We start from the raw sequence: 72089 nt of genomic DNA, 5'->3' as shown, positions 1-72089 counted from the left end.
CCCCGGAAGTGATGATTGATGCTATGTGATTCGTTCTCCACATTTCACTGGTTTCAATCCCACTTCTTCACCCCTGTGAGCATCACCCGATGCAATGAGTGCTAAGTGAACTATTCAAAAATCATGAGAAATTAGTCAGTTACGACTACCTCTCATGGAAATGGTCATACGTTTGAATGACTTACTTAACGCAGTTGAATCCCAAAAATGATATCTAATATAATGCACTGCGTAAATCCCCCATACTTAAAATTCAAAAAAGAGTCAAGGGATCTCTACTTGAATGGTTCATGAGGCACAATACTTGCTAAGGTTTTGCAAATGGGGTAGCAAGCTAAGTGGGCTTGATTGTGGGGAAAACTCCACAGTTAAGCGCGCTTGAGCCAGAGGAGTTCTGGGATGGGTGACCTCCTGGGAAGTCCTGGTTACCGGGTGCAAGCCCCGGAAGTGATGATTGATGCTATGTGATTCGTTCTCCACATTTCACTGGTTTCAATCCCACTTCTTCACCCCTGTGAGCATCACCCGATGCAATGAGTGCTAAGTGAACTATTCAAAAATCATGAGAAATTAGTCAGTTACGACTACCTCTCATGGAAATGGTCATACGTTTGAATGACTTACTTAACGCAGTTGAATCCCAAAAATGATATCTAGATACTAGCTACCAGTGACTAGTTACTAATTCCTAGATATTTAAAACTTGGATTAGAAACTAGTTATTTAATTTATATTGATTAAATATACTTAGATTTGATTAGCTTAGATATATTTTGGTTCCATTGTCTTGATATTTTATGGTTTGAATATCATAGATATCATAGTTGCATTTGATAAACTACATACGCTACATGGTTATTCCATTGCATCATTGAATTTGTATTGATGCCAATAGCCATAAATTTCAGTGTCATTTCTGATTTTTTATTATCATATGTCAGTTGTTGTTTGAAAAATCATCCTAATTGGTCAAAGTAACCAAGGCACCAAGAGTGTCATTCACCAATTTGCTAGGAGAGAAAGGACCCAACCTTTGGAGGACTTTTCCTTTTTTCCTTGAATCTTTCAAACACCATAGTTCCTTTCTTTCATTTATCGCTTTCCGATAATAGAATGATGATTTAAGAACATGATAGCTAAATGGATGAGTAGAATACTAAAAGTGACCACTCATCTTCATTTTCATAGATAGGGAAGGTCGTAATGCATTCTCATCCTTGTAACTAGTATTGGATCTACATTAACTGAGTTGATTAAAAGACTACTGGAGTGTCCACTTACTTCCATTAGAAAGGAAGGACCTAGTGCATTAATTAGCCTAATTGATTGAAACCCCCTTTGATCATCTTTATTTTCCTAAAAATTGAGTAAAATCTTGGCATTTCGAATATGATTGTGTAGATAACTTGGATTTGTGTGAGAAATCCCAATATATTCCTAGTCCGAAGTATTCTTAAGTAAAGTTAGATTGATTTAATTTAAATCTTATTTGAATAGATTAATAGTTATGTTTCATGCTTCCTAAATTTAGTTGCTAATTTTGACTTAAAAGTGACAACCAATATAACAAACTCATATTACATACTATAGTGTGCTTCAAAGTTTGCAAACACTAGATTGATATAAAATTCATGTCCTAATTTAGATCCCTAAATTAGACTAACGAAAAGTAAGGAAATGTGGGATAAACTTGTAAACAATTATGAGGGGGACACCAAAGTAAAAAATGCAAAACTACAGACCTACAAGATACAATATGAAAACCTAAAAATTAAATGAGGAAAGCACAGTAGTTTATTTCTCAGAATGGATGAGGTTGTAAACATTATCAACGGATTAGGTGATAAAACTCATGATGCTATAGTAGTCCAAAAGGTGTTGAGATCACTTACTCCTAGATTTGATGCCAAAGTCTAAACAATAGAAAAAATGCATGAATAAGATCAGCTAACCATGGAGAAGCTTCATGGAATACTTATAGCCTATGAGATGAGAATGAAAAAGGAGCAACCAAAACTTAGAGAAGTTGCTTTTAATGTATCAAGCAAGTCAACAATATCAAGACCAAGAATTTTCTAGCCACATTTCAGATGAAGAGGAAGCAAATTTTGTTAGAAGACTACAAAAGGGCATTGGAAAATATAAAGGTATGTTACCATTCAAATGTTTTCAATGTGGTAGAATAGGGAATTTTGCTTCCAAATGTCCTTATAGAGAAAATAATAATGCTAAAAAAGAAGAAAAAGGAAAGAAAACATCTAAGAAAAATATCAAGAAGAAGTTTTCTAAAAGGAAAAGTTTCTATTCACAAGAAGACAGTTACAATTCATTAGAACATGAAGTAGATTATGAATTTGACACAAACCTTGATGAGAAGCTCCTTATGGCACTTAAAAATCAAACACCCGTTTAGAGAAAACTGATTTAAAAGAATGTGAAGCAATTGTTGACATGGAAAGTGAACTTCTAAGTGCATTGGAGGAAATAGATAGGCTCAGAAGAATAAACAAAAAACAGAAAAGAAGAGATCCAAGCTTACAAAGAAGAAGAGAATAATGCAAGTGAAGAAATGGTTCTATTAAGAACCCAATTTAAAGAAGCCAAATGAGTGGAGGAAGTTTTAATGAAGCAATTACAAGAAAAGGAGAGATATTGTGATAAATCAGAATCATAAATTGTATCTTTTGAGAACATACCTCAAGAATACTAGGACATTGTTGGATTTGAATTTAAAATTTGTAAATAGATCATAAACTTTAGATAATATTATCAACACTCAATGACCTCCATTAATTAAAATAGGACTCAGGTACAAGAAAACACCAGAACAAGTCAAAGGAGATTCAAGCCCCAAAGCATCAAAATCTGAGGATTCAAAAAGCTATGAAATGTACTTAAGGGAATAAATAGCCAACCTAACAATATTAGCAAAGGAAGCCATGATCAATAGAAACAGATTAAGCCAAGTCACACAAGTAATTGAGGATTAAGAAATCAACAAAGATCGTAGTTTTATCCAATCAACAACCAAGGACCAATCCTCTTGAGAAGATTTTCACTCCTAAGTACCCATACATTTTCTATGGTCATTGTTTTATATGTCATAATTTTTGTCATAAAGCAGTACATTGCATAGCATACAAAGCTACGAGGACTAGAAATTCAAAGGTTAAGCCAAATTTGTATGAAATGAAAAGAACTATAAAATCATTTAACAATGCATCTTCTCCACTTATGGATGAAATTGAATGTTCCATTTGTAACAACTTTAGGCATAAAGCTGCTGAATGCGGAAGAAAGTTGTTGTCTTCCTATCAACCATACAGAAAGGAAGATTTTTCAAAATTTGGGAAAAGAAGACTATACATCTAGAAAAGTGTGGATTTGTTTTATATGCCAACAATCAGGGAAACATGACACATTGATAGTGGATGTTCAAAACACATGACAAGTGACAAAAGTAGATTTATATCTTTCAATGAAGACATAGGTGGAAATGTCACCTTTGGTAATAATGCACCAACAAGAATAATGGGTAAAGGGACAATTGTCTTGGAAAAGGGAAAGACCAAGGCTCAAAATGTGTTGTATGTAGACACTCTTAAACATAACCTTTTAAGTGTTAGTTAGATGTGTGACCAAGGACATGAGGTAAATTTCAAATCAAATGTGCGTGTGGTCAAAGAGTTGGACACAAGAGACGTTGGAAATACTGAGAGGGGATGCGAATCAATATTCTGTTACTTTCAATAATTTTTCAATTTGTTAGTCTCAAAACTGAAATCTGATCACATAATCAATTATCAACACTAAGCATGATCATAGAGGTTAAATTGGAAATCTAAATTTGAAGAAGAGACACTTAAATTATTTTTAAGCAATATTCAGTTTATTATAATCACTTGCGTGGACACCAATCTCTGTAAACACCAACTTACAAAAATTGCAGGCTATAACCTGTCAAGAAGATGAGGACACCAATCCTTAGTAAACACCAATTTACAATTTTTTTTTTAATTTTCTGTTCAAGAGATAGTATTTAGGCTTAGAACTTGTTCAAAATAAGGTTCACCCTTCTAGTAACATGTCCCCAAATCAAACTAGAATTTTACCTCCACAAGGACTGCAACTTGGTCCCCAACAAAGCTTGGCCTTTGACCGAAACATGTCCATAATTTGTCCTTTGATCAGGACTTCAACTTGGCATCTAACTAGGACTACAAATTGGCCTCAAACCAATATAGAAATAGAACAAAAAACCTTCTGAAGACTTGTGCCAAAAAAATATCCAACTCAACTCCACTTCAACTTAATGGTTCATGGGGTTTGAACCTCATATCTACTCCTCTTCCTCACTAAAAAAAATTGAACTTGCTTAAGCGATGAGTATAAATTATCCTTTTCATGCCTATTTATAGTGTGTTTGACCCCTATAGTAGGGCCAACTTGTCCACTAGCTGGGAAAACTTGTGCAACTAGCAGAATGCATAATGATTATTCAGAAAATATTTTCTCCTCAACCATGAATAGTTACAGGGAGTTCCATATATTATTGAAAGGTATCAGAATAAGCTTTCCAATCGTAAATATTATGCTCCATTTTGGGCTTAGTAATTGAAGTAAAATTTCATTCAAAGATAGGGTATCCAAATAGGGCATCAAAAATCCAAAACCAATATTTCCAGAAGGTGTGCCATATATCGTTGGAAAGGTCTCGAATTGTGTTATTTGACTATGTAACTTTCTCTTTCATTTGGACAACATCTAACATTAATAACAATAATTTTCAACAATCTCCCCCTTTGTTATTGATGGAAATACTTTGATATCTACTTCTTTCGATAGTTGTTCCCCCTGTTTATATTCTCTCCATACTTCTTGTCAACTACTCATGTTTGCATTCTCTCCCCCTTTGACATTAATAGCAAAAGGATGCTCCCCTTGAGTTAGTGTTTTCTTTACTGATATAAAGGAGAAATCACTCCCAAATTCTTTCAAAGATATTATGTTACGAACAAAGTTCATATATTGCAATAATCTTCAAAATACTTCAAAGACAAAGGCATCCATTGTAGGAAAAGTGTGTGTGTGTATATATATATATATATATATATATATATATATATATATATATATATATATACTAGTGAGATGTTGATTGCAAATGAGGGTGAGGGCCTGCTTATATAACATAGGCATACACCTCTTCACAAATGGTCATGTCCTTAGAACATGCCTCTTCAATACTAACTATTAGTTAATTAATTATTATTTATGTCTATTATTATTTATATTATTTGTTTATATATATTTTATTCATAACGTTGCCTTCCTCTTAAAAATGTTTTGTCCTTAAAGCTTATTGCTGGCAAAGCGTGTCATCTATTCCTTTGTTTTGAGATGTATTTGCATCTTTCACATATCTTTGAGTTGTCATCTTTGTTGATACATGATGAAAGGATCCTTGGAGTGATCTGAGAATGGATCTGACCATCCTAGATCAATCCTCTGTGGAATATTGCGATTACTGGAAACTTGTGATAAATTGTTATCACTAGATTGAATTGTGCAAACTTCAGATTTCTTCGGAACATAATTTTGTTGTTCATGTTCTGAATGCAATAGATTCGTTGAATGATTGAGACGTATATTCTTGTGATTCGGATGTAGATAAGGAGTTGTTCTTGTTTGACCTTCCTTTAACATGTGTGTGGTAATTTCCCAACTTTAGGTACTGATGTAGTTGAGTTGGTTATAGAATCTTCACTTGGAATTTTCATCATCTGAACTACAACATTTGAATATGTTTTTACTTCAATTAATTGGTTAACTTCTTGAGTTGTGATGTTGACTAGATCGGTATTCGTTCCTCTTTCTTCAACTTGGACTGAAGACTTCGACACTTCTTTCATGATAAGTTCTTCTAATTTGGATTTCAATGATTTCTTATCATCCTTAAGTTTCTTAATTTGAGTGAGTAGACTTTGATTAAGGTTTATGAGACGTAAGAATTCCTCATTTTCTTAGTCAACTTTATTTTGGTATTCAAGCTTCTCATCTTTTAAACATTTAATTTTTTCTAATAAGCTTTGGTTAAGGTTCTTTAAGCATAAATGATCCTCTTATTTTTCTGATAAACTTTCATCGAGTTTCTTTTTAGAAATTTATTTTTCTTGTTCTAACATGTGTTTCTTAGCTTTACATTTTCTTATTTGTGCAAGTAGTTTTTGAATATGTTCCTTCAAACATGAATTTTCCTTGTTTTTGTTAGATATGATTTCTTCAAGCTCTTTTTTATTCTTTGATATTGTTTTTGGATTCTCTTGAAACATTAGTTTCAAAATATCCTTAAGGTATTTTGATGAAAGACATTATCAATTTTGATTTCGTTGTCATGTCTTGAAATGTGACTATCTTCTTCTTGTAAGGGAACATCAAGACTTTTTCTTTTGTGTTTAACATGAACGTACCTAATTCCTTAAACCAAGGTCGATTGAGAATTATCTCAATCTCTCTGTCAATCATAGTTACGACATGGATTTGAGATAAGTACTCATAATGATCAACTGTCACTTGTAAATCGCTAATTTCATGCTCGTTTTCGCTAAAAAATACATTTTAATTCGCCTATATTTGGCTCTAGAACTAAAGTTGATTTGTCAAATTAATATTGATGTAATTATTTTTTGTGCTTGTACTAATAGCAATACTAATATCTTTCCCTTAGATACACCCCTTTAATGTAAATAATCTATAATCTACGATTAGAATACTTTTACAGGGGAATCTTCCTTCATTTCCAAATTATAGTCCATTTTTTTTTCATTAATAAATTCTATTTTACTTTCCGATAAAATTCTATAATATTTTAGTTTAAACTTGGTATTATAAATTTTAAATAATATTTTTTATATATATTCCATATAAATTTTTCTGTAACTCACCTTTAATATATATATATATATATATATTTACCTTTAATATATATATATATATATATATTTTCTGATTTTTATGAAAATATAACTTAATCACCATTTTACTTTATAAATGCCCTCCAACTTTCAAAATAACTTTAGTAAATATGCTTTGATTTTGTAAGCGTCTTCACCGTATTCCTTTTTATATTTTGTATAACGTAATTGCTTTATACCATTAATATAATATCTCAAACATATTAAATCTTGGCCTTTAACCTTTAATTAATTGAATTAATTTTGTTGAATAGGGTTGGAGAGTCTTTACTTTCGTGGATTGTTTTGATATCTTGTTAATCTTCTTCGTACGATGATAGAATTGCCAACGTAAATAAGTGTTGCGATGACCTGAAAGAGGGATGGTCGAACGAAGCCGAAAGTTAGGTTAGTTATGTATATATATATTTTTGGTTTAATTATATATATATATTCCTAACATATATATTTTGTGTTTTGTTTTGGATAATTATTTTTTTAATCATATATATATAAATTAATATATATGTTTTTTTCTATATAGGTAGATGTTTGGTAAAGATGTCGATAATTTATTCTTTGGTGTTAATATATTTCATCTTGACATTTTTTTTGACCACTTGTTTTTTAGGAAAATGATATTTGATTGGAATGTGTTTTTTTAAGTGCATATGATATTTGATTGGAATGTGTTTTTTTAAGTGCATGACAAGATTTCTATATATATATATATAAACAAATTCGGTATGTTATATTCATTCCAAAATAAAAAGGAGCTGGGCTCCCTAGTATCTGAAGGTTGAAGCGATCAAGGGAGATGGAGAGACAAAGATCCTTGATCTTTCCTTTCGAGCTATTACATCAACTTCAAAAGTTCTTAATTTCCCTGATTTATTTAACTTAAAAGATCTACCAAACTGTTGAAGAAGAAAAATACATTTACATAACATAGCTAAATATGATTGGGAGTAAAATGCCGAGAGCAAGGAGTAATTTCTATTGATTTGAAAGGAGAATCATAGCAAGCCATGCACTAGTATTCCTCTTAGTCCTTGTTCACTGACTTTTCCTTGAGCTTTTGACTCTTACTACCACAGTCCAAATTATTTGAGCATTCTCTTGTTTTTTTGGCAATTGTCTCTTGCAACACACTGATTGCATTTTCAAAATGAGCACATTTGTTGCTGAGTTGCTCGAATTGTTTTATGTACTCATTGCACTGATAATAGAGATATGCAATATATGTTTTGCATTTATCATGCCATTGAATGTGCATGGATCGTATATGGTCTAGGGAAACCTTGTTCAAACCCCCAGTGAAAGCCAGAAATGAAAAAATATAATTTTTCAAATTTGTACGCGACTGTGTGACTCCATAACCGTGTATATACACGACTGTGTCTGAAGAAACTAGTGTATATGCGAGTTTCTTTGGAAGAAAACACATATATATGCTATTGTCTACAATAAAAAAACATGTATAAATGGAAAACTAGGAAAAAATAAAATTATAGCCCTGATCTAAGAGATCAGGCTGAATGACCAGATTGCTTAAGAGTCAAGAAGGTTGGAAAAGTCCAGAAATAGTAGACCCAAACCCATATCAAAGAATAAAAACCCTTCTAGGAAATACTTGATGGTATACCTCGGTGGAGTCGCCAATTTTGTTTGCGACAAAAGTTCCCTAAGGTAAGGGTTGACAACCTCAATAGAGCAAAACAAGATAATCAACAAAGAGCAGTCAAGCAAGCATGCCAAACATATGAATTACTAAATGTGGACTTGGAAACATACCTAGAGGTCCTATGTTTGATGATGTTCTTGTAGGGTCCAAACCCTTTGCTTCCTCCAAAACGAGCAGGCCTGCAAGTCAATTCACAGAAGCATATACATGATAGATAATTCAATGTGCATACATAAAAGATATGTTAGATCATCATATATAAGCATACAAATTACTATTCATGAGACAATAACATATCAGGAACAAGACATGAGCTTCTTTATTGATTAACAACAATAGGTACAGGAAAGGTACAACTTGATCCAAGCCAAAGCACTGACGAAGCCTTCCTCTGGATCCGTCCAACTCGAGCCATGAAGACAACCTCTCTAACAAATGCAAGGAGATTCTATAAAGATGATGAACATCTCTGCAAAGGAAACCAGGGTTTCCATAGAGACTGGGAGTGCAGGAGGCACGGGAAAATCAAACTTGATTTGGGAGAAAAATGGGTATAATGTCAATAAAACTTCTCTTGTGTCTTTAAGGTCTACCCAAGGGGTGTATATATACCACCTAAAATTAGTAAATTCAGTCGTGCTACGGGCTCCTATAGGTGGGCTCTTGGTAAAACCTGTGAACCCCGTCGAAAAATAACATATTATTTTATGTTTTCATATTTTAAAAAGTATACGCGGGTATAGAGTTATAAAACACACATATGTACGCATTTTAGTGTAGGCAGAGTCGCGTATGGAATTTAAAATATTTTTTTTTAATATAAGATCAAGTCTGCATGGGAAAAGGTTGTCCAAGTCCATATAAGAGCATCAAGTCTACAGGAGTGCTAAATGATGCTATAGCAAGCTTATTTTTGGTGTCAATCCTATGAGGATCTTGCATGTTGCATTCATCTAAGAAACCATTGGTATCACATGGGGGGGGGGGGGCGGGGGGGGGGCTCTTGGTTTTGATATGGAGAAAGGGTGGGGCGCAACCAATCACATGTTGCCACTTAGTCGGTTGATAAACCATGATGATTTCCATTATGGGGGTACCTCCCCATTAAATTTAGAATGGACTTAGCCCCCCTCTTGTCATCCATCTACCTACTTAGCCTGATCCAACAACATAACTTTTTCTTTTGTCACCCATTTTGGCATATCCACTTTGAACCCAATTTTCTCCAAAGTTTGTGGGAGTTAGACAAAGTGCATTATACCATTAGAAAGGTCTCAAAAAGGGCTATCTAACTGTTTCATGTTATTTTGAACAATGCAATAGGAGGAAAAATTCCTTCAAAGATAAACTACCCAAATAGACTTCATCCATGATAGCAAGTAATGAGAATGGATACTCAAAGTAATAATTACATCATTAACATCATGAACACTCAACATTCTACCCATAAACTTGACATCAATGACAACACATTCTTAATAGGCAAAGCCACAAGGTGGGTACCCCATTAATTGGTATGATTTAAGGAAGGTATAAGATAAATGAGAAAGAAACATTGATCAAGCAAGAATGTTGGGATGAGGGAATAAGTCAGTTTAGTTACTATTTAATAAAGATCACATCTAAACTATCAAATCTAAATGATGAAAATATGAGAAATAAGTCTAACTACCATGCAAGAGATATTATAAATAAACTATAAGATTATTTGTTAGCATTTTTTATCACCATGTAAGTGATTTAATGACTTTAATATTTAAGTAAAGAATGGGTGAGTCTAACAATAATGATAGAAACTTCATTATAATATAATTAACAAGAATGATAGTAACATAAACTACATATACTTCCTTGAAGGTGGGGCATGATAGTGTATGCACATTTTTGGATGAGTTAGGTACCTATGTTAAAAAGCTTAATGGTTTGTCTTGAGTTGTCATAGGGAGAGAAACAAGAACTCTTAAGGAAGGGATGAATCTAATACAAAAAGTTAAAGATTAGAAGCGATGATGCTAGGGTAGTTCTAATGAAGAAAATATAAATATGTCCTTCTAAATATGGCAAAGATCATCTCAGACAACCACAATAAATTTTAGGAAACAAAGATGGAACAATGAATGCAAGGAATAAAATGGGTTTTCTTGAGTAGATTGAGGTAAGTTTGAGAGGGGGATAAAGGGAAGAATCAATATAGAAAAACATAGAGGAGGCACACATTTTCAGTGAAGGTTGGTAGGAAGAGTTCTAAGGAGGAAATGGGGTAGTCTTAAAAGTAAACTATACATCATTTTGATCTCTAAGTCATGAGAAGGCATGTCGAGAGATCCTATATGATAAGTAAGAAGTATCAAAGGGACTTAGGAGGTACCTAACTCAATTCTTGTGATGGAGGGAGTGCCGCAAAGTATTCCACTATAGCCTTAGGTTGGGGGGAAGATGCAATTTCAACAAGCTGAGGAGGAGAAATTTATCTTAAGGAATTCTTAGGCTAAGAATTAGCTTATGGGTAGTGTGTCATTATGAGGTAAGAATTTAGATCATGGGAGATTGTGAGCCTTGCACATACGAAGACAAGTGACTTCATTGAAGGATATGAAACATGTTCATTTTGAATATTGTGTTTATGGTACTTGCACCACTTGTTTGAGCTAGGAAAAATTCCATAATTAGAGTCTTTGTGATCAATTGCATGAGTATTTTTCTTCATATAGAGCACTTCATGCTTCTCACATCACATAGGTAGAGATACGCGTGACCATTAAGGACGGGGGCTTTCAAGTAAGGAAGAAGGTTCAACTTGGTAAACCCATGAAGTATTGAAAGGTTTTCTTAGAGTGTCTTTAAGGTTTGTATATTTTACAAGGATTTTTCCTTCATGAAGGGCATGAGCTTGTCACGAGTTTTACATGAGGTGAGAAGTTGTATGTTTCTCTTAAATAGGAGAGGGAAAAGATGCATGATAAACTTGTTAGGAACATGGAAGGGTGTTATACTAAGAGGAAGTGTTGAGTACCATTTATGGTTAAGTGGGTTTACATAGTATGGATTTATATGGTATGTCCTATGTTAAAAGGCTAGGCTAGAAATATTGTATGAGTACGTTGATGACTACTAAGAGGTATGCTAAGAATAAAACATGTAATTGGGGTGAGGAAAATTGGACATGCTTTTTTATCATAGAATTTGTTGACCTCGAGATGCACAGAGCTAGAGAAAAAGGATATGGAAAGAGTACAAGAATAAGACTCCTAGTCCCAAGGGAAAATAATAGGAGAGAAATGAGGAAGGGAGTATTTTCTCGAGAGAGGGAAGTTGCATACAATTTGAGGTAAAGGATGGAAGGACACACACACACACACAATCTATTAAAAACAGAGTATATGAGAATGGAGTCACCACTTAAATTTAGGGCCCAATCAAGAAATTTTAGGGTAAGATAAGAGGATGAAAAAATAAGGATAAACCACTGTATAAATTATGACATTAATATATTTTTAGTGATAACCTACAACTATAGGTGATTAGGTAATTTGATTAGGATTTAGATTATCTTTTACTAACAAATTGGTAAGGTTTAACTAACAAATAATTTCATTATTGGGTTAGAGAGTCTAACTCTAGAAATAGAAATAGAAGAATAAAACTCACCCATAATTCATTATTGTAAATGATGAAGCTCCTTTGGGTGGAAGTGAAGAGTTTTGATAATCCTCCAAGTGTGACCCACATCTCAAAATGACTTTCAAACTTAGTGTCCAATTCCCACAAGAGAAGGCTTGCCCCAATTTCTAATACAAATATTTATGAGTAATATAACCAATAAACATTATATCTACTACTTAAAAGATAAATCAATGAAACATGTAGAATAGATAGACATGGCTCCCATGAAGGGGGTGATACCTTCCTTTCTCTAACTATAATGGAATCTCCCTTTAGGTTTTAGTGTTGAAACTTCCCAGGTATGAGTGGAACTATGCTATTGAATATGCTGTGTGATGAATCAAGTATATATAGATTAACAAAATCATGTTGGCTAAAGGAGTTCCCAAAGAGGCTCTAGAGATGATGTTTGCAATAATCCTTAGGGGTTGGAGAAAGGTGAATATAGTTTGGGAACTGCCTCTATTGTGTACTTTAGAATAAGGTTTTTAAAAGATAAAAAAATTTTAATATTTCCAAAAATATTTATAAATATTAATAAGAGAATATAAATAGACATAGGAGTGACCTTAATGTGTAGAATAATGTAAAATTGGTCTATAGGGTATCTAAGTCAAACAAAACCATAAAACCATGCCTTTTGATCTTATGTGATATGTTTAATGAGGGTGGTGCCATGCGTTTTTAAAGCCAAAATGGTCCTCCTTTGTGCACCTTGTAAATTGATATCCCTAGTACCATAAGAAAATTTATAATATAGGGCTCCCACTTTGGATATACTAGAACTAGCCGAGATCCATCTTAACCCTAGATTTACCAAGCACTGAGAGGGATCAAATCTATTTCCACTCTAAAAGAGGTTTTCATCTCAAGAGATTTGATCCCTATTAGTGCTTGGTAGATTCGTAGTTAAGATAGATCTAGGATGGTTTAATTACTAATTATAATTATTAATTTTATGATTTTTAGTTTTATGTAATATGACCAAGTTAAAATGTTTTATTGATAATTATAATTATAATTTTATTTTATTTTTATTTTTATTTTATTTTGACCAAGAAAAAATGTTAAACATTACAACACCTCTACCATAGAGGGTTGGAGTCTCAGTGCAAAAAGAAACCTTCATTAGATGTGGCTAGTCTAGTTTATGCTATAAAGAAAAAGAAAAACGAATGTACATATAGTCATGACCTTCCATCATCATGATGTGACCTTATACAAAGGAATATTGTAAGGATGTGGAAAGAATGGCAGGCTATCAAAGTATCTAGGTAGGAGATAAGATTGAAGTGGATTTAGAATTTGGTTTGCTAATAAGGATATAATAAAGATTGGATCTCTTCCCTTAAAACATTGTTTGGGGATTTTGGTTAGTTAGGAATTTAAAGTTGAACAAGGACAAAAATATACTACCTTTAAAATGTAATCTTTAGACACTAAACACTCTAAATGTATACCCCAATATTTCAGGATAGACAAACAACACATCATTCAAAGGTAGAGTAATTAATAAGGACAATTCATGGGCATACTTAGATGGTGCCTCTTCCCATGGGTGGAGTAGGAGGCATATGCTTTATATCATCAAACCACAACATTTCCTTCGGAACTAAAATCTACAAGGAAACAAGTAATTACAGTGAATTTATGCCTCTTAAACTAGTTTTGAAATTGGTCTAAAGTTTCATATCTAATGGATACACAAGGAAACAATATTAAACAATTTTACATTACAACTTTGATTAATAATACATTTTCACGTCTTCCTACCTTCTCACAACATATGATTTTCACACATTTATAAGGAGAGAAAAACTATAAGAGACAAATTGTTCATCTAAATACAACAAAATATATTATTTTCTACATATACACATGAACCTTAATTATAAATATATTTTATTTCTATTTTAGTTTATGTATAAATGTAATGACATTTCTTGGGAGAGAAAAAAAATGCAATAATAGCAAAATAAAACTTTGATAAATGTTTAGCTAACATTACATAACAATGATTTAAAAAGACACATAAAATGAATAAAGACACTGTAATTTTATTCATATTAATTTAATTTTCTTCATGTAAAACTAGCAAATTCTCCTAAAGGTGCAAAGATACATCGAAGGAAATGAATATTTGGGAAGATCATCTAGAGAAAATAATCACTAAATATAAAAACTCTTATTTCTAATAGAGTAAATATTATACAAAGATTTACCTCCATTGAGGTCCTAGAAAGTTGGCAGCTTTCTCAAAGTCAAGGACTTAGAGAAGTTATTATGTTGTAGGTTTGCTATGTTTCAAAATGATCCCAGCAGTGATATCATGTTGTTTGAAGCCTAAATAGTCTCAAAGTGCAAAGACGAAATATTTTTTTTAGCAATATTAAGATTTAAACCTGCCATGTCAAAGGAAATACCAATCATGTCCCTCAATAGTGGATATGCCTCCAATACAGTCTTAAATAGTAAAGGGAATTCAAAATTTAACTATCTTGGGAGACTCCCAAATTTTCCTCTAGAGTTTAAGGAAGAAATCACTCCTAAGAGATATTCATCTCAAATATAACTAAAAACATAAAAGGGCTCCTATCAAGATTGAAAAGTACTAATTATATCATATTCTTAGGCAATACAATCAACTAACAAATTCCCTATCCAATAAAAGAATTGAATTGCCCCTTTAAATATTAAGAAAACAACATTCTTTCAAAATAGGCACAATCCCATAAATTATAAAATTTAAAAATATATATATATTTATCAAAAATATGAAATAGTTTCTCTCCACAATATGTAAGGGAAATTTGAAATGTGTTTGAAATAAGGATTCAGAGCTTGTCCCTTCTCTCTTATTTATTCAGACATGCAAAAGATATGTTTTTTTTGCTAACATGGCCAAAAGGTAAGCCCATGACATCGACATCGATGAAATTATCCTCTTTGAATCAATATCCCTTCCTTTGTGGTTTACCATCAATAATTCTCATATTCAGTTTATTAATCAAAATGCTTCGTGTTATATTTTGTATGGATAGTTTCTGTATAAGTCAAAGTTGATGTCATATTATAATAAAAAAAATATGTAATATTCTAATCATGAGTTTGTCTATCTCCTTTAACAATGTGTCATGATTATATTTATATTGAATTTTTAAAATCAATAAAAATTCTCCCACGAACAAAATTGGAATCACGCCACCAAAAAAAATGTCTCACCTATCCAGCTACATGTTGATGTGAATCATGAGAGAGATAAATCTTAATTGCCAAAGTAATAATTAGTTCGCATTTCACAACATGGGTGGACAAGCTTGGTTAGCAACGAGTTCTTTTCTTAAAGGAGAGTAGGCCTGCATTCTGGGTGAGTGGCCAACAAGTGTTGCAGACGTGAATTCTAGACTAGATGCTTTTAAATATGTCAAAGATGCCCCTACCCCTGATGTATTGAAACATGCATTGTTGAGCATCATATCTCCTTTTGACCTCCAGTTCCAATCCTTCCATTGATCCACGTCCTTGTTTATCTGCTTTGTTACCTCTTTCGCTGAAGGATTTGCAGGTGCCAAGAATCTATTGCCTTGACTGTTGATCGTGGGATTTGCACTCCCCCAATTGCATACATTTCCCAGTGAGTGTTTTCATTGTTCCCTCGGTATAGCACAAATCCCCTATGCTCGGGTACACATGTGGAATAATGATTTTGAGGCAACATAATATGCGAAAAAACAAGAAAAATATTTTTCCTCAATGAACTGGGCACCCTCTTTTTATGATTAAGTATATATAATACTTGATGAATTCCAGTGAATTGCAATTAAGAAATGGGGGTGCCCGGGCAATTCCCAAATTGCAGCCATAATTAAGAGGCTAAACCTCCATTCTTTTTTCAAAATTAATTTCGTAAATCCCATGTATCAGCATTTGCCACTATAATTCAAACACAGTGAGAATTAAAATTACCAGTATTAAAGAAATTTTGTAATACCTCAATTTGAATATTGGTTGTACTCATCTCACACAGATGTACAAACTGCATGAAGCTAACTATAATGCCTTTCCTTCAATGTGGACATCACAAAATATCTCGTACATGAACCGCTCACCTTCTATGTATGCGATGTCATTAACACATGGTTTTGTTAGGCAAATAAATCCTCGTTGCTGACAAGAGTGATCTCCCTAGATCCTAAAGGAAACTGGAGACAAAAAGACAATTGAATAGCCCTTTTACTAAGCTTACTTCGTTTGAATTGTAAATAAAAGAGTAGGAGAATAAGCCTCTTACCTATTTGTGAAATGCTTGATGGAGATCCATGCTCCGTCCTGATGCAACTTCTCAATGCTCAAAAAGACCTGCAATCACAAACATAAGAAATATCAAAGACATATACAACATAACAATTCAAACAATCTTAATCTAATGATCAAGGAGATTATAAATTTAAATTATCTTAATGAATATCAAAAGAGACATAAATCAATCATCATTTCGGTAAGACAATACAATAGAAAAATTGATTCATTTGTATTAATTCAAGGATAAATGCAAGCCTTACAACCTTGGCCTTGATGTCATAAGGTTCCTCCTAAATGCCTATAACTCTCTCCTTAGATGATAAGCCTTCCAATCTAAATCCAATAGCATAAGTGTATATTTTCTAAACCTCTCAATCCCTCTAGCCTGTAGTCAATTTATAGGCCTTGAGGAAGAAGTTTCATATCCAAAAGAGAAGGATGAGATCCTCTAATTGGGGGATCAAGGTTCCTTGATGAGAGGGAATTAGCTCCATGATCTGAGGGGTATGACTCAAATATATATGACCTAGAATCTTTCAGTTGGGCTATATTCGTCCAAAAATGCTTCTGGAATTTACTTTTTATTTTTACTTTTCTTTGAGTTATGTGTGTGGTCTATAGTGGAAGACATAGTGCAGTTTTGCACAGGTTTTAGGGATAGAAACTACAAATGCACAGAAACTGACTAGGAAAAGCGCGCAGGTCATATAAAAGAAGTTATAAAGCAATTTTACCCGAAATTCACATCTTCTTCAAGGGTTTTTGATTATTTGACTTCTAAGGGAGTGTAATGAAACAATTTTATGGATGGTGAGAGATCCATTTTAACAGTCAAATTTCATGGTGAAAAAATGACGTCTAATAGATTTCCCCCTAAAGTGTGAAGTCTGAAAAGTAGTTTTCTAAGGATTGAAGCACTTTATCATGCCAAATATTAGATCAAAGACAATGGTTGGAAACCTGCAATAAACATTCAAAGATTACAATGCAATATATAATCATCACTGAGGTAGGCATTCCCATACTTAGAGTAAAACTAACTCAATGGACAAGTATGGAAAAAATCAAGAATCATATCAATAGTAGACACAGTATGGGCACAGACATCAGCTATCAATTTGTCTACATAATCAAGAATATATAACTCCTCGCAGCATGTACTGACGAAACTAGATCCAGGGTCTTGATCTCCATCTCTCGATCTGTAGTACGAATCTATCCATGCGAGTGAATGTATCGAAGTTGAACATGGTAGAAACCACTTGATTACCAGTCAATGATGTGAATCGTTAACAAGTGTGAGAGAAACCACCAATAATGACAATGGCTCTCAAGTTACTCTCAGTACAATCTATAGGTGAATCATTAACAAGTGCGAGAGAAACCACCAATAACGACAATGGCTCTCAAGTTACTCTCAGTACAATCTATAGAGTGTGAAAAGTCTGAATTCGAACACTCATAGAATCATTCAATCGAAGGTCAATGATGAGAAATTTTCATTTAAAGCGAGAAACCTGCCATTAAGGCATGCAAGCCTTAAGGTACTGAAGGTTTCTAGATCAACTTCATAGATAATGAGCTGATGTCAATAGGGAGTGACCTGTTGTAGGAGAGCCTACGACATGAAGCACAATGTCAAATTTTGAAGAATAATTTGCAAGGACACATTTAGGGATGGTTGACATGATTGAAGGCTAAAATTTGCAAAGGAACATGAATTTAGGTTGAACTTATATTGAACACATAGTGACACGACAATTAACTTGGCAGCATTTGACTCAACGATAATACTCAAAACCAACTGAATACTTTCAGTAGGGTTCGATTAACTGTAAGAAAAATAGATTTCCTGACCCGGACATAGGTGTGATCGAGTGTCATGTTCAAGAGTGACATACTGCCTTTATAATGAATGAAAAATGAATACCTTTTCCCAATTCCCCCCCCACCATTACTGGTAAGTACCTCTTTATTTTTTTCACAATCTTGAGGAGGATAACATATGCTTGTCATATAAGCTCATCCTTCAGACCAGTCCTCTGAAGTATTTTTAACGAACCTTAGGAAGGAGTGGTTCGGTCTCGTTATGCTTAACGAATCTTATACTATTTAGATTTGATGAGTCTAGTAAAAGGGTAACTAGATGTCATTTTCATGTTTAAAGACTTTGAAAAGACACAAAAAGGAAACTCGTCTAGCTCTTTTACCGTAAAATTTTAACGAGCCTGGAGAAAGTAAAGCTCGATGTTTTTCAGTTTTAGGGAGTCAGGAGAAAAACATAAGTAAACTCCATAGTGTTCTTTTTCGTAAATTTAGTCCCTCAAGCCCAAAAAAGGATAAAATAATGTAGGAGATAACTCTATTGACCATGATTAGCCAACATATACCTTTTTCGTCAATAGTCTAGGTTCAATCCGTAAAAGGGGTAAACTTATATTGAATTGGTAGTTGTTCATTTACTTTTATGAGTTCGAACAATCAAGTACTTGGCAATCTTTTCATGTTTCGAGAGTCTGAAAAGGGCCTAAAAGAGGACTCCAGGGTTTGGCTTTTTTTGTGATTTTCAAGAGCCTGAAAAAGTGATAAAAGAGTACTCATATTAATGACTTTCACTTTAATTAACAAGTAGGAAAAGACAGAAAGAACTCGACATTTTCATATGTGTTTTACTAGCTTGAAAATATAGCAAAAGAAGCTTTGGATTTTCATGAGTTTAACGAGTCTTGAAAATAATAACTGAAATGGACTCGAAGTAGGTTTCATTTTTATACAAGCTTGAAACATAGAAAAACTATGCTTGAGGGTAGTTTCATTTTTACACAAGCTTGAAACAGAGAAAATTGTGTTTGAGATAAGTTTTCATGCCCCCAACATAATGACTGCAAGGGCACATACCCCCCAAAATTCATTTCATTCACCTAAGTATACTACAAGTTACTAATAGGTGGATGTAATGAAGGTTTTTTTATGAGATCAGATGAAAGACTTGACTTAACATTTATGAGATCTAGTTAAATACTCAACTCAAATAGGGGAGGATTTGTTTCATTTTTTAACGAGCTTGACACATGAAAAGAACTATGTTCATAATAACCTGTTTCATTTTTTAACGAGGTTGACATAGTAAAAGAGTTATCCTCATTAGGATCTGTTTAATTTTTTAACGAGGTTGACACAGTAAAAGAATTATCCTTAAGAGACCTATTTCATTTTTTAACGAGTTTGACACAGTAAAATAACTATCCTCATATAACCTGTTTCATTTTTTAATGAGGTCTACACAGGAAAATAACCATCCTCATAGAATGTATTTCATGGCTTCCAATTGGAAGAAACACATGTCAATAGACACCCCTTGATCATGGCTTCCAAAAGGTCTTCATCAGATGGAAGAACAGTTCTCTAAAAGGAACACATGTCAAGGGGATCAATAGGGATAAGAGAATTGTATTCAAATGCCCCCATTGAATTTTTTACCACGTCAGTTACCAGATCTAAGTCAAAAGAAGTCGAGCAGACAATGAGAGGCTCGCTTGCATCGGTAACTAAAAACATGGGACAAGTTGCCACATAATTAACCCATGGCGGGGTAGGTACCACTTCCATATAAGGAACATTCAGGGGTGTTGGATGACTGGTAGTCGAATCAATATCAATGTATGAAATTTGATCAACCGTCACAATGTTTCCATTGTGAGGGAAGGACATCACGCAAAAGAGTGTCGATACGACAAATTTCATGGCATAGTTATAGTGTCGCCTAAGGAAAAATTGAAATCCAAGGGACCTTGGACTACCATAAGATCAATACAAATAGTCTTAGCTTCCAAGGTAGTTGGTAACTTAGGAAGGATACCTAAAGTTTCATTAACGGTTCTATTAAAAGCTAACAGATTCTATGTAACATACACAAGCTGAGGGGAACCCAAAGCTTACCAAGCAGTTGAGGATAAAATAATGACAGAAGCACCTTCATCTAAATTTGTGTGACGTACATTCTTACCATAAGCCTTCACAGTGATTTGGAAAGAGGTGGAAGAAGGAAGACGAGCTTATGTCAGTCTACTCCAATCAAAATAAATAGCCTCATTACTTGGATGAAGTTTAAAAGCAACAGATGAAATGCCCCCATGTGTAGAAGAATCTGAGGTAACATGAAGAACCTAAGCGGTATGAAGTTCACTCTCTAAAGGGAGAGTGGGATCGACCGAAGATGGAATCAATTCGACCACTTGATCAACAAATGGTCCATCAACCTGAGTGATACATGTTTCACTCTCTAATGGAAGAGTGGGATTGACTGTACTTGGATTTAGATCAATCACTTCGTCAACTAACGGTAGGTGGGGAGAAATTTTACAGTAATTAGTTGGAATTTGTTGTTGTGAAACAATAATTTTTTCCAAAATAATTGAGGCTTCATCCATGTGAGGGAAAAGGTGACTATGATGAGTCCCTTTGCATAACCTACAAGGAAACCTAACTTTACCCTTTTTCCCTAGAATCTGAGAATCATTCATTGATGAATCAATAGTAAGTTAATGAGAATTATTTGACCATACTTCCAAGACCTTAGGAATACCAGGACAATTGATAAGGAAGTGGTCACCCTTACAAAGCTTGCAAGGGTATTTTGGCTTACGATGCATTGTGGAAGTTTCCTCAACATTACCAATACTTACAACCATGGTTGGTTGGTTGACTTCTTTCTTATCTTGCTTCTTCTTCTTCTTAGTGACCTGGTTACTAGCATCAAGGCTTTTACCAAGCTAATAAGAAGAAAGGGAGGAGGACATGTTGGGTGAAGAACGTAAAGGGTCAATAATAGATTGGTAATGTTGAGATGGTGAACTCGGTTGAGGTGAAAAACTCAGTTGAGCTAGTACAATTGGAGTATTTGGAATTAAATAATTTGAGAATAGCCATACAGGTAAACCTATCATGAATCTGAGAAGTGACAATATAGCCATGTGAGGACCGACATTTGCAAAATTAGGGAAAGGATTAGGGTTCCCATTAAAAGGGAGGTATTTATTAGTAACTTCTGGCATTGACGTCATTAGATTCAACTTAGATAAATTTAATTTTTAATATTAACAATTAAAAATCACAATCCACACCTAAGTTTTGTAAAAAGTAAAAACAATCAATTAAACACGCACTAAAAAATCTAAGGATTCAAACCATGCAAACAAGATTTTCACAATCAAATCACTAGTTGGTAATGAAATATGACGTCGCAGAAATTAAAGTGAAAAGTGATTGTAGATAGAGCGAGTGGAACCAGTTACACTGACAACATGCTTAATGAAACAATCTGGTGCAAGTAACTTCACTTATGCCATCTCTAGCGAAGATTACCCTCCAGAAAGTCCAAGTGAGTCTAGTCAATGTCTGTTCCAGGTACAACAGGACCTTCCCTTCGTCGTCACCTCAGGTAATAGCCCTAGGGTTATGGTCATTAAGGTTACCAACTACAACAATTATACCTAGGGGGCAGTCGTAAATCAGACATGCACGCAAGGGCAGAGTAACAAAGCTCAATCCCCTTAAAAGCTCCTCAACATGGTTAATTGGAGGTTTACTTTCAACTGACCCCAAGTACATTTTGGCACTGTTATAACACGTGAAAATCGCTCTATCATAGCCAATGAAGTGGGTACGATCACTTCACCAGGTCTGACATGATCTCGTGCTTAACTCATGTGTTAGAAGAGCTTCCTAGAGAAAAACTGAAATAATTGGATTTATCTCCCTATCACAAGATTCTATTGTTTGTTTGTAGCTTTGGAAAGTTTACTCACTTTCCTATTCCAAAGCCCTACAACTTAAGCTATTGTAGGTGGTAAGAGACCTAAAAAATAAAAAATTCTAATTGATTTTATTAACATTGTGTTATTAAGTTGTTATTTACTCAAAGGGTAAATGGACGTGAAACTGATGGTATTATGACTTGACTCAAAACTTTAATGCATAAAATATGAAATTTGTAATCTCTTCATTTCGATGAATTCTATCTAGAGTAAGTGATAGAGGTTCTTTTTTAAAATATTAACTCTATAATGTACCACTTCTAATTTCAATGCAATTCAAAGCATTAAGTTGCAAACCATGCAATGTAATCTATGGACAATTTGCTTGAAAACTATGCAAATGTAATCTATGCACAATTTCCGTGAACACTATGCAAATGTAATCTATGCACACTTTAGTTCATGAAATGAGAATTATAACCATTCAAATGTAATATATGCAAGAGAACTCTTCAAAACAAACACAAGATGATTCCAAAGAAGCGAAAGAACAACAAGACTATTTCCTTTCACTAATACAACTAAAGAATCAATCAAGTGTGAGTAAAGGAAATTGGGTGAAAATTCCAAAGATAAAAAATAATGACACTCAAAGGTGATTAACACTCAGAAACAATCCACCTTCCTCCCCGCCCCTCCCCCCCACCCCCTCCTGACTGAGGGTTTTTTTGTTGTTGCAAAAATGAAAGCAAAAACATGCAAAAATTGTTTAAGAAATTGAGACATCTTTGAGCAATGAACAAAGGAAATCAAATTCAAAACACCCAATGAAATCCTTTAAAATGAAAATGCATGAATGAATGTTATGAAATCAGTGCTTAAAGTGTAATCTTGATCAAACTTCAGAACTGAATAAAAATGACTTATGTTTTCAATGCAACACTAGAAGCAGATATCATAAAAATGCTAATTCTTGAGAAACCCTAATCTGCGATTAAACAAAGAATTTCATCACAAAAAAACAAGATTAATAATGGATCTAGTGTATTTGATAGAAAAATATAGGAATATAGTGATTTCGATAACAACCTATTTGTTTTTTATCAATCAACAAACAAGTCAGACAAAATCCTAAACAATTTTGCAATAGGGATTTATTTCCAAAAAGACTTCACCAAAGCACTCAAACAAGTTCAAAAAAGGTATTCGACAGTCAAAACAAATATTATGACACATTCAGAGACCAGAATTTAGACTTTGGCTAAGAGAAAGCCTATTTTTTCAAAAATTTCTAGGAACTGTGTAGGCTAGTAGTATAGTCCAGTGCACATGCACGTAGTTTCTGGCACAAAAATGCGCAGATATGGCTCTATTGATGAACAGAAATTTCACAGATCTAGGAAGTCCAAGAAGAAAATAAAAAAGAAAACAATCAAACCATAAGATCTGAAAGATCATAAATTTGCTAAGATCAAACAAACAATTGAATAACTCTTTTCCTAAGCTTAATTCGTTTGAATTGTAAATACAAGAGTAGGAGAATAAGCCTCTTACCTAATGAACTGCTTGATGGAGATCCTTGCTCCATACTGATGCAGCTTCTCAATGCTCAAAAAGACCTACAATCACAGACATAAGAAATATCAAAGGCATATGCAACATAACAATTCAAACAATCTTAATCTAATGATCAAGGAGATTAGAAATTGAAATTATATTAATGAATATCAAAAGAGACATAAATCATTCATCATTTTAGTAAGGCAATACAATTGGAAAAATGATTCATTTGTATTAATTCAAAGATAAAGAAGAGCCTTAAAACCTCTATCTTCATGTCATGAGGTTCCTCCCAAATGCCTATAACCCTCTCCTTATATGATAAGCCTTCCAATCTAAATCCAACAACATAAGTGTATCTTTTATGAACCTTTCAATCCCTCTAGCATGTAGTTAATTTATAGGCCAAGATGAAGAAGTTTCAGATCCAAAAGAGAAGGACGATATCCTCTAATTGGGGGATCAGGGTTCCTTGATGAGAGGGAATTAACTCCATGATCTGGGGGGTATGGCTTGAATAGATACGACCTAGAAGCTTTCAGTTGGGCTATATTTGCCCAACAATGCTTCTAGAATTCACTTTTTATTTTTACTTTTCTTTGAGTTATGTGTGCGGTCTATAGTGGAAGACAAAGCACAGTTTTGCGCAGATTTCAGGGATAGAAACTGAAAATGTGTGGAAATTGACTAGGAAAAGCGCGTAGGTCATATAAAAGAAGTTATAAAGCCATTTTACCCAAAATTCACATCTTCAAGGGTTTTTTTATTGTTTGACTTCTACGGGAGTGTAATGAAACATGTTTATGGATGGTGAAAGATCCATTTTAACAATCAAGTGTCATGGTGACAAAATGTCGTGTAATAGGTTTATCTATAGAACCCTTAATTTTGGAGAGCAAATCGCTAGACAAGTTGTTGCAATTATGGTCCAAACTCTAGGAGCATAGCGGGAAAATAAGGAGATTCGACCGGGGGAAATAAAACAGGAAAGGAATAGAGTACTCCTAGAATATTGCCTGTGAACTCCACCAACTACATCGAAAGACCTGGGAATGATCAACCTCAACAACATTATAGAGCCACAAATTGCTCTTCTTTGCCGCATTCGTGGATGATGCTAATGCTACAATTTTCAAACATTCAACTTCCACTTCTCTACACAACAGGTAAACAAAACAACTATCCACGCTATCCAAGATATTACATATCTAGATCTTACAAGATTCAAATCTTACAATTCTGGTTGCTGGGCACCCTTTATTATTTCGTATGTTTTTTGCTTCCTAGGAATAATTATATTCAAATATTCCCCTAGTTTATGATGAGGTGAATAATGGAGGATTTATATATTTACCTTGGCATTCTCTGCATAAGATCTTCTGCAAAGTGGTTATATGCAATCGTTACCTGCACGTGAACATTGGGAGTGTAGCTAGCATTAGAAAAAAGTGGAGCAACTATTAGGTTTATGTTCATCTAACGTGAATGCAAGGGTTGATGATGTGACTCACATTCTGAATGGTGATACAGGGCCCATTCGCAATGTGGACATTCACACCTCTTTAGTCTGTTGTCTTGTAACTGTTCATGAGCAGCTCCTCCTTGAGCTGGATGACCATGTCTCTCTGGAAAATAATCCACAGGGGTTCTATTTGAATGACTGCATGACACAGGGTGCCCAGTTGAGGATTCACCACATCATAATCGTTGGGAACCATGACCACGTAAAAGCTCTCATTCTTGCCTCTAATGGATTTCCTACCGAATCCAACATTGTAATCTACAAAGCGTTGTTTGTTCTACTCCCCATCGGAGTCGCAACCCAAACAATCCTTAATGGGGTTACCAGTTTTGCATGATAGATAGTCGAGGCCCCGCCTTGCTATGTTGCCGCTAATACTTCTGGAACTCCAACATAAATAAATCAAATTTCACGCACAAACAAGTCGATTCACATACAAACAAGTCGATTCACATACAAACAAGTCGATGACTAGAGTATCGGATCTGCGTGCCCCGATAATTTGGTATCCAAAAGCAAGACCTTTCTATCCAGAGAGCCGACGAATTCTACCATCATGGCGTTGAGGAGTATTAATGGGTCTAAACTACATGATTCTAGAGTACAATATGGTAAAAAAATTGAAAAAAAGAAAGATAAAAATCGAAAATTTTAATTAGATGAATGTACATGGTAAAAAAATTGAAAAGAAGAAAGATAAAAATAAAAAATTTTAATTAGATGAATCTACCTCGGAAAAAAAGACAAAAAATACCAAACAAAAAAACAAAAACTCATCATAAAAACACCACCTATATAAAAATATATATGAAAATAATAAACGTATGATATATAAAACATACCATACAAATTTAACTTTAATATGGATAAAAAGGAATTTGATCAAACGAAAAATCTTATTTAAAATACACACATGAAATCATGATAAAATGTTTCCGAAGAAAATATGAAATTGGATTGTTTATAAACGTTTGCGATAATTGTAATGTAATGTTACAACCATTACAGCTTAAGAGTGGTAATAAATAAAAGATACTAAAGACATGTATACATTGAATTTGTTAAGGTATTTTAAATTTAAATTTATGATTTAAGATATTTAAATATTTTAAATTGAAATTTATGATTTTTTGTTTTTGAATTTAATGGTTTATATAATATTTTGGTTGTTAATGAAGTTAATTTAATAGAAAACCATCTTCAATAAATTTATAAATAAAATTAAATATAAAAAAGTTTTGTTTCAAAATCATATATTTAGATGAAGAAGATTCAATTAACAATTACAGATTGATGGTTCAACAGATTTTTTATTTGGAGTGAGGCAGGTTAGGCCCAGGGTCAAATTTATTGACTCCTATATCATTAAGAGTATATCTAATCTGCATTATTAATAGAGTAATTTTTTGGACAGCCTCCTTTAACCTCGTTACAACAGGCTTAACCTATCATTTCAGGAAATTGAACACAGGTGGAGAGAAAATTAACCCTCGTCACAACAGACTTAACATGTCATTTATCGCCACTGGCTATGTTTCGCCACTGGCTTATGTTTCGATATATTTACAATGCACAACATTCTTTAAATACACGGTGCAGAGTGAGTTAGTCGAATTTCATTGGGAGAGAGGTTGAGTTTGTTGGTTGTGGTTGATTATTAATATCTTAAATTACACTGACTTATATTATTCTCACATGTGTCTCGAATTCAAGTTATTGATGTTTTTTTTTAATAAGTATGGGATGTCTTATATATATATGTTTATTAATACTGTTATTATCGCATATTATTATTATTGAGAGTCAATGATAAATCTGTTAAGATAGTTGTTTGTTTGTTTCGTTGTTTTTTTTCCTTTTTTTCATTTTTAAGTTCTGTATGTTAAAGTGGTTATTTCAATATTATGTTGTTATTTTTATTTGTTGTAGAAAAATGATATATTTAGTAGGGATTTTGATATCAAGATTGTATGATATTCAACCAAGTTTGATTTGGTTAAATTTAAACATTTCTAAAAATCTTTGAAAGAGTTTAATATTTCAAACATGACTCTTAATCTTAATTTTTCTTTATAAAATAAAATATCTAATATTTTGGTATAATCAATAATAACAATATTGAATAGTCCTAGGGGCACCTCAATTGGTGATTGAACTAATGTGAAATCTGTGAAAACTAAGAGATCTAAGGTCAGATCCTCTGGTTGTGACCTGGTTTATGGAAAGGACATGGCATAGTAGTTACATGTCACGTGGGTTGATTCCTTTGAGATTAAAAAAATTGAATTTTATTTTTAATTACATATTAAATACTTTATATTATTATTAATAATATTGTTTACATTTGCTAGATTTAGATATTATATATCAAATATTTTATATTTTATATTTTATATTATTAATATAATAGATTTAGATTTTCAAATTAAATGTTATTATCACCATTGCTAAAGATTTAATTGTAGAAATTTTGAATAATATGACACTTATTCACAGAGATTATCCCGATTATACACTATTGCGGAATACATGCATATTACATAACCTCCTCTAGTTGATCATCAATTTAGCAGCATTAAAAACAATGAAACATCAATCGCATGCGCACATTAACACAGTATGTAACCCGGGGAAAGCATACAACTGAAAATCCCACACTATCTGTATATTATAATGATTGAGAACATGTAACAATACATAGTACAATACTCCTCACAAGTACTCAGTACTATCTCCACCTGTTACACACAAACTAGCTCAGATCTGATGCCCCAAATCTCCTCCACTGTTTGCCTGCCTCCACTGCGCAATCCTGAAAGAGAATAATGATGAATGGCTGAAGCAAACTCGTATTTCCTTGGCTGAACCACACAATCCTCATTGGAATTACTCAATCCCACTGATTGTGCAAGATCTCATGCACAACTATAGTCACAACTAATAGCAATATCAACCTCTAACACCTGTCTCCACTGAACTGTACATGCACTGAGTTAACTGATGTATTCTTCAGTTGCTTTATGAGTTAATAATTAGTGAATTAATTAATATTTAATTCACACAACTCTTCACTAGTGTATTCTTTAGTTAGACTAAAATACAACTAGTTCAACCAAGTCAAACTGAACACAACTCCATCAACTCCATAATCAACTCCACCAAAACTCAACCACTTGAGTTCTAACTGAAGTCCACCATGCAATAGCTCAACTGACTCATAATAAAAGCGTATTTCCTTCTGGCAGTTGCATGTGCCACATCCGTAGCTCAAACTGAAGTGCTCCAAGAGGATAAGATAATGTTTATAGTCCAAATAATATTAAGAGATAATAATATTCGACTATTCTATATTTAGACTGGCAGTCTAAAAATAGACTCCGCCCATATGTCTAAAAATAGAAGTCCATTTATTTTTACCAACATGACCAATCATCCATAAATAGCATCCTGCAACTCATAGACCATAATCCATATGTCTAAAAATAGACATAGTCAAAAAATAGACTTTGCGCCAAAAATAGCCTGCGGACCCACTTAGTGAAGGCGACTTCTTTTCACTAAGCTCCATCATCTTGTTGCATTTTCAACACTCCCTCTCAACAAGATATGGATTATCTGCAACCACTATCCTGCAACTCTGGAATGTTTTGCATGCAACAAATTTGCCCAGTCCACTTGCTCCAACAACACTTGGAACAAAAACACTCCCAACTGACCACTCTGTTGGGCTAGGAACATACTCTGATGTTGAAGCTCTACATGTTGTTGATAAGTTCTCCCTCTCTGACATCTGTGCTACTGCAACATCTCCATGCATCTCACACCATTGCACACCTTTCTGTGCCACCTAGCACTATGCAAAACACTTGTGCCTCTCGCATTGCTGCAACCTGCTAGCTATGCACTGTCCTGGGATTCCCTACACTATCGCTCTCTCTGCCGCTCCATCTGCATCTGTCTCTACCCAATCAATCAGTTCCTACTACTCCACATCGGGGATCCTATAGCAAGGTCTCATCCAAGAGGTTGGGTACCTCAAGGATCTTGCCCCTTCTCCTTGGGACGATCAATCCACATCACCCCACCTCCTACCTGGAGGTATGGCTGAATGTGATCCCTCAGCCCACCTGGCTCGAAGTTTCCCCCTACTAGAGGTCTTTGCATGAGTAGATGTCTCTACTCAATCTCCTCTCAGCTTCCCTTGTTGTGGCTGCTCCACAACCTCCTGAAGCTACTGCACAAATCGTGGCTCCTCCACAGTCGTCTGGGACTTCTTCTGGCTCTGCATGTTGAGAGTTAATATACATTCCCTCTCAACCACCAAGTCTCCATCAGTTGCCTCGCTCCTCAAGTCTTTGCATGCATCTTGAACCTCAAGAGCATACAGGTTCTTGACCCATGAACCAATCTGCTTCACCTGTCTAGTGATGATGTGTCTAAGGAAAACCTTTCCCTTACTGAAGACTACATCACAACCTCTGTCTTCCAGCATCGCGATCGACACCAAGTTTCTCTTCAGTCCTGGTACATACTTGACATCGGTCAAGGTAAGGCAAGCTCCATGCGCCCTCTGAAAAATAACCGTGCCTACACCTGAGACACTATACTTCTCATCATTATCCATCGCTATGAGTATCTGGAGATCTTTCTCCTCCAAAGTATTGAACAAACTCTTGTCACCGGTCATGTGGAAAGAAGCTCCACTATCAAGAAACCAACCACTTCCCACCATGGATGAAACCATGCATGCGAAGAGTGTGAAGTCCAAATCAAACTGTGAAGCAAGTGCCTCACCTTCAGATCCTTCCCCGGATCCCTTCTTGGATTTCTTCTTTGGGCAATTAGTAACATAATGGCCCAACTCATGACAACGAAAGCATATCGCCTTCGACTTGTCAACCTTCTTCCCATCATTGGAAGAACTGGATTCGGATTGAGAACCCTTCTCCTTCCCCTTCTTTTCTGTGGCAGCCAAAGCGCAATTTTCTTCATCATGCATGGATGAAGAACTGTCTCTGGTGCTCCATCTGATCTCCTCTTGCACAAGATCTGACCAAAGTCTCTCCCATCCTGGCAATTTCTCCCGACCATTGACAGAGTCCTGATAGGAATGCCAACTCTTCGGAAGACCAAGGAGAGCCAAGCTCACCAAGTCTTCATCATCGACAGTCACCCCCACACTTCCCAGCTCATCCCAACATTGGGTGAACTTCGTGAGATACTTGGGCATATTGTCTCCATTCTCACACTTAATGTTTCTGAGTTTATCCTTGAGCGCCAACTTCCTCTAGTCGCTCTTGCTTTGGAATAGATCTGTCAACTCTTTCCACATCAAGTATGGAGAAGCCTTTCCATGCAGGCTGGATACAATGTGATCCTTCACGCCCTCCAACAGAATCCTTCGACACTTTGCTGTCTTCTTTTGCGAAGCCACAGCTTCAGCAGCATCAGTAGGTTTTGGGACTTCAACATCTATGAAATCCTTCAACCCATTGTCATCTAACACCACCTCCATCATGTCCTTCCATGCAATATAGTTCGAGCTACCTTCAAGAGCATACTCCAATCGCAATCTGTTGAAAGACATTTCAACTTTGACACCAAGAAAACACTGCTGCAAATTCGAATTCCACTAGCTCAAAACTCAACCGCTTCTGATCTAAAATTTGTGAGAACAAAGTATTTCTCGTACAGAGATTGGTTGTATGGGATTTTACCGGATATCTCACCTTCCAAAGGAAGGATGAATCCAGAGGTTACCTGACCTAGTTACAGACTCTACCTGAAGAAATAAAATGTAAACACTTTCTGAATAATAGATCTGATGATCAACAGCTCCGATACCATGTGGAAATTTTGAATAATATGACACTTATTCACAGAGATTATCCCAATTATACACTATTGTGGAATACATGCATAATACATAACCTCCTCTACGTTGATCATCAATTTAGCAGCATTAAAAACAATGAAACATCAATCGCATGCGCACATTAACACAGTATGTAACCCGGGGAAAGCACACAGCTGAAAACCCCACACTATCTGTATATTATAATGATTGAGAACATGTAACAATACATAGTACAATACTCCTCACAAGTATTCAGTACTATCTCCACCTGTTACACACAAACTAGCTCAGATCCGATGCCTCAAATCTCCTCCACTGTTTGCCTGCCTCCACTGCGCAATCCTGCAAGAGAATAATGATGAATGGCTGAAGCAAACTCGTATTTCCTTGGCTGAACCATGCAATCCTCATTGGCATTACTCAATCCCACTGATTTTGCAAGATCTCATGCACAACTATAGTCACAACTGATAGCAATCTCAACCTCTAACACCTGTCTCCACTGAACTGTACATGCACTGAGTTAACTGATGTATTCTTCAGTTGCTTTATGAGTTAATAATTAGTGAATTAATTAATATTTAATTCACACAACTCATCACTAGTGTATTCTTTAGTTAGACTAAAATACAACTAGTTCAACCAAGTCAAACTGAACACAACTCCATCAACTCCACAATCAACTCCACCAAAACTCAACCACTTGAGTTCTAACTGAAGTCCACCATGCAATAGCTCAACTGACTCATAATAAAAGCGTATTTCCTTCTGGCAGTTGCATGTGCCACATCCGTAGCTCAAACTGAAGTGCTCCAAGAGGATAAGATAATGTTTATAGTCCAAATATTATTAGGAGCTAATAATATTCGACTGTTCTATATTTAGACTGGCAGTCTAAAAATAGACTCCGCACATGTCTAAAAATAGAAGTCCATCTATTTTTACCAACATGACCAATCATCCATAAATAACATCCTGCAACTCATAGACCATGATCCATATGTCTAAAAATAGACAGTCTAAAAATAGACTTTGCGCCAAAAATAGCCTGCGGTCCCACTTAGTGAAGGCGACTTCTTTTCACTAAGATCCATCATCTTGTTGCATTTTCAACATTAATTAGACTTGATCAAGTTTGAACGCCATTGATATGTGTCAGGTGGTTGCTTATTCTTTCTTCTGGAATTAAAAAAAATGAATTATATTTTTAGTTAAATATTAAATACTTTATACTGTTAATAGTAATATTGCTTACATTAGCTAGATTTAGATATTATATATTAAATATTATAGATTATCAATATAATATATTTAGATTTTAAAATTAAATATTATATATTAAGTAATTTATATTATCAGATTTAGATTTAAAATTAAATGCTATTATCACCGTTGCAAGAGATTCAGTTACACTTGATCAAGTATGAACATCGTTGAGATAGTTTATTATTTTGAAATCTAACACCCCCTTTAATTTCTCTATAGAACAATAAATATTTAATATTTTGCATTATTAATGAACAAGGATCCCAACAACCACAGAAACCATTATAACATTGATGGTCATATAGAGGCGAAGTGCTAGAAGTTGCATGTAGAGCTTAATGCGGGGCAAAAATAAATAAATAAATAAAAATCTCATGGCCATTGATTCAAACAACCAAGTTGAAAGTAGCTTGGAAGTGGATGAGAATATCTCTTGCATGTTCGTGTATAAGGAGGTAAATTTGAGTAGCCTTCAAGAATGAGAAGAGAAAAAAATGAGCAAACTCTTTCGCATAAAGATACAAGTCAAGAAGACAAAGACTGATGCTATGTTTGACTCAACATCGTAGGTGAATCTCATTGCAACAAAGCAGGTCAACAAATATGGATTGGAAGTTCATGGTCATCTAAAATCATATCCATTGGGATGGGTAAATAAGGATTCATAGTTAAAGGTAACAAAACATTGCAAAATTAGATTTGCTATCTGTGTTGATTTTATTATTGAAGTATAACTAGATGTAGTTCCCCTTGATGTATGTGGAGTGGTGTTCAAAACTCCCTACATGTACATGCAAGGTGCAATATTCATGTGAAAATCTAACCAATAATGGCTCATCAAGGATGGAAAATCGTTCACCATCAATGGACACAAAGGCAAGACAAAAAAATTGTTGGTAAGTGGCAACCATGCCAAGAAATTGATCAATTCTAGCAAGAATATTTTTCATTGTTTTTAAGAGAGAATAATCCTGTAGAAGAGTTAGTAAGAGTAAAGGCATACCTGGAGGGGTGTGCTAAGAAATAGAAAGGGAAACTATAAGAGTTTCTACAGGCATACAAGGATTGTTTTTAAGAGCCTAAAATTTTACCACCCGAGCACGAGATCTAGCTATTATCGAACTCCCCATTGCTAAACATTGGATTCCATAGGCAGTATGTTATAGAAGCAAGTGAGGTGAAGAAAATGTTGTGGCAATTACTGGAACATGGTTTCATTAGATCGAGTACATCATCATGTGGGTCAGCCATCATAGTGCCAAAAAAGGATGAGACTTGGAAAATGTGTATTAATTACAAGGCACTGAAAAAAAATCACGCTCACGAACAGGTATGCCTACCTAGGATTAATGATTTGTTGTATCAGTTGCAGCAAGAAAAATACTTCACCAATATGGACTTGAAGTCTGAATATCACCAAGTTTGAGTTAGAGAAGAAGATACCTGGAAGACCAACTTCAAAATTGGGCAATGTTTGTTTGAGTGGTTAGTCATGTCATTTGGCATGTGCAATGCACCAACTATGGTGCCCTTTTATAGATTCAATTATTATTTTCTATTTGGATAATATAGTAGTATACAATGTTACCTAAGAGGAGCACATCTCACATTTGATGCAAGTGTTGAAGACATTAAAGAAGCACCATCTACTATAAAATCCCAAGAAGTACGAATTTCCATAGCGGTATTTAGTGTATATGGGGTTTGTGATAGGTGGAGGAGAGTTGAAGATAGATCTTGCCAAGATGGAGGCCATCATGAAATTTCTAATGTCTACCAATGTTTATGAGGTTATGAGTTTGTTGGGGCAACACAATTTTCACACTATAACAACAAGTGGAAAGATTTTCTAGTGGGGATAGGGCCAGTAGAGGGCCTTTGAGGAGTTAAAGAAGAGTATTAGGCAAGCACCAGTTTTGGAATTAGTGAACTTACAAAATCCATTCAAAGTGGAGACAAATACAAGTGGGTATGCTATGGTAGTGGTCTTGATGCAGGGAGGAATGTTTGTATGCTACCACTCCAAAGTATTTCATGGGGTAGTTCTTAACTACCCTACCTATGACAAGGAGATTTATGACCTAGTGCAAGGTGTAAAGAGGTGGAAGCACTATCTAATGGGAAAGGATATAGTAATCCACATATATCACCAACCATTATAGTACTTGTAGGTCCATATCAAGCTACAACAAACCAAGCATTACAAGTGGATGGGGTTTCTACAACATTTTCATTTAGTGATCAAGTACAAGAAGGGAGGCACAAACAAGTTAAATGACATGCTTTAAAGGCCACCCACATCAAATATCACGACTTTGGGAACTATGATGCACATGGAGCCATTCACTGATGATGCATACAAAGAGGCATATTCATAGGATGAGGACTTCAATGAGGTGTTTTAGGAGTTTCAAATTCATATTCACGTGCACAATGGTGACAACACCATTGACTACCATCTCCAGGATGGGTTACTCTACTGGTTGGATAAGTTATGTGTCCTTAAAGGTGAGTGATTACAAATGATTAGAGAGGCTCACACCTCCAACTTTGTAGGGAACTTTGGTGTAGGAAAGATAATGGCCAACTTGAAAAGGTATGTGTATTTGCCCAAGATGCAAGAACATGTAGCTAGGTTCATAAGAGGATGTGTGCTTTATTGTACTAGCAAACCTAGTAATAGGAAATAGGGTCTATATCATCCCTTACCTATAGGTTTTAAACCCATACATAAATTACCTATAAATGGATTCTTAAAAAATAAAAAAATATACAATGGTGAGAACATAAAAATTATACACAGATGTTTTCTCATGGAACCCAAAACCAGGAAAACCAAATTGATTTTTCATTATGTTCCTTTCAATGTTACAATACATTATATACATTCTGAAGCATTCATAAACTCCAATTCGTCAACCTTGGATTAGAACATAATCATAGTTCCCTTGATCATATCTACAAAAAAAATATGCACAAAACCATGCGTAGGTATGCCCACCATCCTTGGGTTTTCCCAACCATTATTGGGTCCGCCTATAAAACAAAATTGGGGTGTTGCCCCAAACCCCATAAAATGGGTATGATTCCCCCATGTAAACCCCTTGATAAGGGGGGTGCCACTTCCCCTACGACCCCCTTGTTGTGCCTGGCACAACATAACATTTTCTGGAGCTACTCGTGGAAAGAATATAACACATACCCAAAATTACCTATACCCACTCATCCTTGGGAAAGCATTTCCATGGACTTTGTGGGATATTTACCAACAACCATGAAGGGACATGACTACCTATTCATTCAAGTTGATAGGTTCAACAAGATGTGTGTTATAATGCCTTGTAAACTATCAACATAGTCTAATGTTTTAGGTTTTGGCTTTTTTCCAAGCATATTTTTCAATCAACTTTGTTCAAAATCTACTAAAATTTTGTTGGAATTGCAAATTTGATTTGTTGAGTTTGTACAATCCAAGTTCCCTATGGGTTTTTCAAAGTGTTGAATCTATTTATAAGTTAAAAATAATAATTTAAATCATGTACTACAAAAATCTAGTGAAAAAGTTCAAAAGTGTTGAATCTATTTATAAATAAAAAAATACAATTTAAATCATGTACTACAAAAATCTAGTGAAAAGGTTCAAAACTTAGAACATTTAGACTCAACCCAAACTTTTACTTACCTCATATACTTGTCGAGGTCATATTTAACTTGTTTCATGTTGTTGCCAAAGTTAATTGGGAGAGTTAGAATGGGAACATATTGTAAACAAAAGTGTGCATTGTTGTTTAATGGTTGGAAATAAACAACGACTTTTAGTCAAAAAATGTCAAGAGTTAATAAATGTATGCCAATTCTGAGTGTTTTCCCCACTAAAATCACCTTATTCATTAAGATACCATATATTTTTTAAGAAATAAGAGTGGAAATATTATCACTTTCCATATAATGAATTTTACAACATTGCTTTCCTACACTATCAATAACTATGGAAGATTAATCAATTATCCATTACCAAAAAAATGACTAAAATGTTTCATTACGTTGGCTTCCTCAATGTCACTTTTAGTTTTCAACAATTTTACTTTTATTATGCTTTCCATCTAAATATTTTTATGATAACTTTGTGACATTATCCTCAACATAAAATATGTCAAAGTAATCTATAGACTATTATGGATATTCCACTCGACAATTTGTCACAATAGATATGATAAAACTACACTTAAAATTCTTGAAATCTACACTATTATGGTTTATTTCATTTTATATCTATGGATTTGTAGATTATTGTTTATTGCATATGCATGAAAAAATAGAGAAAAGCGAAATAAAAGTTCGCAAACCATAATTTCACACAAGATATAACCTGGGAACCCTTTCGGGAGAAAACCCAGCTAGAAGGTGAGGTTGCTATGCTCTCTTTCTTTGAATGGAAAATGGTTGTGAGTAGAAAGAAGTAAGGCATGTGGCCCTTGGGTTGCTACAGTACATAAATCCTCTATGTGTGATCTCCCTTTCCCTCTCGACTACTCTACTTATCTATGGAACAAGTACATTCATAAAGAATGGAACCCCTTTTCCTCCTAGTGGCCTAGTTATATCACAGCCTGATAGCCTACCAGTGGTTAGGCTTGACTCTCTCAACTCTGAATCAAAGTTACACTATGAAATATTCTAAAGTATTATTCATCACATTCATGTGGCTATCCCCTTTTCCATGATTTATGGTAGCTAACATGGCATTCCGTCAAATTATGGTGAAAACAAGAAGGTCAACTTCTAGGTGGAATAACTTTTGGATACATACTCTTATTAAGGTGATTTGTATGCCATTAGAAAGGTATCTATGTGTAAAATAGGAAAAATAATTTTTTCACTAAAGCAACAAAGTTTTACCCACAAAAAAAACATCATTTGATGCCTCAAAATGCTCCCTGAAGGTTTCAAACCCCAATTTTCTAAATTGGGTCTGGCTGGTAAAAATGGTCATGTGAGATGATTCCACCACTTTTTCTAATCTAAAAGTATTGATATGGAAGAAAAATAATATAATGATCCAATCTAGATGACACCTTACCATTTTGAGAGAATTTTGGTTCCCAAAAGCTTCTACTAAATGAGGTGAGGAAATTTTTCCTCCACCTTCTCTCAGGAGTACCATTTAACCTTACCTGGAAGTTGTCCTTTCAACTCGATCTTCCAAAGTTCAGTTGCCCCAATATTGTAGTTCTAGACCTCTTCTACAAAAATATATCCTTTGTCAACTATGCTTGACTATCTAGTGCCAAATCCTCTACAGAAGGTAGGACCTATTCCTCTTCCTGATCTAGCTTAGAAGGCACATAGAGTTTCATATTCTCTACATTCACAACTAAGTAAATGCACATGTATATGGGTAGGTTGAGTCTATAGGTGTTATCTCATACCTTTTCCAATACTTCAAAAGGACCATACCATAGAGCCTTGACTTTCTTACCAGGACTTTTTAGCCTTTCCTTATTCAACTGTAACCATACTCTGTCTCCCACCTTGAATGACTTCTATGTTTTGTGTTGATCATGCATGGCCTTATATTTTTCATGTGACTTCTACAGTGCCTCCTCTACATATATATGTATCTACTTAATCTTCTCAACATTTTTTTCAGCCTGCAAGGTCTCCCCTTTAAGATCCTCCCTTATCACTCCTTTCTACCCATATGCAATATCCAAAGGTGAAGGTGGAAAATACCCAAAACAGGTTTCAAATGGGGACTTACTAGTGGAAGTGTGGACTACTCTATCATAATAGTGTTGTATATATATCATATTTTGAACCCAAGTCTTTGGATACAATTATTTTAACCCCTCAAAAGTTGCACCAAAGTCTTGTTAACTACTTTTGTCTACCCATATTTCTAAGGATGGAATGTTGTAAACCTCTTCAAATTCGTGTCCATATTCTCCCACAATATAGTCCAAAATGCACTAAGAAATATAATGTCCTTTTCTGAACCGATGCTCCTAAGTATCCCAAAGTGCATCCAGGTTTCTCCAAAGAAAAAATCCAATTCTTCTTACCCTATGATGGTTTTTTTACAGGGCATTAGAACACACATCTTGTTGAACCCATCAACTATTACAAAAAGGTAGTCATGTCCCTTCTTGGTTTTTGGTAAACCTCCCACAAATTCCATGGAAATGATTTCCCAGGGATGAGTGGGTACAAGTAAGGGATGGTATAAACCATGTTTCTTGTTACTAGGCTTCCTGGTACAATAAAGAATGCATCCTTTTATGCACCTAGCTACCAATTCTTGCATCTTGGGCACATACAGATACCTCTGCAAGTTGTCCACTATCTTCCCTACACCAAAGTTCCCTACAACCTTGGAGGTGGGATCCTCTCTAATTAGTTGAAATCACTCACCTTTAGGAACATATAAATTATCCAACTTGTAGACTAACCCATATTGGAGATGGTAGTCAACCGTGTCATCACCATCATGCACATGACTTTGGCTCTGCAACTGCTGAAACACCTCCTTGAATTCCTCACCCTATGAATATTCCTCTTTGTATGCATCATCAGTGAATGGCTCCATATGCATTAGAGTTCCCAAAGTTTTGATATTTTATGTGGGTGGCCTTGAAAGCATGTTTTCCAACTTGTTCTTGATACCCTTCTTTTCCTTGTTCACGAAATGAAACTGTTGTAGAAATCCCATCCGCTTGTAATGCCTAGTCTGTTTTATCTTACTTTGGGCTTGTAAGTACTATAGTGGTTAGTGATTTGTGTGGATTATTGTCTCCTTTTCCATTAGATAGTTCTTCCAATTCTTCACGGCTTGCACCAGGGCATAGAGCTCCTTCTCGTAGGTAGAGTAGTTATGAACTATCCCTAAATACTTCAAATTTTCCTCCTTGAATCAAGACTACTCCCATAACATACCCACTCACGTCTATCTCTACTTGAAAGTGTTACTGCAAGTTTGGAAATTCCATAATTGATGTTTAACTGATCTTCTTCTTTATCTCCTCAAAGGCCCTCTGTTGACCCTTTCCCCATTGGAAGCTCCTTACTATTATTGAGTGAGTGGCACTGTTACCACTGGAAACGAGGCTATGAACTTTCACAAGTGCTTTTCTACCGCAATGAAACTCCTAACCTTAGTAACATTAGTAGGCATTGGACATTTCCTAATGGCCTCCATCTTGGAAAGTTTTATTTTTAACTATCTTCCACCTATCACATGCCCCATATACACCAAAGATTATTGTGTCAAATGTAAGATGTGCTCCTCCAAAGTAGCATTGTATACCATTATATCATCCAAATATATAATAACAAATGGCATGACTAGCCACTCATACAAACCTTTCTTGGTTTTGAAGGTGGTTTCTCATGTATCTTCTTCTCTTACTCGAGCCCAGTGATATGTAGACTTTAATTCTAGTTTAGTAAAGTATTTCACTTGTTGTAACAGGACCAATAGATCATCTATCTTAGGTAGGAGGTATTTTCTTTTTAATGTGATTTTATTCAATGTCCTATAATATATACACAGTTGTCAGGTCACATCCTTCTTTGGCACAATGATGATGGGTGACACACATGATGATGTACTCAGTTGAAAAACACCATGTTCCAGAAACAACTGAAATTATTTATTCCCCTCACTTGCTTCTATAACAGATTGCCTATATAACCTAGTGTTTTGCAATGGGGTGTCTAGTCTATTGGCAGAGCTGGAAATCCATCAACCAAGGGGGTCTCCCCGATGTGAAGTCCCAATTAGACCTCACACCATTTGGAATAGGATCCCCATCAGGGATATTGACCCGGCTGCCATATATTCTTATAGGTTTTCCTTCGCTACAAAGTTCAACACAAGAGAGTTGTGCACAGGTAATCTCATATCAACGAGTGAGTATGCCTAGTGAGTGTTCATTTTTGTATGTGTTAATATTCTTCTATTGTAGAGGGAAAGGAAGTTGAGACTCTAGGAGAGAGGTAATAGTACCACCCTAGTAGAGACACGTGCACACATAAGATATTCATCTAACAATCAACGGAATAGTCCACAAAGATGCGATGGTCATTACAACCATTTTAAACAAGAAAACTTGTCTAACATCCAGCGGAATGGTTGATAAAGATGCGACAGTTATAGAAACCATTACCGCACATTCTCAATTAGATAAGAACTAAAATAACCGAAATAGTTCAACTACTTTAGTATAGGTGAAATAAAAACATGAATCATAAATATTCACAATCCATGCATGAAAATGTGTCGGCCATTAGGATTCAAGTATTAAGTGTGTCAGCCATCAACCAAAAGGTGTAACTAAGACAAGGAAGAAGGATGGAGAGTTAGCCAAATGTTGTAGTGTCACAAAGTCCTTTTCTATTTTGGCACATTGCCTTTCGAGCCAACAGGAACATCCTTCACGAAAATTCTTATTAAACAAAACAAAAGAAAATACAGCACACAATAATGGAACAAAACCAAAGACAAAATAGAACACGAGACAAAAGTTAGAAAATGAAGAAAGACTACAAAAAGCAAGTTTGGGATGGATCCAAGAAAAGGGAAACTAGAATGCAACTAAGCCTACTCCTAACCTAAACAATTAGAAGGTCAGGGTCATGGTCATGTATAATGAAATTTCCAATGTAGCCACCATAGTTTTTCCCGACATGCATCCCCAAATATATGAACAATTAAAACAGATATAAAGTAATGTGCAACAGAAAATATAAGAACCTGAATAACTTGCACAAAACTTTGAAGGTCTTTCATATCAGTAGAAAGATAGGTCATAGCCCCTACTTCTAACCAGTTTACATTCTCAACTTTTCGATGAGAACCATCATTGAACAAACCTCAAAAGCTTCTCGCTAATGTGTCTCCATCTACACTGAAATCCTTAGCAAGTGCGAGGAAACATCAAAACTTATTATTTGCGATGAATCTTTCCAAGTAATATTACTCCAACCATTCAGCGATTGGATCGTAAAATTCATGACAATCCTCTTGAAAACCTTGAAATATTTGAAAATATGAATTTTCAATTAGAGGCACGGGGTTATGATGAGAATCTTATGAGGATAAATAGATCTGATCATATACAACAAGCATGTCCAAATAGTGAGGACTTGACATAACCATCAACTAGTGTGGGAGTACCTCAACTACTTGACAAGTACCTAAATAGTGCGATGTTAAACCATAAAGATCAAAGGGTGTAAGAAAATTTTCATTGGATGTGCTGATGGGAAAATGATAAGCTAAATGACAGTCATCAGAGACAAAATCTGACTAGATGGGATGATTAAAGTATCATATTCCCAGCTTGTAATTAACAAATATAAATTAATTTGAGTAGCTCTGCGAATGCTCTGAACAATATAATCAACTTCCTCACATGTCGAATGTGACACACCATTTTCCTATAACTGGAGACAAACAATAGAAGCATCATAATCATTGAAATAATTTAAAAGGAACGCCAGCACCACAAATACATGAGACCAGTCAGGACATAATGAACGAAGAAGAATTTGATTCATGCGGTAACTCGTGCATCCATTATCACTCAAGAGGATTCATGTGTGATGAAGGGAAAGGTTTGCAATGCAACATTTGCAAGAAAAACCAGGAGGTGACTATTAAGAAATGAATCTGATCGGCATGATCCCTTCAGTCAAAGATAGTCTTTGAAATTATCAACTTCCCAATTCCATGACTCTATGAGAGATACACATTCCAAACTCGAGTTTGATTCAAGATATTTGCATGAATATGAATAAACTGAAGAAGATTCTTGAATCCGATCAGAAATCAAATCTCAAAAGTTTGAAAGATTACATCCAAGATACCAAACATCTTTCAAAAATATATTTACATTGAGTGAAACCATGCAAAGAGAAGGATTGTGTGAGAGAAACAAGATATGAATTAGTTCAGGGGCCTTACGAGAGTCGTGAGATCCTGACATAACCATCAACGAAAGTTGAAGTGCCTCGACTTCCTGACAAGTCTCGAAAGTTTTAATGATTGTAAAATCACATCCTGAAGATTGAACTAGATTGTGCATGGTGTGAGGATAGTTGCTACCATTGGTTTCAATAATACCACTGCTCACCGGATGGCATCCATATTTGTCACTGACTTTATCAGATTTTCAACTTCAACAACCAGATTACTCAAGTTGAAAGATTCATTTGATCGCAAATCTAAAGATGTAAGAATCGGGGAAAATTGATGAGTAAGTTGGTTTGGAGAGTTGTCTTCATCCAAGAGAAGATATGATGAGGGATGGAAAGAGTACTCAAAGATTGGATTGTTTTCATTTTCATAATGGATAATCTCAGCATGTTGTGTCAATTGAGAAGTTAACTCATCAGATGAAGAACATGGAGAGCATGTAGTATCTTTGTCACAAGTAGATGCATCGCAAACGGTAGAGCACAAGGGATAGTGAGATGAAGAGGAGGTTTTGATAAGGACACCTTCTTTGACTGATTCAAATTCTAGATCTAAAATAAAGTATTCATGAGAAACCAAAAGATCAAATGATGCACCTAGAAGTTTTTTTATCGCATACATCAACAGATTCATCATCATTAGAATGATTGTTTCCCAAGGCTATGGATTGATTGAAAGAATATATTTCGTTTGATTCACTACTGAAATTAGAAGATTGAAAATCATCCAAGAATGGAAGTGCATCATCTTCACATGGAGGATTTTGAAAAAGAGAAGAAAGATTGAAAGAATCTTCACCTTCCTGCTCCTTTGCTTGTGTAATGTGACTTCCTTGTATCTGATCTCAATTTGGACCAACAACTCGAAAATGAAGAGAGTGTGAAAAACTAGCTAGTGGAGCTGATTGATCGGGTTGATCATGGTACAAAGAGATGGAATGTAGATGATAGAGGATAACATAAATTCAGATCAGATTTGAGACTAGAGCTATGAATAGTAACATCATCTTATGGAATGGAGGAGTTAGTCTTAACCATGGGCTTCATGATCCATTTTTGGATTTCCTCCATTGAATCTGAGTCATGAAAAGCAGAACAAGAATGAGAATATGGATTACGAATTTGATTAGAAGATATACCAGCATTATTTTCATCACAAGGAAGCACATCATAGATTCCTCCTCTGAAATTAGAGGTGTCTCGTGATTTACAAGAGTTGGGAAAGTAGAAACATCAGGAGGTTCAGATTCACTGTGCAGAGAGATGTGAACCAAATGCCAAATTTTTTGCTTAAATAAATCCCAATCTGTGTCTTCTTTAGGAAATTCATAACAAAGGTGAAGGAATCGATCAAAGAAACCCTCAACTGATTCATTAGGCTTCATTTGTAGCTGAATGATTATTTTAAGAACATCTCGGTAATCATACATGTCGAAGGCTTGATAAAGATCCTTGAAGAAATGATGAAAACAATGGATGGAAACAGATGGTAAGGTATGAAACCATCAATTGACATGAAATTCAAGGATGAGGAAGAAAGACAAACCAGAAAAATATTCATCATTGGTTTCATAACCTTCACAAAATTTAAGAAAAATAGAAATGTGCTCAATTATGGATGTTTCATCCTCACCGTTAAACTTCAATTGAGACAAGTGATAAAGAGTCTCATCGGGGATTAACATTTTACCAAGGGATAGGTTGGAAAAAAACCTAGGAGTATGATTTGAGGATGAGATATTTATGATAAGAGATTTAAAATAGACTCAACATGCACAACTTGTCATTTGGCCCTCCTTCTAGATCCATTTTGTTGACAGTGTTGGAAATACATCAACCAAGAGGGTATCCTTGATGTGAAGTCCCAATTAGACCTCACATAATTTGGAATAGAAGCCCGATCTGGGATATCATCATGGATGCAATATATTCTTATAGGTTTTCCTTGGCCACAAAGTTTAGCACAAGAGAGTTGTGCAAATGTAATCTCATATCAGCAAGTGAGTATGTCTAAGGAGAGTTCGGTTGTATATGTGTCAAAAGTCTTCTACTGCAAAGGGAAAGGAAGGTGAACCTCTAAGGGAGATGTAATAGTACCACCCTAGTGAAGACACATGCATACAGAAAATATTTGTCTAACATCCAACGAAATAGTCCACAAAGATGTGGCAGCCATTACACCCATTATAAAAAAGAAAGATATGTGTAACATCTACCAGAATAGTCCACAAGGTTGCGAAAATTATAGAAACCATTATCGCACATTCTAAATTAGATAAAAACTAAAATAACTGAAATAGCTAAACTACTTTAGTACAGGTGAAAGTAAACATGAATCATAAATATTCACAGGATAGTCTTAAAGATATTCAGAATCCATGCATGAAAACCTATTGTCCATCAGGCTTCAAGTATTAAGTAAAAGTCACAAGCACATGTATACAGTGAACACCACAAGCCCTAATAGTGGAGCGTTGGAGCCACTCCTTGCTCCCCAAAAGAACTAGCTTGTCTCTCTAATGCATTGTCAGATGAGCCAAGGTGAAAATTACTTTGCTCATATAATGAGGGTGTATATATAACCAATGAGGTGATGCTTCACCTCCTTGTGACTCTTTCACTACCCTCGTGACTGTTTGACTTCCTATGAATTTTCAAATTTTCATGACTTTTCATATTTTGCATGTGTCCTTTGGACTTCCACTTTACAATACATTTTGAATATATAATTACATAATCCACCATAGTGATGTGGAATATGACGACTCATTACAAGACATGACATGACACTACTGACATGGAATCCATGATGAAATAGAAATGTCAAGCCATTATTTGTTGTTGTTTGCTTTATGTCTTCTAAAATATGGGTCATTACCTTCTTATATGTCCTCCAAATGGCTTAGAGATGAGGAGTCTTCATTGGAACTTGATCTCCAGTTGTTGTATCAATTTTATATCCCTTTGCTTTCTCTTAATTGATCAACTTGTCTTTGCAGCTAATAAAGTGTCTCTTGGCATGGCCAACTTCCCCATATCCTTCTTCATCATATTTCCATAGCATGATAGAGTACTTGCATCTACAATCCACCCATGACAAGATGACGTCAGTCCAATAAACCCCTTGTCTCAGATGTTGGATGATGATCCACTAACTGAGCTAGAATCGGGTAACGGGCTGAGGGAGAGGCCTAGTGACTGCACAATTACGTAGCTCATGTAATCATTGGTGAATATTGAGCCTTGATATTTCACATTGTGTAGTTCGGGCTAGATTTGGCAAGCAAATTTTGCAGTTTTTGGAGTCAGTGAGTCAGGCTGAGGGGTTTTTCATTGTTTCACCCAACTGCATAGTTCTGGAAGGTCGAGGAGGCTAGGTGACTATGAATTTGCATAGCTGAGGAGCTCAGGGGTTGGGCTTGAGGTTTGATACTGCACAATGTGCATTTTAGGCTTGGCTGGAGGGCATGATTGCACAACTTTGGAGGCCAAGGCCTAGGCATGAATACTGAAATTATAAAATGTGTAGTACTGTAAGGATGTGATGTCAAGTGATTGTGCAGTTTCATAGTTCAAGAGCTCAATACTGAGGCTTTAGCACTGAGACTGTGTAATGTGATGAGCCCTAGTACTGTAGCAATGATGCTACAACTCCTAAGGCTACCAACTTTACTTTATCAACCCCGGGTTTGTACAAACTTAGAGGTGGCAACGTTATATGCACAGTAGATGCAATAGTCTACACTTGTCACCTTTCAATTAGGGCAATAGACCACTAGGGTTTTTCAAACCAGCCTTCTATTGACTAGAAGGAGTCTGACTATTGACAGTGAATGTAAAGCTATCTTTAATGCAGAAAGTAAATGCTTACCTATTTTAGGAAAATGAAAGTGTTGAATGGAAAGTGTTATGAAATGACATGAAATTATCTAGCTAAGAATTGACACACATTACTTGCAGAAGAGAATTAATCTAACCTTGCATTCTATCATCTAGATATTTGGACTAAGTAGGCATGGAAATTATCCTAACACTGTTATGACTGATGTATGCATGCACTAGCTATCTTCTGTTAAAATTGCAGAAAAAGAGTCTTTTGATTTTCAATTTAGAAATGTAAATGCTAAGATAAACAATCTGATCTTTTGCAGGGGATAAAGGCATGGAAAAGCTAGTCCAAAATGGCATTGAGGGGCATGGAAGTCAAGTGTAGGGCTTACCCTATGCTCATATCAACATTTCTGCTCAAAACAGGCTAAAACAGACTACTACAGGGTTTCCTGTAGTTACTATAGGATGTCCTGGTTTACTATAGGATGTCCTAGTTTTCTACAGGCAACTAATTTAGGGCTATAGGAAGGTAGGGAAGGTAAAATGAAGTGATGGGAAGATGTATGATGGTGGAATAAGGTGTAGGGAAGGTGCACAGTGCCCAAGGCTCAGCTCAACACTTCAAGATGGTTGGATTTCCTCAAGGTGGCTACCCTTGGTGGCTATAAGACATAAATTTGGATTAGTGGTTTGTAGGTCTTGGCAGTAGGTGGAGAAGGATTAGATGAGGCCGGCGGAATGATTTCCTCCCTGTAGATAAAAAAACTCCCGCAACAACACATGTTCTTCTCTTCATTTATGCATAACTTCATGTAAATATGGAAAAGATGAGTTGAATTTGAGAAAACTGATTTCTTGATGGATAATGACTATATATATGAAATTAAATTCCTTCTTAAACTAAGACAAACTCTAGAAACGAAATGACAACTACAGGTGCTTCCAAGAAATTATAAACATTAATCTTTTCAACAAGGAACCCTAAGTTATGCCATGATCAAAATATAAATCTATTTTTTGGGTTGTGAGAGTGGGGCCCTCAAACCATGATCTAAGGAAGAGGCCATTGTCACAAGATTTTCTAAAGTATTCTCTTTCACTATTGTACCACTGATCTACTTCTTCGACTAATGAAAGCAAGACTAGACAATCATCCAACTACTTGTAAATTAAACAAAGCAGAAATAACTTCATCAGCTAACTATGATTTTAACCTAAGAATACATGTACAAAAAGAGGAACTTGTTTTGCTAGGGTTGGGCCCTAACCCAAGATCTTTAGCCCTATTAGTCAACTCAGTGTTGGATCAAGGTAAACCTTTTCATTATCATCAAAATTTCAAAAATAACATAAGAGTAACAGTGACAATGTCCTAGATCCAAATTGCCTCTTGGCTACAACAAAAAATTGAATCTTGATGAGGCCCTTGGCCTTATTATTTATACAAATCGAGGCTACCAACAGATTGATAAAAATTAGGGAGGCTTGGCTCCCAAGCTCGAGATTGACTTGTCTTCAACTGTCACTAGGTTGGCTTCCAATGAACTCGGTTGGCTTGGTTGCTTGTAACTCCGAGCTGATGAGATCTAATGGAGGAATCTTCAAATGATTAAGGAGTTAAGGAGGGATACCAAATCTCCTAAAATCCGTCTTGCTTTTCACCTTCGAGTTCTTGCACTTAAATTCGCCAAAAATTGCTCCAATTCCTACAATTAATGCATATTAGGCCACATGACATAACATCTCACCTTTACCCTTCACACTAAGAAAAATATAATAAAATATGTAAGTAAATGTGACAAAAGTTAATTTTAATAAGTTGAAGAGTAGCATTGAGGCCCGTATGGTTTACTTATTGATGAACTTAATCATCACCCCCTATTGAAGGTGTTGCTCATCCCCTGAGAAACTTAGGCTATGTCCATATCTCTCATAGCTCTTGTGGCCTCTCTGACATCCCAGGCTTGTGTTGATGGAGCTTCCTCTTGAGGATAGAACACTACATGTTTCTCTATTTCTTCCCACTACTTTCTTTCCTCCTCTTCCTTCCTACCTTCTGTCAGACCCAACAGCAAGGGTGGACTGAGTTTCAACCCAATCCAATTGATTTTTAGTCCCTGCATGGCATTCTTATACAGTGGGGTCCTTTCCAGTTCATTCTTGTGTAGCTAGGTATCTTGGTGTAAGTTGGGAATCATTGGAGATGATGTTGTGGGCGCTAATGACAACCATTGAATTTATCTATTTTGCTTTGATGTAAAGGGGCTCCTTTTCCTCCTTTTCAAAAATTATCTTCACCTCCTTAGCTCTGGCATCCTCATGACTCATCCATGATGCAAGGCCATTAGTTGTAAATCTCCCAAATTTGCATTAGGGTCCCACACATTCAAATTTTTTAAGGCCAAGTTGTGTAGGTAAACTTCAGATATCTTGGCCTTATCTTCCAGGGTGCTCTTGTCAAATAGTTCAATGAACTTCCTGTAGTCTTGGAAAGTCATAGTCCCCTATTTTTCTAGTGCCTTGATCTGAAATTTCAACCATTGATATTTGAGGTATAGTGCATATGATCTTGATAGCATCCTGCATTGAATTTCCCCCATGGAGAGGCTTTCCATGGTGGCCAATTAGCTCTCTTTTTCCTGCAAATCCCTCCTTAGCCATGTGTTTTATGCCTGTAGTTGAGATCTCAAAATTTGTTCCTTGTCTCAGATCTCACTCAACTCCCCTAGGAGTTTATCTTCCATATGGCTCACATCTTCTACCTTCTTTGACTTGGCAATTTTTGTCCAGTGATGTGTCCTTCCTCTCTTTTTCTCAAGCTCAAAGAAGAGAGGGATGGCAATTTTTTGTGGTATTACTCTACCTCCCTCAATGAATTAGTAGTAAGAGCTCAGATTTGGATGTGGTCTAGGCTCCTATAGCTCTTGGAACTCCCCCTCATATGTCTTTGCAGAAGCTTCCCCCTCTTGCACTTATGTTGCTTCTCTCTTGCCTTCCCTTTGTCCTTGTTGTCCTTCTTGTAGCTTTTTCTATGTTTCCTATAGTATTGACAGAGTTTCCTGTAAGACTGTCTGAAGATGTTATGGAAGTTTTTTTCCTCTCTGTAATGGGGTCACAGGTGCCTGTCTTGCTTTATTGATGTTGACCTGGTGACAAGTTTCCTAACATAGGTGATGGAATACTTTGGGGTAGCTTGTTTTGATGTGACCTCTTCAACTTTTATTTCTAGGGAAGCTAGCTCTTCTTGTTTTTTTGGTGACTCCTCAATTATGATTGGAGTCCTAGTGGGTGTTTGTGGCCTTCCTTGTCTGATCCTTGTGCTTCTCCTTGTTTTGAAATAGAGGGGAGTATTTCTCTGTCTTTTCCCTTTTGACTTGATGTATGGTTAGGGCAGTCAAGGCAGCGGATGCCTCCTTTTCAATGGGTTCAGGGGATAGCCTTGGGTATTCCTCCCCTTCTTTGGTATCTTCCTCGGGGCTTGCATCTTCCTTTTGCTCTTCCTCTTTACTTTTATCTTCTTCTCCTTCTTTTCCTTCTTCCTCCTATTCTTCTTCTTCTTTTGGTTCCTCTTCACCACTAGAGGTTGGGTCCCTATCATATTGAAGGGCTTGGATGTCAATTACGACCTCTATGTCCAAGTCTCTAAAGGTGGACCATATAATAGGGATTCTTAACTAGCTCACTGCATCCTCTGGTATTAGCTTAATGAGTCCATGATGTGTCAATTTTTGATGATTCCCCTCTTGTACCTTTAGGCTCATGTCTATTATTGATTGCAGCAAGTAGGGTACATTGAATCTTCTGTCAATGGGTAACTCCTCTCCAAATCTCAGCTCATGGAGGAGTCTAAATTGGTAGCCATATACTATATTGAGCCTCCCTTCACAAGAAATATATTTGAGAATGTGATATCTCACCTCATTCCAAGAATAGGGAAGGCTCTCCCTTATGATCCCATTTTTGTCCTCAACTGGCTCTTCATCTTTTAAGAAAATGTTTTTCTTAGAAAAAGTGTTGCTAGTCATATCCTCCTTTCTCCATTGCACCCCTTGAGGAAGTGTAGTGATTATGCTATTTACCTTAGGGATAATTGTAATTGACAACCCTCTTACCACATTAGTAGCACTGGTTCTAGCCTGAGGATTCAGTGCCGTGGAAAATTCCTTAACTACATCACCATCATACCCTTTGAGCAGCTCAAATAATCCCAACTAGTGATGCCTTCTAAATATTTCTACCACAGGGGGATGGAGGAGTATCTTGGATGTGTCTGTGGGTTCACTTTTGTTGAATCCTCCTGTCATTTCTCTTCTCTAATGAGATGACTGTAGGGAGTTTTGTGGGATAGCTTTAGTGTTTTCCAGGGTGACTGATAGTTTAGAATTTTTGGAGGAGGACTGCAATTTTTCTTTTTATTCCCACACAATTTTCTTTAACTTCACAAAATTATGTCTAAACACCAGGCCCACTGTAATTATTAGAAAAAATAGATTTGTTTCTCTTTTCCCTTTCCTAGCTTTCAAGTCAAAACAAAATAGATATGGGCCACCTACCTTTCATTATGATGCTATGGATAGGATAATTGTTGAAAAACTGGACCCTAGGCACCCCCTTGCAGCATTCTTTGTGAATTTCCAATGCTTCATGCAGCTATATGTGTTTCCTGTAGTTGTTCTTGTAGTTATGTTTCCTATAGGGTGGCTAAAATAGGTTTTCTTCCTTGATGGCTCTCTAAGGTGGTCCCGGTCTCTCTGATCTCAAAATGAACAATGGGTGCATGAAAGTTTGTAATTTTTATTATTTATGGTCAATTCCTTGGAGCGTTGTGTTGCCTGGCAGTGTACGGATTTCCTCATTGGGACCGTTGGCCCACCATTGGTTATCGTGTAGACTCCCCTCATAATCATCACCCACTCTCAAACAAATTAAATTGACCACCTTTTCGACAGATGCTCCTTGATGTGACATTGCAACGTAGCATGTTGTCTGGGAGTTTACTTTTTGTCTTCGAGCTGAGGGTGGCCAAGGTAACTAGCCAGCTCCAGCTTATAAAAACGAACTTTTTTATATTCAAACACTTTTATCATATTGTACTTGGGGAAGAGTTTGGATGAGGTTCCATACCTGTACCTTCCTTCACTTGGTTGATGCATGCTAGAGGGTGACTTTGATGTGCTTTTTGTTGTTCAGGTAAGTGCTCTTCCTTGGTCATCTTTCTGTTGATTTCTTCTTGTTGATGTAGTTGTCTACTTTGTTGTGGTGTGTAGGTGATTGGTCTTTGTTGTTACTGTTGAGCTTTGCATAGGAGCCATAATGGATGTTGGATCTCTCTAATTGTATGGGTGGTGAAGGAGAATGCAGAGATAATCTGCTACTGTCATAACACAGGTTGTTATAGGGGATCCTGTAGTTACTACAGGAAACCATGTAGTTGCCTTTTCTTCATTTTTTTTTCACTTGGAGGGGGATTTGGTGGTGATGTAGGAGTGGAGAGATGGCAATGAAGTATATGGAGTGATAGGTGAGTGAGGCCAATGATGGCATGTCCCTTGAACTCTCTTTTTTGTATTTTTTTTGTCATTTCTTTTAGTTTTTTTTTTTGGACAGAGAGGTGGGTATGGTTATGCGCTGGGTTGGGTGAGAGATGGTGAGGTATAGAGTCCTATTTTTCAATCTATAATAGGATTACATCATATTTTTCCAATCAGGATTCCTTTCCTGTAGTGTTTCAAGACATCCTGTAGTAACTACATGATCATCCTGTAGTAACTACAGGAAAGCCAGTAGGAGCTAGAAAAATGTATAAAAATTGGTTTTTGATGTCTGGAAGTGAGGATGGATGATCGAGACATGGTAGGCATGGAAGATGTGAAGTGAATGGAGGAAGAACTAGTGTAATTCTTGGCTTGTTGTCCCTTGAACTCTGAGTCCTTTGTTGTCTTTAAAAAGCTGAAAAAATCACATAATTTTATTAGCGGGCACGTTTGAGGTCCCTACCATGGCACTTTGTTTTTCTTTTTCTCTTTTTCTCTTTGTTTTTTGTTTTTGTTTTGAAAGACACACAGTTCGCGTCAAAGGAGGTTTTCAACTTGTTTTCCTCCCCTAGGCGCCTCAAGTGAGGTTTTCACCCAGGGATCTTTTTATTGTCCATTTTTCACTCTTGGGCTACCTCAAGGAAGTTTTCAACCCAAAAGTTGGCGTCAGGTGCCTCATAGAGGTTTTCAACTAGGTCCTTTATTATTTTAACCTTTATTATTTTTTCTCTTTTTTTCAAAAATAAAAACGGTCTTCAAGAATTTGGTGAACTGGAAGCTGAGACGCTTCCAAGAACAGTGACTTCCTTACTGATGGTACTAATTGTAGAATTTACTGCAAATTCTCCACAAATATACCTCTGAGATCTATGTAGAAAATCTGACTGTAGATTAACTCGATAATGAAATTTACCAAAGAAAAATACTATAATCTAATTCTACTATCAAACTTGCGGAAGCTTAAATATTTAAGCAAAATCAAGCTGAACACATATAACTAGAAGAAGAATCAATGCACATGAAACACAGAAAATACTCAGGGGAAAGCCTCAGCTAAAAACCCCACTATTTATATTATCATACAAGGTGGAAATACATCATAATTATACAAAGCCTTAGCTCTCAATACAATCCTCCTGGATGCTCACAGGCAAACAAGGCTTCTCACAAACCTTCTCCTCTGCCCTCCAAGCCTCCTATTTCCTTGCGCAGTTTCTCTAGGTGATCCTCTTGTTACCAAGTGTAACACTGATCACTCACACTGATCTCACACCCTGTAAAACTGTGCAATCCTCAAGGAAACTTGTTCCTTCTACATGCATGAGTTTCATTTATAGGAGAAAACATGCAATTGATAGTACATTGTCCCTGTCTTTAATATCAACTAGGTTTTTCGTAGAATAGACATGCATGAGTTACTGATGAGAGAATCTTCAGTTTTCTGGAGTTCACTAGTTGGATGCATGCATGCATTAACTGACTGAACTCACAATTAGTTCCTAAAATAGTTTGGAATTAATTTAACTAGACTTAACTCAGTAAACTGAGCTAACTAATTACAACTCAAATATAACTCAATCTCATCTCCTTAATTAAGGGATAATCTCCTTAATTTAAGGGATAACTATTGCATGACTTCACAAAGACTTCTAACTTGAATTTCTCCAACTAATTAACTCAAGATGATTTAATTAATTATTTTTCAAGCAGCTAGTGAGACTAATTCGAATTTTAATTCTCAATTTTAATTCAAGGACAAGTTAAAATTGGAATATTCTGGATTCTATTTTTATCATTTCTTGTTTCTATTTTCAACACTCCCTCTCAACAAGAAATGAATTCAACTCGATCTCGATCCTGAACCTTTGGAATGTTCTGCATGCAACACTTCTCTTGAGTGTTGTTTCTCTAGCAATCTCCAAAAAAAAAAAAAATATCCAACCTGAATTAGAATGATGCCTCTGTCATCAAAGTCTTTGACTGCTATTGCCTCTATCGACTGAAAACTCTGCACTTCTGCTGACTCAGCCTTTTTGCACTGTTGTCAATCCTTCTCTGCGCTCTTCAGTATCTGACTGCTCTAGCCTTTGTCACTTTGATCTCTAACTGCATCAATCCCACTGATTCCTCCCGCTACTATGTACTTTGGGCTCCCGTAGCAAGGTACGATCCATGAGATAAAACCTCTCAATGGACCCTGCCCAATTTCAGCCTTCTTGGGACTATCACTTCACATCGCCCCACTTCACACCTAGAGGTATGGCTGCATGTGATCCCTCTGCCCACTTGGCTCAAAATTTCCCCCTACTGGAGGTCTCTACATGAGTGGATGCCTCCACTCGGTCTCCTCTCAGCATCTCCAATTGTGGCTCCTCCAAAATTGTCTGAGACTTCTTCTGGGGCTGCATGTTGAGAGGTAATTTACTCTCCCTCTCAACCACCAAGTCTCTAACATTTTCCTTGCTCCTCAAGGCTTTGCATGCATCTTTAACCTCAAGTGCATACAGGTTCTTAACTCATGAACCGATCTGTTTCACCTGTCTCGTGGTGATGTGTCTAAGGAAAACCTTTCCCTTACTAAAGACAACATCGTAGCCTTTTTCCTCCAACATCATGATCGATACCAAGTTCTTCTTTAGTCCAGACACATACTTCACATCTGTCAAGGTGATAAGAGCTTCATGCTCCCTCTGAAAAGCAACTGTGCCCACTCCTGAAACACTATAACTTTCATCGTCACCCATCTCTATGCGCATCTTGAGGTATTTCTCCTCCAAGGTACTAAATAAACTTTTATCGTCGGTCATGTGGAATGAAGCTCCATTGTTAAGATACCAACCACAACCCATCATTGATGACACCATGCATGCGATGAGGGTGAAGTCCATTTCGAACTGAGAGGCCAATGCCTCACCTTCATATCCTTCTGAGGATCCCTTCTTGGACTTCTTCAATGGGAAATTAGTTGCATAGTGACCCATCTCATGACAATTAAAGCATCTCACTTTAGACTTGTTAATCTTCTTCCCTCCATGAGAAGAATTCGATTTGGAATGAGAATCCTTCTCCTTCCCTTACCTTGCCTTACTTGCTAAGGCCAGATTTTCTTCATCATCATCCTTGGATGAAGAACCATCTCAAGTGCTCCTCCTGATCCCCTCTAGCATGAGATCTGACCATAGTTGTTCCCAATCTGGTAGTTTCTCCCTTCCATTCACAAAGTCCTGGTAGCTATTCCATCTCTTTGGAAGGCTAAGGAGAGCGAGGCTCACCATATCACCATCAGCAGTAGTTATTCCCACATTGCTAAGCTCATCTCTACAAGTGGTGAGCTTGTTTAGATATGTGTAAATAGTATCACAGTTCTCCATCTTGATTCTTTGAAGCTTATCCTTGAGCACCAATTTCCTTTGGTCGCTACTGTTCTGGTAGAGGTCCTTCAGTGTCTTCCACATTGAATATGGAGTATCCTTCCCATGGAGACTCGAGACAATATGGTCTCGAACTCCCTCAAGTATGATCTGTCTCACTCTCACCACACACTTCTTCCACTCAGCCAACTCTTGTGCATTAGTTGAACCTAGCTTTGGGATTTCTTGATCAATGAAATTCTTCAAGCCGTTGTCTTCTAATACAGCCTCCATGCGATCTTTCCATGCTATGTAATTCGAGCTGCCTTCCAAGGCATACTCGAGTCTCAAACCATAGAACGCCATTGGCCAACCTTGAAGTATGATAAAAATTTGATTTGCACCTGCAACCCTGAACTTCAAACTTTGAATTCTCCTCTTTGTATAATGTTCACAGCTCTGATACCATGTAGAATTTCCTACAAATTCTCCACAAATCTATCTCTGAGATCTATGTAGAAAATTTGGCTGTAGATTAACTCGATAATGCAATATACCAAAGAAAAATACTATAATCTACTTCTACTATCAAACTTGCGGAAGCTTAAAGATTTGAGCAAGATCAAGCTGCACACATATAACCAGAAGAAGAATCAATGCACATGAAACACAGAAAATACTCAAGGGAAAGCCTCAGCTAAAAACCATACTATCTGTGTTATCATACAAGGTGGAAATACATCAGAATTATACAAAGCCTTAGCTCTCATCGCTAGCCAGCTCTTAGTACAATCCTCCTGGATGCTTACAGGCAAATAAGGCTTCTCACAAACCTTCTCTGTGGGTGATCCTCCTGTTACCAAGTGTAACACTAATCAGTCACATTGATCTCACACCCTATAAAATTGTGCAATCCTCAAGGAACCTTGTTCCTTCTACATGCATGAGTTTCATTTATAGGAGAAAACATGCAACTGATAGTACATTGTCCCTGTCTTTAATCTCAACTGGGTCTTTCTCAGAATAGACATGCATGAGTTACTGATGAGAGAATCTTCAGTTATCTGGAGTACACTAATTGGATGCATGCATGCATTAACTGACTAAACTCACAATTAGTTCCTCGAATAGTTTGGAACTAATTTAACTGGACTTAACTCAGTAAACTAAGTGAACTAATTACAACTCAAATGTAACTCAATCTTATCTCCTTAATTAAGGGATAATCTCATTAATTTAAGGGATAACTGTTGCATGACTTCACAAAGACTTCTAACTTGAATTTCTCCAACTAATTAACTCAAGATGAATTAGTTCATTATTTTTCAAGCAGTTGGTGAGACTAAATTCGAATTTTAATTCAAGGAAAAATTAAAATTGGAATATTCTAGATTCTATTTTTATCATTTCTTGTTGGTATTTTCAATACTAATGAACTCCTCCCTTGACAAAGGTCTTTTATAGGCTTTCAATCTGTATCTGTTGACAAGCAAGGGGATACCTTCTTCATCAATAATCTTGATTTGTACAACCCCATTGTCATAGAAATTTTCTATCAGATTTGGGCCCAGCCACCTGGTCATAAATTTTCCTTTAAAGCCCTTGAACCTGTAGTCATATAACAGAGCCCAATATCCTTGAAGAAAGTTATCCTTGATGTTTTTGTCATGCCAAACCTTTCTCTGTACTTGAACAACTTCAGTGTGTAGGAGGTCCTGCATCCTAAATTCACCCAAACCGTTGAGGTGGACCAACCTCTCCTACTGTGCCTTTGTAACATCAAAATCCAATTGTGCTTCCATTTTCAAAGTGTTGTACTCAAACTCAATGGAGAGCAGAGCCTTCTTTCCATATACCAATTCATAAGGGGTGAAGCCAGTGGTTGTCTTCCAAGTTGTATTAGGCCTAAGTGGCCTCCACTAATCTATAATGCCAAATTTTTTTTGTTGTTGCTCAAAAACTTGGTGAGAATTCCTTCCAATGCTCTGTTATTAACCTCTATTTTTCCATTGGCCTAAGGATGATAAGTCATTGACTTCCTGTGTTTTCTCTTATGCTGCCTCAACAAATTCTCAAATCAGGTGTGATGTGAATTGAGCTCCCAGATTAGTGAATAGTTCTGTAAGGTACCCAAACTTGTAGAATATATTCTCCCTTAAGAACTCAACCACTTTCTCTTATGTTTCTACCTTGACAGCCTTGGTCTCAGCCCACTTTGTCAAATAACCAGTGCATACAATTATGTACTTTTTCTGCCCGAATGGTGGATCAATGGGCCCAATGAAATCCATGCCTCACTTTTCAAATGGCTCAAGAGTCACTTGAGGTTGCAAAAGGCATTTCATCCTTGGGAGTATTTTTCCCCATCCTTTAGCATTGATCACTTTGATGGTGTATCTTCTTGCATCTTAGTGGAGAGTGGGCCAGTAGTAGCCAGCTTGCAGTACCTTGAAGGTTGTCCTCTTGGCTGAAAAGTGACCTCCACAAGGCCCATCATGACAGGCTAGAAAGATTTCAAAGACTTCCTCATCCTTGACAGATCTCCTCAAAATTTGATATGGGCATAGCTTGAAGAGATTTCCCCCAATCAAAGTGAATGGGGTGTTCTTTCTTACAATTCTTCTTTTTTCCTTGGAGGACAGGTTTGGAGCGAATTATGCAACCACTAGGTAGTTGGCTATGTCAAAAAACCATGGAGAGAGAACTGAAATATAAAACAAATGCTCATCTAGTAGCTGATCATCAAGCATTCATTCCTCACCTGCAGGAAAAGAAAGTCTAGACAAGAAATCTGCAACTACATTTTCTCTACTAGGCTTATCAATGATAGTCAGATCAAAGTGTTGTAATAAAAGAAATCATCTAATAATTTGGGAATTCATATCAAGCTTGTTCATCAAATATTTGATAGCAGCATGGTCAGTATGTACAAAGGTCTGGTAACTAGTGATGTAGTGTCTAAATTTTTTGAAGGAATGGACAATAGCTAGTAGCGCTTTTTCAGTCACAATATAGTTCAATTTAGCCTTGGATAGATTTTTTGATGAAGTAAATGGCATAAGGCAACTTGTCATCTATATGGCCTAGAGCTGCTCCTATAGCTTTGTAAAAGGCATAAGCATGGATGTGGAAAGGAAAGGCCCAAGTTGGGCCTCGGAGTATGGGTGCAGTAGTCAAATTGTCCCTTAAGGTTTCTAGGGCCTCTTAGCATCTTTCTGACCAGCAAAAGTGAGAGTCCTTGGCAAGTATTCCAAACATTGGTGAGGCTACTTTTTTGAAATCATTTATGAACCTCCTATAGTATCCAGCTAATCCCAAGAAACTTATGGCATACGTCTGCTTCTGAGGAGTAGGGACCCTCTTTATGATAGCAATTTTATTTGGGTCCACTTGTAGTACTTCCTGGGATATTGAGTGACCTACAAAAGTCCTTGCATTCATCAAGAACTCACACTTATCAGGACTAAGGGATAGTTTCATTTCAATGAACTTATTTAATACTTTCCCCAAGTTAGAGATAGCCTCCGGGAAATCACACCCATATGGAGTGAAATCATCCATATAAATTTCTACAAAGTCAAGGACTAGCTCTGGAAAGATGCTCAAAACTGCCCTCTCAAAAGTGGCAGGGGCATTACATAATCCAAATGGAAGGACCCTATAAGCAAAGGTACCCCAAGGAAAATTGAAGGTGGTTTTATCTTAGTTCTCTTTGTTGATCTGGATCTGATTGTAACCACTGAATCCATCCAAGAAAGAGAAGAAATTCTTCCCTGCAAGACCAATGAAAGGTAGAGGGAAATGGCCCTTTTTAGTGGCTTTGTTTAACTCTCTGTAGTCCACACAGATCTTCCATTTTCCATTCTTCTTTGGGACTAGAACTAAAGGAGACACTCACTCACTATCCGAGTTGGGGTAAATGAACACTACATCCAACAACTTATGCAATTCTTCTTAATTATGTCTTTGAGGGCTAGGTTCATTCTCCTCTGAGGTTGGTGCATTGGCTCATAGCCTTCCTTGATGTAAATGTGGTGAGTATACATAGAAGGGTTCACTCCCTTAATTTCCTTATAACTCCAGGCAAAGGCATCCAGATGCTCTCTTAGCATGTCACATAACTCATTTTCCTCATGTGCAGAGAGAGGGGTTGATTTTCAATGTTTTAGCTAGACCATATTCTATTATATTGACATGAGTAGGACTTGAGTCAGCTAGGCACAAATCAGTCAAAGGGTTATCTTCAGATTTCTTTACTAACTCATCAAGAGACATGGTGTTGGGGGGATGATTCTAGAGGATTTGATCAATCAGGTCGTCTTCATCAGGTCCCCCCCCCCCCATAATAGCATCTAGGGTACAAATTGGGTAATATGTGGCATGGTATATTTCATCTTTGTTAAACACACATGGACAGCAAACAATGTGAAAGATAAATCATTCAGTACATTTTTTATTAACAGGAGATGTACATTTATAATACAATGTTGTGACTCTTGGGTTTCAGATCCCAAGGTCTCTTGGACTACTTAGTCTTTTCGGCTTCCACACTAACCATTTAGGATTAGGTGTCCAACATTCCCCCCCTTAATCCGAAGGGTTATGTATGAGTCCAAGAAGAGAGCTGTAATACAAAATGTGCAAAAAATGCATGGCAGCACTAGGCTGAATGTGCTTTATGAAATGTTGGTAAAAAAGGGCGGTGGTTTAAGGATGACCACCAACACTGGAACGCTTAGTGCAGTTCCCGGAACTCTTCCAAAACTGGCAAGAAACTGAAGTTTTCTGCTAGAGGAAGTGATCCTATTGTTTTAAAGAGGGAAACCTTCAACCATAAAAGGGAGGTCTCACCCCGCATAAAAGGTAAAACTTCAACCTGAAAAGGGAAGTCTCAACCTGTGATGGTTTAAGGATAACCAACAACTCTGGAATGCTTAATGCAATTCCTGGAACTCTTCCAAAACTGGCAAGAAGCTGGAGTCTTCTGCTAGAGGAAGTGTCCTTAATCTGTGATGGTTTAAGGATGACCAACAACTCTGCGATTCCTGGAACTCTTCCAAAACTGGCAAGAAGCTGGAGTCTTCTGCTAGAGGAAGTGTCCCAGATTGCCAACTAAAGGCATGTTCAGGGGCATCTTTGTCTCTGGCTACAACTCTGAAACTGGTGTGGCAGGTTGTGGCTCAGGCTCGCTTGATGTGACTTTGAAGCTTGTAGATGACCATCATTTCCCCCCCTGTTAGATACAAGGTGAGAAGATGGAGAAAACTCAACTGCAAGACTGTTCAATACTCTGGAACAAGTTCTAACATGTGTTTGGAATATCTTCTTGGCTATTGATGCCCATTGCCAAGAAGCGATCCATCCAAGATGAATCTTTGTTCTTGCAGGACGTTTGTTTCTGAAGCATCTGTGTGAAGAATGGCTGGTTTTATGACAGTGCTTACATGGATGAAGATCAAAACAGTGATCTTTCAGATGGCCAACTCGATCACAGTGTTGGCATTTCTCAATCTGTTGTTGTTGTTGTTGTTGTGGAAGAGGAGCAGATTCTGGAATAGCTGAAGCTGAACTGGCATGAGAAGCAGGTGAACTGTCATGAATGAATCCAGCACTCTGAAATTGAATGGGCTTGGCATAGTCTGGAATATGAAAGGACAAGTCCTTGTCATATCCAAGACCAGTTCTGTGCTTGTTGTGGACAAGCTGTTCCCAAGGTCTGATGATGGGCTTGGGAAGTGCAGACTTAGTTTCTGCATCTGCATGTACAACTGCTGCTTTATTGGGCACTGGATCTGAATGAACTTGAACAATATTAACTTGCTGTTTATGGGAGTCTGCTTCATTGTTCTGAACAGAAACAGGTTCAGAATGATGACTCCTTTGTTTTAATTCTTCTTGTTGTAGTTTTGTCTCAAGCTGCAAAAACTCTATCTTTTCTTGTGCATTTTGTAAACATGTCTGAATTTCTGAGAGAGATCTTTTGCTGATTTGGAATGTTTCATGATTAGAGGAATATATCAGAGTTTTTAAGAACTCTAATATTTCAGTAATTCGAGGCATATTCTTCATTATCAAAATTACACCCCTTTAAAACACTGATTACAACTATGACCCAATGAGTAAAAATGACGCCCATTCACAGTACAAAGACACAGAAAAATGTGCAGCAAATGAATCAAGGAACAGAAACTATAATGAGTTTTAAATACAGTTCCACAACTGGGGCAGCAGCAACTGCAACATTTGCAACTGAGAAGAGAAGCCGGCTGCCTCAAGCTGGATCTTCAGAGAGTCTTCTTGCCCAATTAAGAGATATACAAAAGAGGCTCCTTGAGTTTGTTAGAAAGAGGGTATCACTTCTAGAAAAAGCACTGAATGTTGAATACCATAAGGAGTCAATAATTGCAGAGCAGAAGGAATTTGAGTTTATCAATGAAGAACCTGAGCAAGAGGCTAGAGATGTACATGCAATACCAAACCTGCTTCGCTTATGCAAAGCCACTGTCAGCAAATCTATAAACTTTAGCAGCCACACACAATAGCTACATAATGATCTTCTAATATTTTGATAGTAAACCCTTAGCAATGGTAAAAGGGATTCACATATCACTCTCGGCTCTTCAACTGAACAATTAATTATTACAATTGTCAATTAAGGTTCAACTGCTGAGAAAAAGAACATAGCCACCACCTAAATAAAATCAATCCCAAATTTAACTCATCACCTTTACAGACCTATAAACATCTTGGAAGTCGTGACTAGGTTCCCACACGTCCAATCAGCACCCAAAAATCCAATCGCTGCATCGCACGGGTCAGTCCTACAGAGTGCCGACTCGGTCTGGCTCATCCTCCTTGCTGATCGAAACTTCCACCTGAGCGTTCAGTTACAACCGATAACGCCACTCTTGTTCAGTTTCCTTTGCGTTATGGTCAATCGAGCCAATGGTGATACGTATCAAAATTTCGCTGTAACAGGATGCCTCCTCGACTGGTTCGACTGCTAAAGGGGAGCTGATGTAGTCGTGCTCAGAACATCTACAGGTGCAACGATGGGTGGATCGTGGCCATGCAATGTCATACTCAACACAATTCCGCCACGGGCTTAGCCAACTAAGGATTCTGGCAGCTCAATCGAACTTCGGCCTTTTCAAAAAACGTGAAGAAGGTATATCGCCACCATGCTTCGCGCCGCATCAAAGCTTCAACGCGTTCCAAAACCTGCTCTTCGTTCTTCAAATGAGTACCTATATGTTGATGTTGGTGATGGTGTTCATTCTGTTGCAGCACTGTTGCCGATCGGTCGCTGTTCCTGCTCCATTTTGTGCCAGATTGTAAGAAACAAAGCACTATGGCGAAGGAAATGGTTACCCCGGGATCCCTGGATGCTGTGATCGCAAATCCTTCGCCCTCGGAGCTATCTGATATAGTTGTGCAGGTCGTGGATCTCAAGCCCGTAGGGAGCAGCAACACTAGATTCACATTTATTGCCAACGATGGAAAGACGAGGCTAAAGGCAATGCTCCCAATGAGTATGGCTGGCGAAGTAAACTCTGGGAAGCTACAAAATCTAGGGCTTATTCGTATTATTGATTACACTTGCAACACCATTCAGAATCAGCCACAGAGGGTATTAATAGTCATAAAGTGTGAAGTTGTTTCACCTGCACTTGATGGTGAAATCAGTGAACTGAAAGTGAAACAAGAAGGAAATGAGGTGCGCATGAAACCTGAAGTAAAAGCCAAGACAGATGGAACCGTTTCAAAGTATGCCACTCAGATTGTGCATGAGCAACATGGGAATGCTGCACCTTCTGCACGATTGGGAATGCCACGCAAAGTTTATCCTTTAGTTTCTCACAATCCCTATCAAGGGAACTGGACTATTAAGGTCCGAGACAACATCGACCAGAGCGAGGACGTACGACGCACAGGTGAGACAAATCGACTTAGGCAACAATGGTATTTGCATTAGGCAAGGTAAAATCGGTCCAGGCAATACCCATTGACTCAGAATGTCGCCCAGACAACCAACGGTCTCCTTCAAGCAATGAATTGCTCAGTTTCAGGGCTGAAATTGTTCGCCTGCTTCTTGGTGAAATTCCAGAGAGCAGATTATGTCAGGACAGAGGTAGCAACAGAATGACAGAGTCAGAGAGAGAGCGTTTCCTGAATGCAGTCAGGCAATTATGTTTAGCTCAGTGAGCGCAGAGTGCAGACAATGATTAAAAATACCATATGGCAGAGAGGAGCAGCGTTTTGAATTAGGTCAGCAGCGTGAGAGAGGGCAGCGTTTAATACCATTCACTGTCACCATGTCAGGCACCAGTATTCATGCGTAGAGAGGCAGTAAAAAACGCACCAGTAACAACGCTTCTATGCATTCATCAACGCTCAGGTAAAAAACGCTTCAACGCTCAGGTGTATAGCACATTCAGTAGGGCAGAGGGCGTAGTGTCAGGGCAGAGAATGAAACGCATGACAGAGGCAGCGCTCAGGTATGAGCAGCTCAGACACAGAATTATGGGCAGAGGTGCAGGACTGATGTGCACATAACAGGCCACAGAAAAACAAGCGGCTCCAATACCATGTTAAACACACATGGACAACAAACAATGTGAAAGATAAATCATTCAGTACATTTTTTATTAACAGGAGATGTACATTTATAATACAATGTTGTGACTCTTGGGTTTCAGATCCCAAGGTCTCTTGGACTACTTAGTCTTTTCGGCTTCCACACTAACCCTTTAGGATTAGGTGTCCAACAATCTTCATTCTCCTCTTCCAACGATAAGGGTAATTCATTCTCTAGAGATGGTGAGTGTACAAGACCAATTTTTTGGACAAATTCCCATTTTTTAATGGTCATATTCTCAGCCCTACAACTTATGTAAGCATCAACAGTGGCTAGCAATGGACTTCCAAGGATGAGATGATAACCATTGATTTTGCTCTTAGGTTGGAGAACTAAGAAGTCAATGGGGTATTCCTAGGAATCAATGGAGACCATCACATCCTCAACAACTCCCTTAGGAGATACTATGGATCTATTTGCACACTGCAAGACTGTTGTTTTCTTCCTTAATTATTCTTGGAGATTTAGTTTAAGCATGGTCTCCTTAGTCATCACATTGATGGCAGCCCCAAGATCAATCAAGGTATGGGGGACAATGATTCCATCAATGTGCACATCTACCATAGGACTTCCAGGGTCTAGATACTTCCATAAAATCACTCTCCCCAACGTTCAGTCAGATAGTAGTCTAGTAACATTAATGGTAGGGTTGTCTTTCTTTCTCCTCCCAAGATATTTCAAGAATTTCTCCTTCATTAACTTGTTGTAGATGGGGAAACCCTTGATAGCTTGGAGGAGTTGGATTTTAACACAAAATGTTTCTAATTCATCTAGAAGTTTAGCCTCTTCTGGGGTGTGCTGGCTCGGATGGATTAGTCTCTTAGGAAAAGGAGGTGGATTGGATTGAGGAACACTCTCTCCATTTTCCTCTTCAGGCTCCTTAGGTGGAGATGGAGGTTGGTTATCTGGAAGCACTCTTCTATACATGAGGTTGATTTCTTGAATTTCCACATCATATGTAGGGTAGGATGCCTCTCCACTATAGACCTATTGTGCCTGCTTGTTGTTTGGGTTCATATTTGGCTGAGCAGGCACCTAAGGTTTCTTAGGTGGAGCGGGGTGAAGGAGTTGTGGTTGAAATGGAGTTGGAGGCAGTAAGGCTAGAGATTAGTTGTATGGGTGCCTCCACCCCTTTGATGGGGTATTCCACTGAGGTTTTGGGGGAGCATATGGTTGAAATGATTGATTGACAGGTTGGGAATGGTATTGAGGTGCATAAGACGAGGGAGAAGGTGTGGACCATGAAGGATGAGCAGGAGGACACCAAGGGGGAATGGATGCATTCTGATTGGGGTTGTAATGTGAATAGGACACCCCTTGCATGCCCTACTGGTATGGTTGAGGTCCTTGAGGCCTCCTTTGGTTGATATAGTAGAGTTGTTCAGTCACACCTTCAGTTCCTTGATACACAACTTTCAATCTTGGCAGATAAGGGCACTTGTCTGTGGAGTGGTTCTCATCACAAACTGAGCCACCTCTATAATATTTAATGGACATTCATTTCTAGGGTGCGTCATGGTGCATCCAGGGAAAAATATAGCTAAGTCTCTTATTGTTTCCTCTTGCTTCCTCTTGACTTGCATGGTGTCCATTTGTAGATCAAGGGTATGCAACATCTCACTCTTAAAGTCTTCCAACATGTTCCCAATTTCAATTTTGATGGAGGTGTTGGAGGAGGATTAACTGGCCAAAGCTTGACTAGCCCTACCCTTCTTTATGGTTTCCCTAGAATGATTTTTGAAATTTTTTTTGATATCATCATACCATAGCTGGTAAATGTCCCCTTTAGACAGCATGTTTAGGTTTTCTAGGATATCTTCCCTAAGCCCTATAAGAAGGACTAACTTGACTGATTCGGGATCGAGGGTGCATCTGGCCCTTTTTTATCTAAGTTGGAACCTTTCCTCATAATCTTCCAAGGATTCATCGTGCCCCAAGGTCATTCTGAAGATTTCTTCTTTGGTATCCTTGGACCTACAGTAGTCCCTATACTTGTTATTGAAGGATTGATGCATCTGAGCCCAGGTAGTGATGATGTCCCCAAATAAACACATGAACCAGCACAAGTTTGCATCCTTAAGGGTAGATGGGAATAGTTTCAAATTATCATCATTAAAGGTATAATCATAGGTTCTACAGATGAGAGCAAACTCAAACAAAAAGGTATCTCGATCTTCTAAGGTTAAACCATGGAAGTGAGGAAGGGTAAAGGGGATTATGTTTTTTATCCTGGCATCTACATTGGTTTCCCTGATGGCGATAGCACCTTCATTTTTGTTTTTAGTCTTGTTGTAAGTGTGTGGAAGGGTTTCTTCTCCTTATTCCCCAATAGGCTCTTCAAAGATCTCTTGTTCTTCACCTAATGGGTCTTTTAGATCCCCTGCAGTCAGAGAGGGAAGTTGACAATCATTGAAGAAGAGGGAAGGTTGGTTGTCTGATTGTGTGGGGGTATTTGGCAAGAATTTTCCTAAATTTCTTTACTCCTATGAGGCATGAAAGAAATTTTCCTTTATTTTTTTTGGATTTTTTTAGAATTACTTGCAAAATAGAAAGAAAGCAAAGATTGAAACTATCTACTGAATGCAAAAAAGAAAGAAAGTAGCAATTACAACTATTTACCGAATGTCAAATAGAAAGGAAAGCAAAAATTGCAACTATGCACTGAATGTAAAACAGAAAGGCAAGCAAAAATTACAACTACTTAGATACCTCCCCGACAATGGCGCTAAAAAGTGATGAGCCCCAGTATTGCAGCAAGGATGCTGCAACTCCTAGGGCTACCAACTTTACTTTATCAACCCGAGGTTCATACAAACTTGGAGGTGATAGTGCTATATGCACAGTAGATGCAACAATCTACTCTTTTCACTTTTCAACTGGGGTGATAGACCACTAGGATTTTTCAAACCAGTCTTATATTAACTAGAAGGAGTCTAAATACTGACAGTGAATGTAAAGCTATCTTTAATGTACAAAGTAAATGCTTACCTATTTTAGGAAAATGAAAGTGTTGAATGGAAAGTGCTATGAAATGACATGAAATTATCTAGCTAAGAATTGACACACATTACTTGCAGAAGAGAACTAATCTAACCTTGCATTCTATCATCTAGCTATTTGGAATAAGTGTGCATGGAAATTATTTTAACGCAACTATGATTGATGTATGCATGCACTAGCTATCTTCTGTTAAAATTGCAGAAAAAGAGTCTTTTGATTTTCAATTTAGAAATGTAAATGCTAAGCTAAACAATCTGATCTTTTGCAAGGGAGAAAGGCATGGAAAATCTAGTCCAAAATGGCATTTAGGGGCATGGAAGTCAAGTGGAGGGCCTACCCTATGTTCATATCATCATTTCTGCTCAAAACAGGCTAAAACAGGCTGTTATAGGGTTTCTTGTAGTTAGTATAGGACGTCTTGGTTTACTACAGGATATCCTGGTTTTCTATAGGAAACTAGTTGAAGGCTATAGGAAGCCAGGGAAGGTGAAATTAAGTGTTGGGAAGATGTATGATGGTGGAATAAGGTGTAGGGAAGGTGCATAGTGCCCAAGGCTCAGCCCAACACTTCAAGATGGTTGGATTTTCTCAAGGTGTTTGCCCTTGGTAGCTATAAGACAAATTCGGATTAGGGGTTGGTAGGTCTTGACAGTAGGTGGAGAAGGCCTAGATGAGGTTGGTGGAAGGAGTTCCTCCTTGAAGATCAACAAATCCTGCAACAACACATGTTCTTCTTGTTATCGGGAAAAGTGTCTATTCAGAATGACCCTATCCCACTAAGGTGTGACAGTGACCTTAGAAACAAACAGAGAAAACTACTTTTGTATTCTTCTTTATGAACTATAAACAAAGAGAAATAGGATGAACCAACCTATGTCTTGCGCTAGTCCTTTGATCCAATCTCTCTCCTCTTTGACAGCTTCCAGCTACCTACTCCCTTACTTGCCCAGCTTCACCAAGTACCTGCAAGATCACAGAAGAAGGAAACTATACAAAGACATGGGTTTATACTCATAAAAAGCTTAGGATTAGATTTAAGCTAAACATACAAATGTAACAAACATCAATGATACACAAGCATGTAGGAGAAACTCAAATAGTTTTATTGATATAACAAGAAGATCCAGGAGGAGTTACAACCGATGATTCCTCATCCAGCATCAACCTCCCAGCAGAGAAACCCCTCTTCACCTCCAACAAAGCATAAATCACCCAATACTCTGATATCTATCTCAAAACCAACAACAATTCTTTGCAATGTACAAAATTCCAGCCTCTGGATCTCTGGGATGAGGGATCCATATATAGATGTATGCAAGGAGTATGATCAGCTTATGATTTGACTAGTGTCTTCTCTCTGTCAGTTCTTGCTTCCACTTGGAGACTGAGAGCCTCTTACTCATCCTTGGTCGAATTCAGTGAGGCAAGTGTCATTGGAGAAGATTTTGGAAGCTTCCATTTTCTCTCCACCTCGTGGAATGACTTTGCCACTTGTCATTTCCCACTCAACGCACCCTGGTAGTGCATTTAGGTGCATTGCAACGCACCTAGCTAGTGGACTTGGGTGCTATGAAACGCACTTGGCTAGTGGAGCAGCTGAAATGATCCTGATTTGACTGATTCTGAGCAGTTTCTGGTGAAGAACTTCTGGGAGAAGCTGTAATTTGTTGACCTTGTTCCTTTAGGAGTTAGAACAACATTTTTAGGGACTTAGGAGCCCTTGGTTTATGGACATTTCATGCTTAGATCTGTAAGGCACAAAAATGTCTATAACAGTTGCCCCCTAAAGTATGAGGTCGTTTATTGGGTGAAATGCTTTATTAGGAGGATCCGAAGTTCTTTCAATGCTGGGAGGAGACCTATAATAAGATACAATACAATACATTATCTTCATACTGTTTTCATGATCTAGCTGAGGTAGGCATTCCCATGCTCAGCTCTATAAATTCATTTTCATGTACATAGGACAGACAATCGTCTGATGGTAGACTGATGATTCTGATAGAGTCATCATCCTTTTGGTAGGATGATTATCTGTGCTGCAATGTTGTACATTTCAATGTTTTTATTTTCCTGAATATATATCGCAGCTCGGATGGATGAAACTAGATCTGGGGTCTTCAATCTCGTCCGATCTTCACTCGAAGTACAAGTCGATCCATGCGAGAAATGTCTTGAAGTCGAACATGGAAAGACATCGCTTGATTACCAGTCAATGATGTAAACTGTTAACAAGCGCGAGAGGAATCACCGATAATGATAATGACCCTCAAGGTACTGCAGTACAATTCACGTGGTGTGAATAAAGGACTTGGCATCGAACACCACGCAAAATCTTTCGGTCGAAGGTCATTGATGTATACCTGTCTCCGGAAGTGAGAAACTTGCCATTGAGGCATGCAAGCTTCAAAGTACTGAATGGGGTGTTCCTAGATCAACTTCTTGGATAATGAGCTGATGTCGACAAGAAGCGATCCGTCAAAGGTGGGCCTTAATGAATCCCACATCAATGACACGGAACGGAGCAAATGATTTTGATGGAGGTGAAAATGATCTGATGATATATGGTTCAGGATGGCGGTCATGAAAGAATGAAGTATGATGTATGGTAGTGGATGGGACACAGGTGACTTCTCTGGATGACTTCTCTTGAACATGTCGACGACACTTATGTGATGGATTGGTAGCATTTACCCCAAATGTGGATGGTATGGCGTGACCATGGTGATGTGACCGGTGAATGAAACAACCCAACCCGACTCGGGCACGGAGTGGAAGTGTCATGTTCAAGAGCGACTTGCTACCAATAAAGATTCTTTGAGTTTTCTTCCCAATTTTTCCCCAGTCATTGCTGACCAGTACCTCTTTATTTTTGTCAAGCTTGAGGAGGATAACATATGCTTGTTCTATAATTTTCCCTTCGGGAAAACCCATTGCTATGTTTTAACGAGCCTAGTGATAGTGAAACTCGTTCTCGTATAAAGACAAGTTTGTCGCTATTAATCTTTTTAACGAGTCTAACGACAAAGATAACTCGGTTCTTTTCATTTTTAGAGAGTCTGAAAAGGTACGTAAAGGTAACTCCAAAATTCCTTTTTCGTCATCTAATCCCTTAAGTCCGAAAAAGTATAAAACAATACAGAAGGGATGAATTTTCGATTAGCTTTAACGAGCTGAAAAAAACAAGCGCTCGATCTTTTTGTGCAATAATCCCTCAGGTCCAAAAAGATTAAAATCTAGAGGAAGGATAGCACTTCCGGTCGCTTTAACGAGCTGGAAGGCAAAAACTCGGCAATCTTTTCATATTTTACGAGTTAGTTGAAAAGAGCTTAAAGAAGACTCGTCTTTTGAGGAACGAGTGATAAAATGGGTAGCAGCTGATTCCAGGTAAGGGTTGGAATTTTCCAATCACGGCAGTGTCACGAGGATGGCTAGTGAAATCACTCTTCGCAGCTATTCCTCAAAATGGGTAAACAATCAAATGGAGGTGAATAATCGGCCAATGGAAAAGTGGAGGTGACGGTGCAAACACGACCAAGGCTTTAATGGCTGAAATGTTTCATTCACGGTGGTTATTTACCGGGGAATAGTTCATTTTTTAATGAGCTTAACGCGGGTGGAAACATTTGCTCATGTCTTATGTTTATTTTTTAACGAGCTTGAACTATGTGCTAAAACTGCTCGATTAGATGGTCTTGTTTTTTATTTTTACCATAGATAGCTTTGTCCTTCCAAAGATCGTACTGTATTTTCAACTGCTTCATCAAACTAGTTAGAAATGAACAATATTTGCTTGAAAACGAGATTAAAATGCTAATATTTTACTTTGAACTACGTAAAAGTAATTAAAAAGTGTTTTTTACCTCTCATTTTACCATTTCATTTGAACTTGGTTTGTTGGAGCTTTGGAGGTCTTTTCCCCCTCGATTTTCATCAGTTGATTTCAGGAGATTCTGTGGACGATTCTCGGCGCCGTCTGGACTAGGTAGGAGCTAAACCTGAGCTCTTTCATTTCATGGTTTCCATTTTGCATTTTGTGCCTTATTCCCTGCTTTTCTGAGCCCCTGGGGTTTGAGGGATTCATTCTGCCATCAACGCACCCTCATTGCATCGAAACCTGCGTTGAATGTTGGCTTGTATGAAGGCAGTTTGACATTCAACGCACCTAGATCACTGCTGTAGGTGCGTTGGGCGCAGAAAGGGAATTTGTTGCACAATTTTTCATGGAATTTTTGCCTGTTTCTCACCAAAATCAGGACCTAACTCCTCTCTTGTTGGTTTTTCAGAGATCTTGGAGCAAGATGACCCTTACATGGTGAGAACGTGAGCATGAAGAAGAGGACATGGTTGCTCTACATGATCCAGTTACAGTGAATGCACTACGGAATTGTGGATTGCTGAAGTTCTTCCACATTTCTAGCATGAGACAGCAGATCAACTTACTGCAGTATTTGCTCGATGCTTGGGATCCTATCAATAAGGTTTTCCAGATTAGGGGCAAATCTATCCCCTTGACTGCAGTAGGCATCTATTTCTTGACTGGTTTGTTGAGACGGGGGGCCCCCATCTCTTTGTCAGGTTCGGCCCGAGGAGGCGATTCTGTGAGAGATTATGTTCGCCAGTATTGCAGAGAAGGATCTCAGCCGAGTAAAGACGGCAAGATCATCATCCGTGATGTCACTGACAGGTCCCTTAGGACTATCCTGTTTACTTTTGGTAGGATGGCCGGTAGTGTGTCTCTTCATGTAGCCAACAGATCCTATATGCAGCATGCCTTTGAATGCCTCCAACCGAAGGTGTTCAACTGGTGCGATGCAGTACTTCTTGTGATGAAAGAACAGTTGACCAAGATAAAGAACGGGAGGTTGAAGAACTTTGGGTACGGTTCTATTTTGACCGCCTTTGCCTTGGAGAAGATACCACTGATGCAGCCGCAGTACATTGCACTCGATTTACCTTCTCCTACTGAACCACGTACTCAGAGATGGGTTGACCACATGTCTAGGCATGCTAGCCAATCTCAGATTTCATTTTCTGATACCTTTTTCAGGTGGTTTGATCGTCAGGAGATGGTTTACGCCGAGTATCCATACGCTGGCATGGACTTTCGGGGTGATCCAGATTTAGTACTGCCGGATGGCGAGCAGTGGGGTGCTATTGGTGAAATCTCTGACCATATTGCTGTTTACTGTTTTTGT

The sequence above is a fragment of the Pinus tabuliformis genome, chromosome J (genome assembly GCF_031772625.1).
Source record: "Pinus tabuliformis cultivar Carrire ecotype Pingquan chromosome J, CPIR1, whole genome shotgun sequence".
NCBI classification, from domain to species: domain Eukaryota; kingdom Viridiplantae; phylum Streptophyta; class Pinopsida; order Pinales; family Pinaceae; genus Pinus; species Pinus tabuliformis.
This window is presented reverse-complemented; position numbering follows the sequence as displayed.